The sequence below is a fragment of the Falco punctatus genome (assembly GCF_963210335.1).
Source record: "Falco punctatus genome assembly, contig: scaffold_28, whole genome shotgun sequence".
NCBI lineage: Eukaryota > Metazoa > Chordata > Aves > Falconiformes > Falconidae > Falco > Falco punctatus.
In genome coordinates, this window is record NW_027660251.1 from 188,284 (window position 1) to 259,632 (window position 71,349).

Genomic DNA, 71,349 nt, shown 5'->3' on the forward strand with positions numbered 1-71,349 from the left:
GGAGCCGCGCGGGGCCGGTGTGCCTCAGTGCCTGGCACGAGGCGGTGGCCGTTCCCGCGCGGTGCGGGGCTGAGGGGAGTGGGGTGGCCGCGGCCCGGAGGCCGTGCGCAGGCCTGGGGCACCGCGGGCTTCGGGGAATGGCGGAGAAAGCAGGGCCCTGGAGAGCCTGGGCAGGCAGGGCAGGCTGTGCCGGGCCTGTGGGGAGCCAGCCCCGGCCCTGAGGGGCAGCAGCCCGCTCGGAATGCGGTTAGGGGTGGCTGCCCTGCCTAGGTCAATGGCCTCCATTTCAAGAGGCCCAAATCCAAATGTACGTCCAAAAGCAGGAGGGCATACAATTACACCACAAAGGATACCACAAAGGGCTCCACCTTCCTCATTTGTTACATGAACGGCAGCAAAAAAAAAAAAAAAAATTAAAAAAATCCAAACCTCTGAATCTCATTACTTGCAGTGCCTTTTTTACAGTTCTTACCTAGCTCGTGTACATCTATAATCAATTGGCTCGTTTATAAACGACAGCACTCTTTGTGCTTTCACTCTTTGTGCAAGTCACTCTTTGGGAGCTCATTTTGCTGAATCCCATACAGACAGCCATGAAACAGTTCCTGCCCTTGCAATCTGACTTAGTACAAAATGCAATAAATAATGAGATTGTGTGGCTGTTTAAACAAACAGAATTTGTTTGACATCTTCAGGAAGTTGAAGCTTTTATATGTGTGCATTATATAAATAAATGTATGTGTATGCACTTACATTTAAATCCATTGTCACATCATAAATTCTTGGGTTTCTTTTTCATATGTTTCCTGTTCATTTCTAAGGAAAACAGTGATCCTGGAACTGCTGCCTGTAACAATCGTCACCTGCTGATCTGTCACGTGAAATCTTTAAGGAGCTGTGCAGCACACAATCTGACCCATTAGTTTTATGTACGCCACACAAAAAGCGACTCAGATTCCTGAAGATTAACCACCTCTCCTAGACATGAATCAGGCAGAACATGTAGGAGTGACTGCAAACTTTTTGTCCATGCTGTCACCTACCGCTGTGCCATAGTCTGATTCTCTCTATGGGAATAGGCATTTTCAGGCTTTGTGAGCTCATTTAATCACTGATGTCTCTAGAATCACATGTTAATATGCTATGGCTCTCTGGCTAGTAAACAGAACTGCAAACCAGTCAGAGTCAACCTGAGATCTGAAGTGAATTTCTGCCACTGTCAACCACAGCTGGATTCAAACCAGATGCTAACAGCTGAGAGGCTCTTTAGCCTGTTATGGATCTTCTAAGCCACCCAGTGTCTAGTTTTTGCCAGTCCTGATTGAAGATTATCAAAAAGGAAATCTATAGCTTAAGGAAATTCTTCCTGGTTCAGTGAAGTCTGGTGGGTAACTGTACTCTGCTTTGCTTTGTCTTGACCCCAATTACTGAACACTGATAAGGATCGGGAAGTAAGTGGTTGCATTATTTAACAAATGAAAGGTCAAAAGCGCTGCTATTCACTAAGGTCAGAGGTTACCATCACTGCTATTAAACAGTTTGAAAGCAGTTTCTCCCATCCGTTGCCATCCCAGGCTGGAGCAGCACTCGGGCAGCCAGGAGGGGAGAGAGGCACCAGGCATCATTCAGCCGGCTGCTGGCTAGGCGGCTTTGCGTGGACACCTGCTTCAGGGAGGGAAGGTGCCATGCTCCAGCAATGCCCAGCAGCTCCAGTCAGAGGACTGAGCTCTCCTGCCTTTGCACAGAACGTGTGTGTACCTGTGTGCCAAACAGCTTTAGCTCCTCCCAGCTCCACTCATTTAGAGCTGGCATCATTTTGGGTGAGAAATCAAACTCAGGTTCCCTTCCGCTCATCTTGAGCAAGGTACTGAATGAAGCTCACAGAACTGTTTACAGCATCAGAGTTAAAAATCCTGAAGTACCTGTAAGTTAATGCTGAGTGCACAGTGACTCCTGTATGCTTGCACAGCTTTATAAAACATTTGAAAAAACTTTCAGTGATTTAGGAGGAAGCTAGCTCACCTTCCTTTGCATTCTGTAGTATACTGATCTCAAGAGAAAGAAAAATAGTTATTAATCCATGTCAGCATTTCTGCTGGTACAGATTAAGAAGGCTACCCTCAAAATACTCTTGCAGGACAAACTGTTTCACTGTCCTGGGCACCCATTAGACTGACACTGCTCACGAGTTATACTGGTATCCATCATCCAGGTCACTTCAGTGTGGTGGGGACAGGCTGCAGTTGGTTCTGATGCACCAAGAAATAGATTGGGGTTATTCCTCCCAGGTGTGTTGAATATAAGGTCTGGTTTTCCTTCCAGTTATCTCAAAAGTTCGGACTGTCTGGCTTCAGAAACAGTGTGGTTTTGAATCATTTTCCTGCGTGTAAGTCATTACTGTGTAAGGATAGTAAAAGATAGGAAACAAGAAAGAAAAGTACAGTTTTTCTCAATAAGAAAGGCATGATAGGTGGCTGCTTGACAGAAGGGGAGGAGGTTGTGGGTGACGAACAGTTGGACAAACTTCAAGAGCTGCAAAATGAAGCCTTGAGCTGTGCTGAGCATGAAGTAAGGAACTGCAGCCAAGTAACAGTTTAACAGGAATGGAAGGGACCAGGGGTGTCCCTACCTGGTATAATATAGACGCTTTCCTCTGGTTTGGAGATCGTACTGAATACAGCAAAACTCTGGGAATACTTTACTGCAAGCTGTCCAAAGAATGTGGGTCTTTTGGCTTGTCTGGGACCAGTGCCAGTGTCTCCATTACTGAGACCGGAGCTAGCTGTGTGCAGTCACTGGGAGACTCGGAAAGGAAGGGGTGAAGGTACAACGTGTGCTGTGGGCTGGGTTCCTCCACATCTGGAATCGAATCCCTGCAGTAGCATTCTCAGTAAGAAGGCAGCAAGAAATCAGGCTAGTAGGTCAGGATGGGAACAGCTGTGCTGAGATAAAAGAGGAATCTGTGGGATGACTGTGACAAGTCTTCCCTGGAGATTCTCTTTGGCGTAATCCGGGGCAGACATTATGTGTTATACTGCCCTACTCAGGAAGAAGGCACAAGAGCCAAAGAGCTTTGTCATTTTGTGACATGAAGTTTTCTATGTCTTTAAGGTTCATTTTGTATTTTTCATCACTCCCCTAATAGCCTCTGTCTTCCTGACTGCTCTTGGCACAGGGGACAGGCAAAGAGTTTACTGGGGTAAGAAGTACTAATGTGCTGATTATATCATCTTGCCCAGGCATCACATGAGCAGCTGTGATTCTTCCAGCTGGCAGCTGAACACACACGTCTGTCTTTGTGTTTTTCAGGTACCCAGAGGGGTGAGATGCAGCCCTCTGACCTTGCAGCCACCATACTGCCAGTCAAACTGCCAGCAGTCTGAGTAGGAGGATGCTGTTGAGGAACCCTGGGAAAGACAAAACAGGACGGTGAGAAACTGCTACGTAAGTGTAGTCCTGGCTGTGATTAGGCTTCAGGAGGATTTAATGCATTGGTATAGGTATTAGCCGCATTTCAGGCTGCCCATCATCCTAGTGTCTTGGCACTAGCAGTTAATATATACACAAATATATACTCCAATATAATAAAGGGGTTCTTAGACAGCCTAAGCAAGGACAGGCACTGCATGAAATACTGCCAAATTGTTTTAGTGATTCCCTGGAAGCAGCTTGCTGACAATGATCCCTGGTCTTTGCAAGTTCAGTTTTTATGGCTGACACTCATCTTGTCTCTACAAGCTGAAGTTGCTACGGCAAAATGGTGGAAGAGCATGTCTTATAGTGGCAGGGACCTGAACGATTTAGGTTTTTCAGAGCCATGACCAAGATTACATATGACAGAGAGGAATGAATCGGCAGCCATCAGTAAGCACAGTCTTGGTATAACAAGGTTGAGTCAACTTGTCCTTGGAAGAAAGCCCAACAAGTTTGCAGCTTGCAGATGGCTCCAGGCAGAACCTCTGTAAACCATTTAAGCACAGGGGCAACAAAGACCTGGGTGATGCGTGAGAAAAGCATGCAGCAAGCTGATGATGGGATAAGTGTTTCTGGCCTACTGCCTGAGAGCCCAGAGCAGAAGTAAGGAAGCGAATCCAGGGGAGCTCTGGGATCAGAGTAATCAACAAGGCAGATCTCATTAATTAAAGATGACGTTTTCAGAAAACATGCTCCTTCTAGTTAGCTTTGCTTTTATCTAGGCAGAGGTTATTCCCGTTGGAGATATCTGCATCCCTCCCTTTGCCAGATAGTCAGAGACCACTGGCCTTTTTTCATGTCACTTTCTATAGCAATTGCCATTTCCAACACCTTTTTTTTTTTCCTCCTCAGGAAAATAGTTCCCAGTCTGAAATTTCTGCTCAGTCTCAGGCACCTGCTTAGAACTATTAATCTTTTAAAATGTGCAGGAGCCAGACACCAGCTGAGGTGGGGTGGGTGGCTTCAGATGTCTGTCTGCACCCTCCAAGCATCAAACACGCAGAGACCTCTGCTGTGTTTGCATCCCTGTCTCTGAGGCACTGACTTTTGTCAGCGGAGCTCAGGCATCTCCTCAGCAAGCCTTTTGCCTTTGTGTGGATTCACTCCTCCAATCTGCTGCTGAATTGCTTTGTTTGAGCAACCCAGCTGCATCATGCTGATACTTTCATGTGGTTTCTTTTCCCAGTAATGGAGTGGAACCAGGTAAATTATATCTGAAAAGGGGAGGAAAAGAGGGCTCCCTGCACAGCATCTGCTGCAGAGTCTGTCCCTCCACATGCACTGTATGGCCCTCACCCTGCCAGCCTTGGAGTTGCTTAGCGCTAATAAAGGAGGGGTTTCCTCCTTTTTACCGCAAGACTGAAAAATATGTTCTGTCTAGTTCTGGAGAAAATGTTACTCCTCTGAAATTTCCAGCCTTTCTTTGCTGCCTGTACTCAGTTCTGGGCAGAGATTGAGGACATCTGAGATGACCCAGGAGAGAGAACAGCAGAGACCTCTGCCTAAACTGTTTGAATAGCTAATACCCTTTCCAAATACTGGCACCTGGGAATCCTTTAATGACTCGGATGGTGCTTTGGGTAGACTGAATATCTCCTTTCAGAAACAAAGACTTACTATTATCATGTATTTGTCTGACTTAAATCTTACAAGCAGTTAGAAAGTAACCCTTTCTTGTATTATCTTCCTGGCCCTGTGCTAGGTATCACGAGGCCAAAGTGTCCTCTCATTTACTCTGATTTAACGACAAGTGTAAGTCTATATTAGGGCAGATACTTCAGATTTACATCAAATTTTCAAAGAGCAGAATTTGTCCCTATTCCTTTAGTAAAATCTTAAACACACACTGATCATTCAGAAGGGAATTATATGTGAAAAATTCCAAATACTAAATGGATGCGTGCCTCCAACATAGCTAATGAAAAGCTAAGTAATTATTTGTAACTGAGAGGAGAAGGGTTGTCACTGAAAGAAGTAATAGACCACCCTGTCAAATTTATTTTATCCTCTGTGTTGGGCAATTGTTTTAATCAGCTGAACCTTTATTGACAGAGCTCCGGTAGGAGAAATTTTTCTTTCTTGTCTGCTTAGAGACTCCTACTTGATCTAAAGAGAGAATGCAGTCTGTGGTTTCATGGGCATGCATGAAGACTTCTCTTAATAAGTTACGATCTTTTGACATTTATTTCCTACCTCTCTCCTTCTTGCCTTGATTTGTTTATAATTGTCTGCATCACTCCCAAAACCAGATTAACTCTATAAAATCATAATTTGTAGGCTTGAGCCACACAGCTCCTTGCAGACTCCAGCCTTTCTTGGTTTGATCTCTTTTCAAGTTTTCTGGTCTTTAAGTAAGTGAAAGTATTCAGAGCAAAAAATGCGAGCAAGTAAATGCTGCAACTTTAGAAATTTTCCTTTACATAAGCCTGGTTTACACCTGTAAACTGCAAGGGTGGAGGGTCACTCCGGGTTTGTTCAGCACCTAGGAGAATTAATCCTCCCCCCAGTCTCACTTGTGGCCTTCAGTCTGTATGAGAATACAAGTGGTGTCACACATCATAATGACTACCAGTTTGCTTTCCTGCTGTTAGATGTGCCTTTAGTTCTGCTGGCCTCTACCTCTGAATTTCCTGCAACACAGTAACCTTGAGCTTGGCCAGCAAGGGCTGGAGGTCATTGTAGGTCTGAACTAGGGAAGTTTCCTCAACAACAATAGGAGAAATCACATGCCCAAGCCCCCACCGTGAGTTTGTCAATGCAGCAGCACAGCACTGTGCCAATGGAAAATGGGGTGGGTCTCACACAGTCAGCTGTTCGGGCTTTATAGCCAGCCACAGGGCAATTTCACGCTCACAGCAACCTTTGAGGCACAGAGGCACACCGGAACTGTGAGTCGTGGGACCGTTTTCCAGCTCAGAGGCCCAGATGCGCACTGCAGTCACATCCTGGTTGCTTGACAGGATGCAGCCTGGATGTGTAATGGTCTGCCTTCTCTTCCCTGCCATGCTTCCAGCTTTCCATTCAAAAGAAAACTGGGACTGAGGGCAGGGGAGTGGGTGTTGTGGTGGACTACTGGTTTAGACAGCCATAGTGTGTCTTACGGTTCACCTCAGACTAATAACAACACATTGCAAAGCTTGGCCTGGCACAGTAGAATCGCTGTGGGATGGGCTGTTGCCAACTTCTGAGCACCTGGGACATGCAGACTTGGGCTACGGTGGTGCTTGTGAACCAAATTTCCTTTCCCAGAGAACCACCACGAGGCAACTTCAAGCACCATTTGTTTTACAGCTACTTTTACACTACCAGCAGGGATGAGTTAAGGTGTAATTATTTGGCGAGAGAGAGAGAGCTGTTTGGGCCAGTACTGACTGATCTGGATGCCTAGTTCTAGGACTTAAGTGGGTCTCTCTGTACAAAAGCCTAATCAGTTTCAAAATACGAAACGACTTAATGTTTCCTTCTCATTTGGCCATAGCTTTATTTTTGCCCCTGTTAACCCAGAATCACATCTTGGCAGCTTGAGTTCATTTATCTTTGAACTGATGGGCCACAGCTGTATGAACTTGGCTGAGGGTAGGTGAAAGCTGCAGCCTATTTCAAAACATTATCTACTTGATGTAAGCAGAAATAGGAGCTCAAGTGGGCTGTTAGATGTGTGTATTGCTGAATGGTTAGAAGAATTGTGCTGTGAAAATATCTGAAATCAGAAACAGTATCTGGGTTAAGATACAGGTTTTGTGACAGCCAGAGGCTACCAGTTGAAAGCTAGGTCTGGCAGAAGTCAGTAGCAAAGCTTTCATTGATTTTGCTGGAACAGGATTTCATCTGTGGAGTGCAAATGAGGAGCCAATGGGACGGCAGTAGCATAAATGGCAGTAAAAGAGTTGTGGTAAATTTGGGTATGATGCTGGATGTTTTGTGTGGAGAAACAAAATTATAAATCTACAATATGAACTTGATGAGAAAGTTAAAGTGGTCAAGAGGTGGCTACATGCTTTGTTGAAAAGCTGTGAGATAACATCATGGGAGTTGATGAGAGTATGACCTAGGTTCTGGCCATTGGGAGTACCTCTCTCCCACAGAGAGCTCACAGCTGCTTCACGTTACTGACTAATACGGACTCCTAAGGGGAGAGATGCCTCACAAATTACTTGTTGTGAGAGCACAACAGCATGGTTCAAACTCCCAGAGGACTTCAGGTTACAGTTCTATAACAGTGCTAAAGTCCATTGAACTGATTGCTTAAGCCAGAAGTAACCTTGGCTGATGACTAGCTCCCTTGTATGCTGTAGAAATCCTACCTTGTAAACATCCGTAGACTTCGTACCCACCAAGGCAGCCCCCCTGGTCCCTCAGTAGTAAGAACATCAAGGCACACATTCCTACCCTGTAAGAACTGGTTCGGCAGAAGTCTGCTGTGACTTGCCTAAATCTAACAACTTACAGGAGGTGCAATAACCACCTAAATGCTAAGGACATTGTTTTGGAACAGGAAAACCAGAGAACTAAAGACTTGGAACAAAAATCTGGTTTGTGCTATCCTATCTATTTTCAATGGAGATTGTCCTGAATATCCTCTTGAAGAAATCCCATCTGGAAGCTGCTGGGGAATGAAAAAGACAGCTTGTTTTTCCTTTTTTTTCTTTCAGCCTCACAACAGCTTTATTTTCCAGAAGCCCTGAAAACAGGATGTGATGAAATCAAACGAACCTCACTGACTGCTTCTCCCAGGAAAACAGCCTATGGGCAAGGACCCTACAAAGCCAGGAAGGAACTGCCAGGAAAAAACAAAACAGTCTCCTAGCAGTGACTTCCCCTCCAGCTAGGGAAGCCTCTGCCATGTCTTCCATAACAAAATAGTTTGTATCTCCCTCTTCATGTCACTGCACAGGTCAGGTACTTGAATGCATTGCCAGATACCCTTTGTATGTTGCTTTGCAACAGTGGAACCTATGAGTAGAAGATACTAGAAACCAACACGGCGCCATAAGCACTTCAGTACTGGTCTCCTTTCCCCTTCTCATCCTCAACTCAGACATACCCCGTTTGGGAGCCTGCAGAGGGTGCTGGTAAAGAACAGATAGGGCTTTATGTTGCCACAAAAGCCATGAGTTAGTGCCCTCTATTGGAAAATCACTTTTTTTTTTTTCCTAACATCTTCTCACTTTGCAGGATAGGGACCTGTCTTACGGGTTTATGTGCTCCGCCGGCTCCCAGCTGCTGTGCCATGGAGGCAGGAAAGCCTTTGAGGCACAGAGCTGCCCGCACCAACTACCCAGAAGACAGAAAGAGAAATTTGTCCTCTTTCCTGGGAACCAGTGGTTCTCAAAACAAATGAACACTTGCTTGGTTTGCTTTTGCTTAAACAGAGATCCAGGCTTGAATCAGAATTAGTCAAAGCAAAAGCTGTTTGCTCTTTGATCCTTAATCTTTAACAGGAACCTGAAAACAGTGGATGGTAGGGATAATGCTCTAGCAGAGATGGTGCATTAGTCTGCCTCCAGGGTCTGAGATAGGCTGATGTATTTGAGTGTTAACTCCTCGATCTCAGGGAAAAATATTGCTGCAGACTGTAGGAAAAGGATCTGGTTAGCCATATTTACAAATAAGCCTTCTAAGAGGAGACAATAGATTTGCCAATCTTTTTTTTTTTTTTTTTTTTAAAGGCCTGTCATCATTGGTGCAGTTCAGTCCTATAATGGGACTGTTAGAAGAATTAGGATTTTCTTTCTTAAGTAGGGGATCTGTGAAGGGAAGGAGGAGTTGCTGTCTTTTATTGCTTTCCGTTTGGAGTAGTTACTTGAGCTTGGTTTGCTTCCCAAATTTTCAGGCTCCATCACACTTAGGGCATGCCTACCACAGCATCAGTGTTTAACTGCAGCGTAGCAACTGTATTTAAACTCTTAACAAGGATGAAGTAACAGCAAGACAGACTTCAGGAAGGCCAGTCAAGTCTAGTCAGGGGCTTGAGCAAGCTTGTTAGACCACACTGCAGCTGGCATCCCAATGACTTGGAGCTCGATGAGTCTGCTGGTGTAGCATTCCCTTCTCCAATTGCATTTTAAATAAGAAACATCTTGTGGATCCTTCTGCAAAGTCCTGATGTATAACAGGGCACTCCACATGCTGGACAGGTCCAGAACTGCTCCTTTTCCAGGGCTCTCCAGTGGCCCCAGATCACCCTGAAGTTTTTGGCTCTGTGCTTTTTAAGCAAATGAAACCCAAACCCACGCAGGGAGCTCTGCACAAAAAGCTCATTTTCATGCTGGCATGTTCCAGGGCCTGGTGTGGTCCCATCACTGGCTAAAGGAGGTAGATGGAGGGACAGAAAGGGAAGAAAAGGAGAGCCTGATATGGGGAGGTTTGAATTTGAGTGCCAGGTGGGTGATTGACAGCTGGCAGAGGGAAAAGTAGGGGAAGAGATGTCTCTCAGCTATATCAGTGTCCCTCAGACCTCACCAGCAAGGGATACTGAGAGGGGAACAGAGCAGGAAAGCTGGTGCGGTAAGAGTTAGCAACTGCAAAACCTGCACAAAAACACCCACTTGGTGCCACACGGGAGAAGGATATGGCAGAAGTACGGGCTGGGCTTGGACGAGCAGACAGGAGGTGCCACCCCTGTACTGCCCTGGTTTGTCACACTTGCTTTACTGAGCACTGCTAACCTGGGCAGGCTGGCACCTCCTACCAAATGATGGGTCATGCCTCTGTCTTAGCACCATTTCCTCGCGTTGTGCTTACAGGAACACCCAGAGCCTCCCCTCCCCCTGAACACCGCGTTAAGCTTTTCCCTTCCCGAGCAAAGAACGGATACTAACCTATGCCCAAGTGCCACAGCTTTAGCTCTGCAGCTTAGCTCTGCCTTCAGCCCTGGCACAGCATGATCCTGCCGACTATGTATGTTCTCAGGTTGCTAAAGCCGCTCTTTGAAGAGGCTCAGGCAGCACCAGGGCTTGCAGTGTCACAGCTCTGCTAGCTTGCCCAGTGCATCCAGCTCACCCTGCCTTATCCCTCTCAGCCCCTTACTGTGACTCCTTGTGCCTCCCTCCCACCTGGTCAGGCAGCTGGGGAGGGCTGCTTGCCCCGAGGAGGGACCAGGCTGGACGACTTCCATCATGGCCATCCTGTGGACCATTGGAGGTGCTCAGCTGTGTGCACGCTGCACAGTGCCCAGTTCCCAGTCCCCTTGGGTCCCTCCAGCAAAGCCCTTCCAGCCCACAGCTTGCTCCTGGTTCACCTGGACACCTCATCAGCCACTGCCATGAGGCTCTGCCAGTGCTGTGCTATGGTACACAGACCCATGCAGTGAAGAAGCCAAACCCGGACTGCAGGGCAGGCAGGACTCCTGTCTCCTCTCTAGACCTCTCTGCACACGTAGGTGGCATTTCACATCGGTACTATAAATTCAGCACTCCCTTCCACTCCGTGTTCTAAGCACCAGCTCAGCGTTTGCACAGGGCAGGATGCCTCCACTACCCTCTCCACCAGAAAAATAATTGTCCAGAATCAGAGCATATGGTGATGTGTCCCACTGGCTGCCTCCAACCACTGTCATGCCTGATCAACGGCCCCAACACCTGCCTCCTTGGAAAGGCATGAGAAGGTGAAGTATCCCTGTCCTGAAATCAGTATTGCTCTAGAGCACCCCCACAAATACGTCGCAGGCTGGCAAAGAAGAAAGATCCTTCTTGGGGCCATATGTATTTTGAAAGTTGTGGATGGGGGAGAACAGCTTGGATTTCTTGGACTTTCTTGAAGGAATGACTTCTCTTTTGTAAATCATTTCTTACTTCGTGGTATCCCTATCTTCCTGCCCACCCAACAGTGGTCTGCTTTACTCACTAGTCATCTCCTGCCTGTCACGTAGACTGTGAGCTGATCTCCATGACCAAGGGTCTGTGCTCCTGGCCCGCACTGTCCTCACCCTGATCTTTCATTAGAGAGTCAGAATATGAATACTTCCAATTCACAACCCAGTATCTCACCCGTAGGAAAAATGTAAGAGGAAGAGCAGGCACATTTTCCTTGCCTCATTTCCACCAGTTACTGGTAGTTCTATCTCCCTTTATTACGCTACATAATTTCTCTTCACTCCTCAAACATTTGAAGGCCAGGATCCTGCTCCTAGTCAGTCATCCCTTAGGCAAACTAGATTTTGCTTTTGTAACGTTTTTTCTGTATAGTAGCTCCAGCCTCCTAATCATCTTTGTTGCTGTTCTTTGAGCTGTTTCCCAGTCATCACAATTTTTCTGGTAATGGGGTTACTCAAAGTGAGCGCAATATTCCAGGCACAGGAACCCTGTGTGTCCCGTTGCATCTGTGATGTTGCCCTCAGGTGGTTACTCCAGAGAGAAGATGCAGCTTTAAAGAAACCATCCAGTGTCTTCAGGACAGAGATTTGCAACCGCATGAGAGCTGTGGAATGGATAACTCTGCACTCTTTTAAGTGATGCCTTTGCGCCAGAAACCAGGATTACACTGGCTTTTTCTGGCTCTCCATCCTGAGCTCTAACTCTCCGTGTTTAAAGTGTGTTTCACCATGTGGATGCTGCTGTGCTTAAAGAGCAGCAGGAATAATCTCAGCTTCAGTGAGCCACACAAACCTGAATGGAAATCCTAAAACAAGAGGCACAAGAACTGATGGATTTTCACCATCACCAACTTTATTAATACTAATTTTATGATTACAGCTACTTGCCTTGGTGACATTTTTCAGCCATTCTTTTTATCTCAGAATTCTATGCACCATAAAATTACATTTCCTTTCTTTATTACATCAGGTGTTGTGTAACTCCCAGATTATAATCCATGTCAAGTCATGAAGGGTGTTCAGCAGGTGACAAGAGACTTTATTAAAGGTCAAATTAGATATTCATTATGTTAGTCTCTCCCCTGACTCAACTCTTCATAAAGCTAAACTGTCCTGCTCACTCATTCCCTTCTCCTGTTACAGCCTCCACTGTCCCAGTGATTATGGTGCCAGGTTTTTTCTGCCTTTTCTATTCCTCTCTGCCCTTTTGTTATGGAAGTGACCCTACTTAACACTGATTTCAAAGTGGGGATGCATAGCTGATTTATTTTGGAATTGTTACGGTGATATATACATTCCTGACCTATTTAATACACGACATCTTATTTTGGCTTTGCTTTGCTCTGCACTGAGTTTTCTCTCTCAGCACTGTGCTGTCCACAGAGGTGCCTGGAGTTTTTCCCTGAAATCAGCTCTAACTCAGAATATTTCATTTAAATATTAGGTCAGTGAAATATTTTTTCCAGCTTCCCTTAACTTCTATTGGCATACAGAGAGCTCCATCTGCAATCACTTTGTGCCACTTACCCAACTTTTGGTTCATTCCTGCTCCCACTGAAGGCAAATGCCAAAACATGAATTAGATTTCAGAGCAGCAGCCTTTACTAGGGCCTTTTGAAGTTTTTCCCAGTTGTTCTCTATCTTACATAGATTTGGCTGCCTCACTAAACACTTCATCCTCTGGATGCGGTGCAAAAGCAAGCGGTGGTCTCGTCAATGGCGCTGAAGATTTCACCATTAAAACCAAATGAGCTGGACTCGATCATTCTTGGCTACCATATGTCTCAGCACTGATCATGGGGGACGTTCCTTCTGCGAGCCTTGCAACTCCTCTCACTGCAACACTGCTAAAAAATAGGTGCTTTCTCCTATGTTTTCTTTCACAACTTCATTTTTGTTCCTTGCTTCCTGCAGAACCAGTGCTGGTGCAATCACTGGGTATGTCTATAGATGTGTCCTCTCAGTACCTTTTTGATCTGTTTGCTGATTTCACCAACTTCGGCAAGCAGACATTTCAAAATTAGTTCTGAAAGGTGTTTCTACACATTTCACGAAAAGTGATTTCTTTGGAAGTGCAGGAGTGATTTTATAAACATACCTAAAGGAAACAAAATCTTAGAACAATTCAATTGTTAGAAAGTTTTTGTGTTTGTACTTGCAAAATACAAATTCTTTGTATTTGCAAATAGTAGCTGTATTTTGCAAATACATGTAGGAAACAAGGCTTCATTAGTTACACTGCTTGCGGAACTGCTTATTAATCTTAGGCAAGGATTAATCCTGCAGCTGTTGCTGCCCAGTTTTCTTAACAGCCACTTGCAAAGGGCTTTATCCTTGTACCTTTGGGAAGGGCCAGTCAGTTACGTATCTGGGATTTTGCTTAGAGAAGTCTTTCCAAGAATGCTGAAAAGCTGGAGGAGAAAAAAAAATTACACTTACAGATTTGTTGATAGAATCTTGTTTACCATATTCAGACCAATATCTTAAAATACAATACCTAATTATTTTCCCAATTGTATTTGTGGGTCCTGATATAATGCTCAAGGTCCATAGTGCTGCTTTCTTTAGGTGAGATATCTGCAGTGCTGTTACTACATTATACTCAAATGTCCCTCGTTTTCCAGACTAGATGTTTTTAATGAAAAATGAAAATCATATCCTTATGTCAGAAGTTCAGCTGATTCAGTCTTCATTCTCTTAATGCCTCTGGACCTGATGAGTCTCCTCATATTACTGTTGTTGTTGTTGTTATACAATGTAGGCATAACAACTAATAATGGACAGTAGGAAAAACCATAGAGAAATAAATAATTTGGGAAGAAGGCCACAAATACTTCCAAACAGCTAACACAGTTCCCCAAAAGGGAGGTAATAACGCACAGGATCATTGCAGAAAACTCTCCAAAATTTCCAGTGAACTGAATACATCATGAGACCAACGTCTCAAAAACAGATCTCTTCTTGCATGTTTCTTCAGGCCTGCAAAGGGGAGCTCACACACTCCAGCAGCCCTTCAGCTGCCTGCCATACCGACTGTGGGAGCTCCGTGAGCGCCTAATGCTCAGCTGATGGCACTGCAAAACCCATGCTTAGATTTGGGCTTCGCCCTTTCCCTCCGAAGCCCTTCGTTGTAAGAGCTAGTTTCAGGAAGGTGGCTGTGCAGAGCTCCAGCAGAGCGGTGGGACAGAGACAACCCGCCCCACTCTGCAACACAGCTACCCCTCGCAGCCACTGCGCACTCATGCCCACCGAAAGCAAGAACAGGAGTTTTCCAGGGTAAGGATGGAGAAAAGCAGCTTGGGATCTGGCCTGTCGTAATAGCTGCTGTTACAGGATCCTCAGCAGCAATCATTGTTATTGAGAAGGATGGAGATCGTTCTCTAGCATTTCTTTCTGCCTCAGCCAAATACTTGCTGTTAACTGCTTTTTTAGAGATTTTTTGTTAAACTAAATACATCATTGAGTATAGACCCTCTACACATACTAATTTATATGCAGCCCTTTGTTGAAGGTAAGGCCTTTGTTTCTGCCACCAATGCTTCTTCACTACATTAATGACAAATCACCCAGCATATTCTTTTCCATAAGACATTTATATCTATATTGTCCTACAAATCTTAAGACTAGTCCCTCTCTCAAGTACCTTTGGTCAGCTGCATCCTTTTTTTAAAAAAATGATTCTTGCTTTCTTTGCAAGATGATAATTTTACATGGCTTGGAGCAATGGTTGCAGGAGATATGCAATGCAATCCTAAGATTGTAAAACAACAAAAATGGGATAACTGAGCAGAGTTGAAAGTTCTATCTGTACTGATTGTATGCAGTTCCCTTCTGTATAAGAAATTCCTCATGTCTGCTGGGCACCTGGGTTAGCTAAGCCAAGCCTGCAAGCCTCCACCACACTCACCAAAACTCCACAGTGTGTCCAAGCCCAAAAGGGCTATCCTTCACATTACGTTCCAGGATTAACACTCCTAGCACGCAGCACAGCAGTACCCATATCCTAGAGCACAGAAAGGTCTTGTACACCCGACTTTCAGTCCATGGCCTGGCACACATGCAGGAGCTATCACATTTTGTGCATCCAGGCTCTGAGCACAAGCTTCCAGAGCCTGCTGCCTGCCTCCCATCACCAATATCCCCAAGATTATCCCTGGGGTATCAGTGACCTAAATACACTGGTTTGGATTTGAAAGTTGCTTTTGTTTTTAATGTTGCTGAGTCTCTAAAACCAGCACGCGTAACAAACTGCCTATTTCCAAGCAGCGGTTGTGTAATTTTGCTCCCCACCCCCAGAGACGTTGCCTGCCATTCATTTAATGGGCTCAGTTTCACTGGGAAGTGCCTGGAGGAACCTCTTAGCTCCCTAATTAGCAACAGAAGGGGCCAGTCCTTGCCGGAGGTAGCAGTGAAACATTTGTGAGGTCTTCCGACAATAAGGGAGACAGAGAAGGGGCCATTTCCAGCTGGGAAAACAGTAACTTCTCTTCAGCATACAGTGCAGAGCAGAGGACTAAAGAGATGTTAGGGGGAAGGTATATTCAGAAATGAGAATGGGCTTTCTGCGCAAGAAAGGAGCATTTGTGGAGGGGGAGGAAGAGGTTGGAGAGATTGTCCTGGGCTCTCCCAAGCTGTTCATTGCTCCTGCAATCCGACTTTTATGTAATATACCATGGAGCAGCACAGAGGCCTCATGGACTGGCTACCGGTGAGGGCAGGAGCAAGGTGTTGCTGCCGTCTGCTCTCAGATGTTTGAGCTGGCTCTTGTTAGTAAGATTGAGGAATTAACAGCTTGGAGGTGCTTAGGAGCTCAGTGTTTCCTCCAGGGACGGGATCACTGAGGCTGAGCACAGAGCCTGCCATTCAGTGCCAGAGTAGACTTTGGTACCAAACAAATCTCCCACCAACCAGCTGAATGTCCTGAGACCTCACTGGAAAGGTGAAAACTTTGCTTGTCCATTGCAAGTAGGGTGATGTGCTGGGGGCTTTCCCTTAACCCCAAGGACACAGCCACACGTGGTAAGAGCTCCAATTTTTCCCATCTAATCCCATCTCTGGGCATGGCTTTTTTCATACAATACCAGTTGGAAAGAGTTGCATGTGCATGGACAGTCCCAGCTTGGACCTGTTGGACCATGGGGACCATTTTCCTTCAGAAGTCATGCAGGGAAATACAGCATTCAGTGTCTTTGGCCTGTAGGAGCAAAGATCCGGCATAACACATGAAATCCTTGTTAGCCTTAGGACCTTCCTTAAAAGCAAAGGAAGAACATAACGTTCAAAGACAGAGTGATGCCATGGGGCAAGCAGGGTTTTGGGAACCTGGAAGAGCACAGGAGAGATCTGAAGCTTCCAGTTGTCCTGCCCTGCAACATCACTGGCCAGCAGCTCACTGGTAGTGGCCACCGACCAGAAAAAAAGAAGAGAGCTGGTCCCTGGTATAAGTCAGGAGACCATATTCACAAAGATCCCCTGTTAATGAGCACCATTTGCTTTCTAGTAATGCTTAAGACAGTGAACCTGATCTTGTGCATGCAAAAGGAAAATTACGCAGCAATGCCTTCATGCTGTAAGATGATGGCTTGATGATCTTAAAAGGTCTTTTCCAACCTCAACAATTCCATGAATCTATGATTCTGTGAAGGGCAGTGCATTACAGTTGGGGCCATAAATCCCAGCAAGGGCCTTGCAACGGCTCCAAAGGTCAGAATAATCATTTCCAAGTTGCCACAGCATCTCAAGCTATAAAAGAGCTGCGTTCAAAGGTTTTGTGCTCCATTCTTACCCCTGTTCAATAGCCCATTTCATAATGAGAAGTCACCAGCTTTCCTCCCTGTGTTTCAGGTTTCAGTATTAATGGCATTGATGAGGCTTGGATTGTGATTACGTGAAACTGGCAACGAGAAACACATAAAGTCCAAAATAGAAAAAAGCCCAAATACACACAAAAAAAGTGTTATTACTGGTGCTGCGAGCTCCTCTTTCCCACAAGAGGGCACCCAGTGTTTGCAGAACTACTGCTTGGCCTTTGGGTGCTTTCTCCAGCAGCAGGTCACACTGTACCAGCAGTAGCGAACGGGTCTGGGAGAGCTGGCAGGTTGTGTTGTGTTTGGCTCCTCCTGCTTGTATCCAGCTGTTAAACCAGCTGAAAAAATACATTACGGTAACATTTCCATGTCTGTATTTTCTATCATTGCTGCAGGGGTGATCCTGCAGATCAGTGACAAGAGCAAGAGAAAAGCATAGGAAACAAGCTTTCTGTTAGTATGTGATTTGTGCAATGGGAACATATGAAATCCCTTTATAAAATGATGCCTGTCGCACAGGGACTGTGGGAAGTTTAGACATTTGGAAGTTTAGACAGAGGTGCAATAGTGAGATTCAGTGTATCAAATTTTATTCTCTCTCCTTTTGGGTTGGTTTGGTTTTTTTTTTTTTCCCATGCCAGAGTAGCAGCTGAACCAGCAAAAGCACAGCACTGGGACAGAGGCAGAATTTTTTCTAATAGTGCTCCGAAGGGGGCTTTTTAAAAATGGGTTTGCTAAGACGTCTGTCATTAAGAATAAGGGATCCTGCCCCAATGCAGGGAGATGCTCTGAGACATTTTTGCAGGTCCTTTCCTGTGGGATTCCCCTTTCCATTTATGAGACATGCATCAAAATCTCGTGGGAGGCAGCCTTGCTGTCTCCAGCAAGCAGTTTCTGCCTGAATTTGTGCATTTTGGCCTCGAGAGGTTGTAAGAGAGGAGGGGAAAAACCCCTTGCTTTCCACTGCTGCTGCATCCCAGGACGGAATTTCCTCTGGGAACCCTTTGATCTCTGCTCACCAGCACTCACACAAAACTCCTGCACATCCCCTGCATTTCAGTAGATGGGATCCTGGCATCCCAGCTGTTCCAGATTTATTGGGGGTGAAGGTGGTGGTGAGGTGTTGCCTTTTAGCCCCAGGGTATTAGTGGCCTTGGTGTGTCACCTTGTATCTTAAGTAAAAGCCATTCTGACTTTCCCAAGCTTTTTATACAGAAAGCAGCAACTTCTGTCTTTTCTTTGTAGCTGTAACTAGCTCTGCTGGCTCTTCTCCCACATTCCTGGTATAGATAAATTCACTCACAGCTGTTTAAGCCAGTCCTTCCTCCACCAGCCTTTATGCTTTTTCCCAGTGCTAAGTAAGAAACAGAATTTCCTCGAGGTCTCTTTTGTCTACCGACGACACCACAGCCTGCGGTACCTCAACCTGGCTCTTTACAGGGTCCTCAGCTACCTTCCACATGGGTTGTAGTTCTTTCCCCTTGTTGCTAATAATTCCCTTGTCTGCTGACTATAGTCCCTCTGCAATCAGGGATGTCATCTTCCAAGAGGCCTCAAAAGAGCTGGTTTTGTTTGGGAAATAGAACCTTAAAGCTAAGTAATCCCAGACGGATGTAACCAGAAATAGCTGTGGTGTAGCAATAAACTGAACTTTGACCAAATGAAGGATTTACAAGCTTTTCTTCCTGATGACTCTTTTTTGATGGCACAGTGGCTGCATATGAAGTCACGGTATGAGACCTAACCATCACAGAGCTCACTGGTGATGGTACTTCGCTTAGAGCGTTGCATGGAGATAGGAATCATTTTCTCTCACAGTAAGATGTAGTTATTCCTGGACTGAAGCACAGCAAGGACACAATTTAGGAAAGAGAAGCCTTTACCTAGTAAGATTTTACTAACCATGAAGGAAATGAAGTCTAAAAATGAGCTAAAACAAAGCATTGATTTCTGTGGAAAATGAAAAGCAACTTTTCCTTTTTTGTTTGGGCTGCTGCAGATCACAGGTGCACATGGAATAGAGCCACACGATGCACAGGTCAGAAGGGGCACATGGAGGTCAGCTCATCGCCAGGTTCAGGTAGATCAGGTTGCTCAGTGCCTTGTTCCTGTCAAATTTTGATTGCCTCTAAGGATGGAGATCCCACATCCTCTCTGGGCCCCTGTCCCAGTGTCTGAATACCTCCATGGTGAACTAATTTTTCCTCACATCTAACCAGAATTTCCCTTCTTGCAATTTGCGTCCATTGCCTTTTGTTCTTGGTCCATTTTTCCTACACTCTCCACTAGGTAGATGCAGACAGCAGTAAGACCCCACCGTTTGCCTTCTCTCCTCCAGGCTGAACAAGCCCAGGTCTCTCTGTCTCTCCTGGTACACCACATGGCTCCAGCCCCCCAGCAGCCTGGTGGCCCTGACCACCGAGGGTGGGCAGCCTCACTCCAGCCCTTCCTCTGCCAGCAAGGCCAGCACTGGACATGGCACTCCAGATGTGGCCCCACAAGTGCTGAAGAGAGCGAAGGATCACCTCGCCCAGCCTGCTGGCTAACACGCTTGCTATCTAGCCCTGTACGCACCGGCCTTTGCTGCACCTTGTTGACTCAGGCTCAGCTGAGGACCTCAGGCCAGGCTCTGCAGAGCTGCTTTCTATGCATCTGGCGTCCAGCCTGTGCTGATGCACGGAGCTGTTCCCTCCCCGTGCAGGACCTGGCATTTGTCTCTTGCTGAACTTGATTTGCAAGCGCACGTTTAGGCAATAGGTGGCACTGATGGTTGATGTAGCTTGCATTGTCACCAGGAGAGTGTCGCTGCGGAAGAGAAAGCCAGCAGAGGAGACACCTGGGTTGTTTCGCTGGGAGCTGTGGCTAGGCGAGGAGGAGCGGACATGTGGCAGGAGATGCTTCCAAACGCCTGGTGAGATCTCTTTGGCACAGGGAGGAGGGACTCTAAACAGGGGTCCCCAGGGTTGGGGCAGGAGAAAGGCCCGGTGGGGTCCACCAGGCCATCGGTGGGTGGGAGCATGCAGCTGAGCTTTCCTGAGCATGGGTAGGGAGGAGGTTTTATAAGACTGAGCCTTGTTCTGTGCCACTCAGAGAGCTGTTTCTGGGACATGCTTGCTTTGTTAGCAGTGCCGAGTTTGTGCTGTTGCCGTGATAACTGGTTTCGTGCCTCTGACTCACTAAACTCCAGGATGTAAGTGCAGGGGGTTGTTATTACTTGTTGCATAAGCTACTCAGCCTCCAGGGAGGTGGAGGCTGACACTGTTTGCTCTTAGGAGCTCTTGGTCTTCTTTGTCTGGGAGTGGTTTCAGGAGATACTTCCTTAAAAATCACATAGACTGTCTCAGAGATCAATTACCCAATTGCCTTCACTACTGCTGGGGTGTCCAGTACAGGCACTGTGTTCTGCATCACAGGTAGCAGTGGGAAAGGGTACCAGGCAACAGGAAACACCCAGTGGATTTGGTTTTTCATGGAGTTTCCTGTCCTTTTTAATTTTTTTTTGTCTCAAGGCATCGTAATTATGACACCAAACAGCTCCCTCATCTAGCTGCAGAGTAACAAGACTTTCTCTGTTGCTTCTAACTTTTTGGTAGATTTTAGATTCTGCTTTTCTTGCAAGAGAATCTACCAGGCTAAAAGAGAACCAACGAGGATGTTTCCTTTTTCTTGCGGGCAGATGAGACCTAAAAGCTTGGTATCCAGTCAGGAGTAGCTGGAAGTAGCAAAGGTACAGCAGCTCACTGAACCTGAACAGGGAAGGGTCCCACAAGCTGCTCCTCATGCCAGCCCTGGGCAGGATGAGTACCACGTGGCTGGCAGCAGAGTAACCCTTGAGCTTGGAAGTCCCCTGCCAAGGCTGGGCACCTATCGCTACACAGCTGCCAAAATAAACTATTTACTTGGCTGAAGTAACACAGCCCTCTGTAGGATGAAACACCGCAAGGACACCTACCCAGTTGTTCAGTGCCTTTTATCTAAATTGTGCTGAAGGCGGGAATATTATGGTGACAAACTATCTAGCTAAAACACAGCCCAGAAACACTGTCTCTGTTGCCAGCCAGCTGAACAGCTTGTGATCCCATGGCTGCGCGGTAAATGGTGCTGGCAGGGGATGTTCCTTACACCATCCCCAAGGGATGGTACCATTCAGACAACACTATCAGACCAAGAATCTTTCCCACCCCACCCCCACCCCCATTTTCTAGGGATGGCACCTTGTCCCGGATCAGGTAAGTGAAATAGCTGCTCTGTGCTGAGGAGTTCACTTTTTATTAGCACCTGGGCTGGGGCACAGCATAGTCCCTTCCATACCCTGTATGACAAAAAATCTTCATTCACAGTCTTCTTTGAGCCCCCTGCAATAGCCCCAGACAGCTCTGCTAATCCCCAAGGGAAGCTGGAGAGCTTGAGGCACAGGTCAGGGGGATGGGAAGGGACACTACATTTAGGACTGATTGCTGAAGGGTTTGAACGGTTTTAAAACATTGCTGTCTGTCTGTTAAATCCAGCTCTGGCGCCTTAGCTCCCACACCTCAAGAAAGTCTGAAACTTTGCTGTCTAGGTAAGAAAAAGAGGCACCAGACAGACAAGTTGAGACCTTTACCTATGGACAGCTATGGTGGAGGGCTAGCGTTGCCCTAAAAGATGACTGAATCTGTAGGGGAGCTATGTATGTAGCACAGTCAAGGGGCATGTCTAGCACATCCAGCTGTCTCCAGCAGCTGAAAACTCTTGTCTCTGCTCCTCAGCCCACTCTGTGCAGTTTTTATTCCTGAAGCTGTCCAGGTGCTACTATCCCATTCACTTCAGTACCTGCCTTAAAACAGATAGATCCAGATCCTACTGATCCTTGTCTCCCAGGGCACACCTGGTACATAAGGAGAGGGACAGAGAAGCCTTGTGATTAACAAGTCCTGATCAGCAAAGGCTTAAGGTCCCTAAGAAACACTGGTAGATGTAACCCTGCCACAAATCCTGCCTGCGATCTTCAAAAATAACAGAAACACCCAGCCCCTGCTGACTGCATGGGGTTTGTTACTCACGTCCAACCAATGTGACTACAAGCCTCAGCATAGTCCCTTTACCCTTGACACTTCTGTTGGGCGCAAACAATTTTATGCCTCCCCAGGTCATTTGAATGTTCTCAGAGGAATGCAGTCCTGGTCCCTGTGGCCGCTCTGGGCATTGGAGGGATGCTGGTTTACTGGCTGAGGTCTAGACACAAGATCAAGACTATTGAAATGGGCAATGGATGGTGGGGCTCAGATGAAAGACCTCTAAAAGGGAAAGAAGATGAAAGTATCTGTCCCTTCAAGACTGAAACATCTGACAAAGAAATTGAGGTGCCCGTGCCTGGGAGGTAAGGAGGGGCAGAAAGCTGCGAGGTGGAGCCAGTTCATCACCCACCTTACTGCTTTGAGGTGATGCCTTGGGGGCAATAGCCAGCGCAGGTCCGTTAGATGATGCTCTGGCTCACTGCCCTTTATGAATGGGATTTGAGCTCAGATTCACTGCAATGTCTTTACGCTTTCTGAGACCACAGACTCTCAATGCAACCTGGGGCTGCTCCTGCAGAAAGGCCATGCTTTGAGCAGCAGAATTTGACAGCAGGTCTGCAGTGGTGGAATGGGGTGGGAGGGCACCGGGATAGCAAAGGCACCAGTAGGGCAGGACTGAGGGGCTTCCGCAGAGGACAGGGTTGGAAGGGTGAAGAAGGATGGGGTCCTTCCTTCTGTCCCTACAAGCCTGTCACTAATTATCTGGCCAACTAGCAGTCGGTAGCACAGGCTGAGCTGCTTATTCTTCTCTCAGCTGGCAGTGCTGGCAAGTTCCTAGTGCCCAAAACCCTAAAGCGAGTTAGCAGTAAGGCAAGCGTAGAACCCACTACTCCTGGGTGCCCTAGGGGAACTGCTAACCTGTAGAAAAATATATTCTCCATATAAATGATTCAGGAAGTTATACAGAGTATGGCACTGCTTCAGGAGGGCTTGTGGTGTCCCAGAGAGAGACACAGAAGCCGGTGGAGCCAGGAGAGCCTGTTCATGCCTGCCTTAGCATAGGGCACATGCAGGCATCTGGCCAGCCTTGCAAGAGCTCCTGTCCGCAGGACCTGCATCGCCGCCTGGAGCAGGCCCGCTACACACCGCAGCTGGAAGGGGCTGCCTTCCGCTACGGCTTCACCTCCAGCTACCTGCAGAAGGTGGTGGCCTACTGGAGGAACCCGTTTGACCGACGCAAGCAAGTGGAAATCCTGAACAAATATCCCCATTTCCAAACCACCATTGAAGGTGAGGGGGTCTCTGTGGCTTGAGCAGGTCTCACTCTGAAATGCACAGAGAGAATGGGGGGCTTTAAGAGGTTACTCTATTAAGACAACAGTGTGCATAACAGCTTAATGAAGGATCAGTAGTGGAGGCTATGTTATTAGTAACCCTCTATAGATTAAGATCATTGCACAGTGGTGATAAGATTAGATCTGCTTGAAGATGGGCTTCATCTGGCTCTGAACCTGCACTAAATAACAACGAGGTTTTCTTCTGCTATTGCCTTGAAGCCACCTTTGAAAACTGTAAAATTTACCCAGGCCCTGAGGTTGGAATATCCACCACCACCACCCAGTTTAGCCAGGTGAGGTTAGCCAGACTTTAGATAAGTGATCTGCAGGTTAAACTTATATCCTGCGCTTACTTTTTCCATGTTTCTCTTTTTATCACCCACACATTTTGTAATTTAGTCATGTTTTTGCACGTGTCTTAGCTGCATTATGCTATGCATTGAAGTGCAGCTGTACTTATATACTGTAAGACCAATTTCTCAGGAGGTGGATGCTCAGTCTCCTGTGACCCCAGTAACTGGGACTGGGATCAATACCTCTGTCTGTAAGTAAAAGATGAGACACAGGTAAAATACCAGGCATGTCCTTTCAGCTAGGCATCTTCTTGCCATGGGTTGATTGTGTACCTTCTGCTGTGAATGCTAATCACAGTTTTGCCACCCTCCTTCTTCAGAGTTTGGAACAGAAACTGTGATGGAACTAAGGCTTTAATTTATCTGTCTGGATGTGTGGCAGGGATTGATATCCATTTTATCCACGTGAAGCCCTCCTATGTCCCTCACAGTTGAGCTGCTCAACCTCTGCTGATGGTCCACGGCTGGCCTGGCTCCTTCTACGAGTTCTACAAGACCATCGCTCTACTCACAGAGCCAGCTGAGCATGGCCTGAATGAGGGTGACATGGTGTTTGAGGTCATCTGCCCATCCATCCCAGGATATGGCTTCTCTGAGGCACCACACCAGAAAGGTGAGCGATGAAAAGGCGCTGTTGGAATTGCCAGGTTCTTGGAGCCTCAGTCATCCCTGGCCCTCACCAGGGAATGCAGTTTGTGAATGCAGATGCTTGGCTCTGCACTAACACCCATGTGGCTGAGGCTCTGGGGCTGGCTGTGGAGATCTGGAAGGTAATGGTAGCTGGAAACCAGGTCTGCTTTCCACTTTATCCACTTTCCACTGAATTTCCATCTTGTGTTCACTGTATTGCCAAGGAGCAAGGCAGAGCAGCATAGCACACTGTGCCTTTACACAGCAGCATACTCATGTGCCTCTGTCAGACCATGATCTTTGGCCAGGGGATGATACACCAAGACAAACAGGTTTCCTCTGTTTCTCTTTACCTACAGGCTTTGACAGCAAAGCAACTGCTCGGAAATTTCATAAGCTGATGAATAGATTGGGCTCCAAAGAATACTACCTACAGGGAGAAGACTGGGGATCTCTTATTACCACAAACATGGCCCAGATGCTGCCACAGTGAGTAGCAAAGGGAATCAGTGCAGAGAAGGTTTCTCCAGTTCTTACCCTACCTTCTGGCTCCACGGTCCGGGTCCTGCCTTCTGTTTGCCCTGCCTCTCATCGCCTTCTGCTTTGTTTTCTCCAGGGGTATCCCCACCCCTGTGCATTCAGTCATATTCACATGCTTTGCATTGACAGTGGTATTTGCATTCTCACGCTTTCTAAATTTCATAGAATCATAGAAGCATTTAGGTTGGAAAAGACCTTTAAGATCATTGAGTCCAACCATAAACCTAACACTGCCAAGTCCACTGCTAAACCAGGTCCCTAAGTGCCACATCTACACACCTTTTAAATACCTCTACCACTTCCCTGGGCAGCCTGTTCCAATGCTTGGCAAACCTTTTAGTGAAGAAATTTTTCCTGATATCCCATCTGAACCTCCCCTGGCACGACTTGAGGCCATTTCCTCTCATCCTCTCACTTGTTACCTGGGAAAAAGTGACCAACACCCGCCTTGTTACAACCTCCTTTCCTGTAGTTTTAGAGAGCAAGAAGGTCTCCCCCAAGCCCCCTTTCCTCCAGACTAAACAAGCCCAGTTGCCTCAGCTGTTTCTCATAGGACTTGTTCTCTAGACCCTTCACCAGCTCCGTTGCTCTTCTTTGGACACATCTTTCTTGTAGTGAGAGGCCCAAAACCGAACACAATATTCGAGGTGCAGCCACACCAGTGCTGGGTACAGCATCACTGCCCTTGTCCTGCTGGCCACGCAATTTCTGACACAAGCCAGGATGCTGTTGGCCTCCCTTATCTAGGGAAGAGTTGTACAGAGAAAAATGGAGTGCTGTTTGGCTTCTCTTTCACTAGGCATGGAAGTAAGCTCTGCTGCATTTTGATTTGAGACCTCAAGGATCATCATTCTAAATCAGGAAGGAGATAAATTTAAAATTGGCAGGGAGAAAAGGAAGGAGCTCAGCCTTTCAGCAGCTGATCAGTACCACGAAGTATAGGACTTTCCTGGATGGAGATGGCACCAGCTGTACCATTTTTAACTCTCCCAAATTTTTTTGGAAATCACGATAAATGTGAAGGGCTTATGTATTTGGCTTAGTGAAATGCTTCTATTACAGCTCCCGTCAGACTTATTTTCTAGAAAATTTGGAAACAGAAAATGGCTTGATTTAACCTTCTATTCATTAACTTGATTTCAGATCTGTGAATCTTATCTTCGCTGGCAGAGAAGGTTTGAGAAGGATGATTTCCGTGATGCTTGGGGCTTATATACCATGGCTCATAGGCTTTACTAGGGAAGATGTTCGACGTATGTATCCTTTCATCCAGAAGAATATACATGAACTATTGCGAGAGTCTGGATACTTACACATCCAAGCCACCAAACCAGACACTGCAGGTAATGAACCTTCTCTATATCACTATGAACTTTGTATACTGACTGCTTAAGGCGTATAAACACATAGTTGAACAAAAGCCAACCATGTCTGAGAAGCAGTGAATTCTGGTGACTGAATGCAAGACATGGGGACAAGAGCTGTGTAAAAGGAAGTGAAAAGGAACCGCTTAAAGAAAGACGGAGACTACAAATATCACTTTTCAAGGTCTGTTAAATGGCATACCACTTCTCTATGGCAAAGAAACCCTTTGCAAAATGCCTCTTAAAGTAAAGCACAGGACCCTGAAATTGAAGCTTCTAGAAATAAATGTGGGTGAAAACAAGAAAAATAAGCAAGTGCAATGTGAATCTTGCAGAAAGGTAGACACAGCCATAATACCTGAAGCCAGAAGCATGATGTAGTGGGACCAGTAGATAAGGAGTCTGAAGAAAGGTATGGCCATCTCAGAAAAGTTACATGATTTATTTGTATAATATTATCAAAGATTATGGGGTATTCCTTTATTGAAATAAACCCTCATCAGGAAAGACAGCAGAGCTGTCTCAGACTGGCATCAGGTACGGAGACCATAGAAGGAATAGCACCCCATCCTGGCATTTAACTGGAAAAGAGGAAACTCAAAGTGAAACGTCAGCTAATGCCTAGTCTGTTGCTTGAACTGATTGCAATATCAGAGAAATAAAAGGAGACAAACCAGATACCAGGTTGGGGTTTTTTGGGTTTTCTTTTCAAAAGCCAAACAATGAAGACAGCCCCCAGAAAAACAAAGACCAGTATGTCTAGTGTCTGATCAGAAAACTAGCAGAAATGTTTTTAAAAGGAGAATTCATTTACAGGTGATAATATCACAGGGAAATCGTGCTTCAAATATCAGAGCTCTGGCAGGATCAAGAAGCTGTGGACCTAGTAATGGAACATATTTAATTTCCAAAAAAAGTTTTGTTGAGGTTCCTTCCCCCAGTGTTCTTAAAGACATTAAACTGCCTTAAGAAAAAGATTAAGTTCATGGGTTAATAACTAGTTAACATGAGAATTCATGAATATAAATAAGTAAGCAAGTTCCAGGGGAGAGAGAGTATCACAAAAATCTGTGCTGGCACCCGTACCTTTCAATATGATCTTAATTTCTCTACAGATAAAAGTGAATGGTTAAGTGAAAATCTGACACCTATCCAGGGTTTGGTTTAATCTAAAGATAAATGGTTTTGTAACTCTCTGCAGTTAAGTGACTGGTTGATTAAACTGGCCAATAAAAACTGATGTCAACAAAGTCCAAAGCAATTTAAGCAGAGGAAGAAAATCACGATGGGCTCTAGTTTGGTTGCTGCTATGTGAGAGAATCCAAGAGTCAAGGACAGTGCTTTGAAACGTCAGCCAGCTCAGACTTTAAGAGAATCTTACAAACTCTTAAAGAAAGCAAAAAGAGAGTAAGACAAAACACTAAATCCATGATATTTAGAATCTGTTCCACCCCTGTTTCATTAATATATTTTATAATCAAAAGAATACAAGAAGGGGAGAAAAAGAACCCTAAAGTGACCAAGCAGCTTCCCTACAAGCACTGTACATAGTCTAGGACTCTTTAACCTGGAAAAAAAGAAGAGCAGGGATTTTGTAGCACACTAAAATTGTGAAAGGTAGAAAATAAATAGGGGGAAAAAATACATATTCCCTGCTTAGTCTCAAAAAATATCTATATTATCAGTTTAGTTCTCATTAGGCAGGTTTAAAGCAAAGCTACAGTATTTTCACTCACCAGAAGCTGTGGTACCTAAGATGTGTACAGGTTGAATCATTAGTAAGCTGCAAACAAGACTGGTATTTCTGAGCATCCAGTCCATGAAAGTTGAATACAGTGATTCGGAGACAGCTTTCAGCTCAGAAAATGCTCACCTCCAGACGGGTCATATGTTAGCTGGCACATTTTAGCCTGCCCTACCTTTGCTGGTCAAAGCATTTACATGACTTTGATGTGTAGCAAATCACTTTAGGCCTGACAGCACAGGGAAACTGTTGTGCCAATGCACAAACTTACTTTGCATTAAATATGTCCACTATTAAATTGAAATCACATTGTGCATCATCTTCTACGCAGTCATTCAGTGCTAAAGTCACACTAAAATACACTTGAGAGTAGGCAATTCTAAGGATACTGTAAAACTACAGCCTGGAGTGTGGTACAGGAATTTTCCCAAGGCAAGCTCTACCACTGCTGAAGTAATCCCCACCCGTTTTACAGGTTAAAACACAGATATAATATGCTGTGTTTATAATGTTTGTTAGCATTCCCCAAAGGCAGGAGCAGATAGCAGATACACAACACTCCACTGTTGTTTAAATTACATAGAAAGTGAACAGCACTCAGGGTCCCAGTTAGCCATCCTAAGCAGGACAGCGCTCCCAAACAGTTTATCTGAAATTTCTTTTCAGAGTGTAATCCCTTTACATCTGAATTTGCTCTTTCTGCCACACATTACCAAGAAGCCCAGAGGATTTTCTTAACTCCTATTTTCTTTTGTATAGGAATTGCTCAACTTTATAGTGCTGTCAGTTATAGCCAAAATTCCATTGGGGTGAACTTTTCAAGAATAAAGTACTACCAGGGCTAGTAAAACGCACTCTTTACTGAATTCTCATAGAAAACTCTGAAGAATTGATGTAAGTCCAGTTTAACTCCCACTGAAGTATTTGCAATGCCAGGCAACTGCAATGGTTCTCTTCTTCTCTTGAATTAGGTTGTGGACTGAATGACTCCCCTGGGGGGCTTGCTGCATATATATTGGAAAAATTCTCTACCTGGAGAGATAAATCATTTCTGCATAAAGATGATGGAGGCTTGGAAAGGTAAGAAAACAGGTGCTCTTCCATGAGAGGACTCATTAAAAGAATGAGCAATGGTAACTAATGAGGAGATAGGTAAAAGACTGGCCAAAGCTGAATTTTGAGCATGAAAGGTTACACATGACAAGTAGTAGTGTAAACTCACAGCAGACTGCCTGCAAACTACTGCTTCAGCACCGGGCAGTTTTGCTCTGGGCACATGGGTGCCAATTAATTTGCTGCTTGAAAACAAGTGGAGAACAAGAACAACTGTTCTTCAGGGCATGAGCCCAATATAGCGTATTGAGAAACAGCTTCCAATGAAACGTCTTCATCTTTTTCTATCAATAGCAAATACACTCTTGATGAGCTTTTGGCCAATGTGATGATTTATTGGGTGACATCCTCCATTGTGTCCTCAATGCGATTCTACAAGGAGAACATCTCCAAGGACCCTGGTCTAACAGGTGATGCCAGGTAATGAAGTGGTAGGTGTAAGAAAGATTTGCAAATGAGATTGAACCACGTTTGCCTGTATAAACATTTAGATTACTTTAAAACAGCAAACTTAAGTTGTTAAAAAAAATAATCTAAGTTCTTATTTTCTTTTGATAAAAATAGTTGAGTCATTTTTCTTTTGAACCTGTAATTCACACAAAGTAGCTTGTAGCCAAGACAATGCAGCGGACATATCAAACTATATTCAGTCTTGTGTTCAAACTACAGGTCTATATACTTAGTCACCAAACAAATGTGATCTCTGGCTCAGTTCAGTTAAAACAAAACAGAAAATCAGGAGCATTTCCAAGAGAGACGTTTAAACTGAATTAGGAAGCATACGGCTTAGTGGTGGATAAAACTAACGACTACAAGTGTTAAGCACAAACTTGGGGAAGCAATCTGGAGAGCAGTACCTTCTAACAAACCAAGCACCTTCTAACAGCCACTGACTTTAAGATGACTATAAGAGAGGCTGACCAGAAAATGCTGCAGAACGGAATTCCATGTGATTGATCACACAAACAAATAGAAGAGTCTTTTCCTTTGTAGACCGAGCCAGCTTACCTTTCCTCAACTCATTCGTTACGCTGGTACTATAAATTCTAAAGTAAACTTGAGCAGGCTCATTTCTGACTGTCACAAAGAGGTGATGCGTCTTGCCATTTATCGCAAAACTGTAAAACAAGGTAAGTTTAAAAATAGGAAACGTTTCAAGATTGAACCGTGTGCGAAGTTGGCTCTACTTTACGTTTTTGGGTATAATATTCTCATACTCAAGGAGACTCAAATACAAGCAAAGCTTTTCAGCAGAGTACAAACCACAAAATGTGTCGCTGCGGTGAAGCTCTGCCAGCTGACTGTGGCAATTACTAGAGTCAGGAGGTTTTTATAGAATTTCCCCAGGACTTTTTTCAAAAAGGCACTTAGTTAATGTCCTCTAGGTTTGCAGTGTATGTTCCCACAGGGACTGCAGCTTTTTCCTCAGGAGCTAGTACATACACCACGGGTCTGGGCAAAGGAGGTCTTCAAGAACATCATCACTTACTCTTACATGCCACGTGGAGGGCATTTTGCTGCCTTTGAGGGACCAAAGCTTCTGGCACAAGACATCATGCACTTTGTCAGAAAGGTGGAACAGCTGTGAACATGCACTTTAGATACATATACAGAACAGAAGCAAGTTGTTCTGCCACCAGCAGAACCTTTACTTTGAGGGATCAAATAAATCCAATGTAATCACATAGAGAAAACAACATTTCATTTTGATAATCATTACAGTACTAAAATTGTTAATGAAGCTCTAAAGCTTTTCTAAAGAATAAAAGAAAAAACCCCAAAGTAAGCAACTTGTCTTCTTTCACTCCTGGCACCGTATCATTGCTGCACTCATAGTTCAAGTGTAACAGAATACATGAACGGTTTACTGCAGTAACACTGCACTCATCTGGGGAAGAGAGTAGAAAGAAACCAGCCCCTTGATCCTTAGAACGAAGGCTTCTGTTTAAAAGCTTCTTTAAACACTTGAGTGCTAGCGTCTGAAATATGCATTACAAGCAGCTTTGGTGGAAGTGTAAAGGGTTTTGATCTCCTGAGCACAAACACTCCTACGTTCAAGTTATATTTCATTCAAGAGACCAGGAATTACATATTCAAGTGGGCAGCTGCACACAAGGCAGCTTTCTTCATTCTAACAGGTTTTCCCCCTACGGCTAGCTTTAGCAGCTACTACACTATGTAAACAGATGTTTAATGGATAACAAGGCAGAGACAGCGTTCCTAGTGTGCTCCAAGCTCAAAAATACCAACTTAATTTCCTCTTCGTTCTTTATCATTCCATTCCAAATGGTAAAGTTAAAATATGCACCAAGCGTAGCAGGTTACTTCAACCTTTACCCTCATTTCAAACGATTCTTATCACACCATCGTGCAATTTTTGCTAGCAAGAAGCTGCAAGCAACCTTGCTACCAGTAGGCTCGAGTTTCTCTTCAAATGGGATAGGGCTGTTTGGAGCTGTTAAGCTCACTACATTACAGACACTTCTAAGTAGCTGACTGAAGGTTAAGTCCAGCAGACACCTAGTTTTGACACACTGTTCAAAGCTCTCAAGTGTTTCTCACCCTCCCTCCTTCTCCCATTCTGCACTAGACACCAGGCCAGAAGAAAGGGCTCAAGTTCTGCTCCCAAGTAATACCTTCTGACTTTGAACAGGAGTTTGACAAGTAAAGATAGTGCTGAACTTGATCACACTCGCCTCACCGCCTCTTCACATTTCATAAACATTGAAGAGTCTAAGACTTAGAAGTAAAAGCAAGCAAGAAACTAACTTTTATTGTTGTTGTCTTAAGTGAGAACAAGCTAGCATATTGGGACAGGAGTCCTATGCAGGAGCGGGCTGGAAACTAATGGGAGAAACAGCTAGGTATTGTGAAGGAGAATAGGAAAGATAAACATGGTTATCTAGTGTTTAATAGGTGTCTGCACGCTTGTAGAGATATATAGCTATGTAACTGCATGAATGATTCCTGCCCTGAGCCTGGTGGCGCATACAGCTGCGGTTTGTGTCCGGGCTCAGAGATGTAAATAGGGGCTTCTCTGTTTTGGTGGAAGTGTTTCTCTTTGCATAAAAAAAGAGGGAATGAAGGGAATGACCCCAGAGGTATGTTCAGAGAAGGCATGCTATGTTTCGAACTTTTTGACTGAACCAGTTCTTGTTTGGTGTGCCCTTCCACCTATGTATAATGTTAATCCAAAAGAAGATGATACTGTTTACACTTTGAATGTCGATCATTGTCTTTCTGTAGATGCTAATGTAGTAGGAGGCTGTGATGGGAACGTGTCGCAGCAGTTCTTCTCTTATCCGGAATAACAGCAGGGAAAGCATTAAAGAGTTAAATCACCTTGTTTGGTAGGCAGTTAAGCATGTGAGTCAAAATTGCCACTGCTTTTTGTTGTTGGTTCAAGGACATGGCTGTGAGGATTTTGATGGTATGTGCTGCGTGGATTTTAGGCGCCCCATTGCAGCAACATGTTACCAAAATCTGAGAAGATGTCAGCCTTTTGGGGCATCCATTCACTCAACTGGCAGTATTGTTTGTTTGCTGTTACCTTGGTTGCTGTCATGTTTGCAAGGGCCCTGCAGAACATGGCAAACCTGGTACTAGCTGTTCAAAAACAAAAAGGGGAAATTGTAAAATTGTACGGAACAGAGACAGTGGGTTATTCTGACGTTGATAATATGTCTTAGTTGCTTTTTTATTTGTTCTATTACTTATACCTTGTTTTTACTCGTTCGGTTTCAAAGGTTCTTTTTGTGCAACAGGAAGGGGGAGATGCAGGAGCGGGCTGGAAACTAGGACCATGCGTGGCGGTCAGTTTGCTGAGGGGAATGTGCTCGAGCTTGTCTGGACAACAATTAACATGATGAGATGTTTACAGAGCACAGGGGAGTGGGGGACGGATGGCGCCAAGGAAAAGTAACAGCTTGCTGTTAATTGATGGCAGCTAACCACCAATCGGGGATTGCCTAGTATGCAAGGCTTAGCTTCAAGAACCAATCTGTTTCAAACGCGCAGCTTCTGAAAGTGTATAGAAACTCGTGCTTCTGTACAATAAGTTGACATTTGCTTGCATCAAGCTGCGTCCCGTCTCTTCATTCGCCGCAGTCCTAACTTCCTCTGAAGAGGGTTAGAGCAGAAACCACTTGATTTTAGTTCTAACTGTATATCTAACTGACCGTCAAGGCTGTTGGGCTAAAGGTTAGTAAAAAAATAGGAAGACGTGCTTCCCCACTTCCACAGGGCCAATCAATCTCTTTTTGTCACCAGTACAAGACCTCCCAATTACTCAGAAGTCCCACTCTTTGTTTGGGTTATTAAGTAACTGAAATTGAGTTATAGAGAAGTCTAATTTTATCAAATAGATAGGCAAACACTCGAGTACTCACTCAAGCCTGATCAGACTACAAAGGTCTCCTTTTACGGGTAAGAATGGCTATAGCCTTTTTAGTAAAGGCCAAGTGTATTAATAGTCATGTACATTACCCAGAGAGAGTCCCAAGCAATCAGCTAATTTAGTAATGGCCACATTAAAACTCGGGAGGGAAAAGGTTTATCCAGTATTTGCCAGTTCAGCAAGTACACAGCAGGAAAGTTTTACTCCCAACGCGCCAATTAGTCTCCTGTACCATAACTCAGGTCCCCAAAGAATCACTGTATCTTTGTGCAGCTGTGCCTTAAAGGGTAATTGCTTTCAACAGCCATTCAGGAGATGAAAACAGATGGACACGGTTCAACTACAGGAAGGTAGTAGACGCCCTGAATAAAGGATCCAGACAGACAAGAATACACAGTTGTATTTGATAAAGTTATCGCTTAAAGCGGCACCAAAGGTTATTCGATATTCCATTGAAGTTCTACAGAGTGTGGGTCATTCGTGAAAGCCTTTGAGCGCCGCTGGTGCTTGAAACCAGACATAGTCCTCCCAAGTAGAGGTCACATGCTGAGGAGCCGAGGCACTTCTGTTGATGTCTCCATCGCAGGACAAGTTAACAGCTAGTTTCCTCCCTCGAGTCGGCACCTTATAGTTGAGCTTGGGCCGGAACCAATCAACACCACAATCATGGTGTCCTTGGAGCATAACAACAGTGCCCATGACAGGGAGAGCCTTCAGCTCACTGAAGACATCCGCAACAAAGAGCGAGTGAAAGAGCTTGTGAACGCAGGATGCAGTTTTCAGGCTCTCCTCAGCACCGCCCTCACAGATACCCTCCAAGCTGAGCTCATAGAGCTCCTTGGGGCTCATGACATTGCCTCCAAGTAGAATAAGAACCCGAGGAACCAGTGTCAAACTAAACATTATTTCCAAGCGCTGGAACATTTCCTCCAGTTCTGTCAGCACCTGCTGGCACTTCTTGCTTGCCAGGTCCATGGAGGGTGGCTTCTTAATCACATCTCCATCCTGGAAAACAAAGCAAAGAAAGATCACCACATTTCATTATTAGGAAACATTAGTACCCACACACCCTTCAGAAAGCATGGCCCATCCCATCCCTGAAAGTTAAGGAAGGTTCAAGGGTTTATGTGCCTTTTAAGAGATACAGGTACCCACGTACGGAATCAGGAGACCCAAGATGAACACAAATGGCTGCCCTATAGCTACTCAGTTTAAATCTGAACCCCACTACTGAGGAATGTCCACGAGAATTACAAACTCCATATTTTAAAGATCAGCTATCACTCCAAAAAACACCTACCAGCCTTTTTTCTTCAAGTTGTTTGAGTAACAAACAAAGCAGTGGCATGCTTTGAGCACAAAGTGGAACAACAAGAGATAAACAGCAACTTTTTGAGACCTTTAGCCACCTAACCTAAAGGTTTTTTTAGTTGTTTGTGGGTTGTTTTTGTTTGTTTTTTTTTAATGAAGTTGTGGTAACACTTAAGGATACAGCTACAACTGCACTGCACTTTACAAGTGTTTGGCACATGTGAGAAACTATGGACTAGGGTATTGTTTATTAAGATTTATGTTAAGCCCAATGTAAAGGTCAGACAGCAAAAGATATGAAATCGCTTATGCAAACAGCCACCAGACACCGCTTGTGTAAGGTAGGATAACCGCAATCGCTTACACAAACTAAACCAGATACCGCTTGTGCAAGACAAGATAACCACCAGATGTCCAGGAACAGACAGAAACAGGACAAACAACCCCATATAAGGACATATGAGTGAGGGGTCAACTATGGGACGAAGGAGGAAGACTTCTTACTTTGGCCTCAACGACCACCAGGAGGCAGAAAACGACCCCCTAACAACAACCGAAGCATGCGCAGAGTACCTCCACTACTTCATGAACACGGAAGTAAAGATGTATAAAAAGGGACTGTTTGAACTGCTCAGCACGGCAGTTGGTGGAGCGCAGACTCCCCTGCCGTCCAGCGCTGTTTTTGCTCATATTCTACTTGCTATAATTAATAAAATTTTAATTGGATTATGATCCGTTCTGGTCTCAATTTATAACAACTTTTATATTTTACATATATAAAAGAATTAGTACAAGACTACATTTCTTAGACTTAGGTGCAGCATGTAGAAAAAAGTTTCAGCTTGTGTCTTTACATACCTCTTTTGATGTTCTACTCGCTGGCTCAGTTTGAGTTCTAGAAGAAGAAAAAAAGATGATCAGAACTTAAAATAAAGCACTCGTAACCAACATAAAGCCGTGAAAACAGTTTATAAAACCTGAACACCAAAACACTGTGTTCTGATAGTCTTATGAATATGGAAATTTATTTCTATACATAAAGTGTGCTCTCCTGGTACATTCAGTGCAACTGAAATAAAACCCCAAATCCCATTCCTTCTTTGTCCCCAATTACTCTAAGATACAGAATACAGCAGTGCAAGAAGAAGTCCTCACATATTTTCTTTCTGCTCTCTAAGTCTCAAAACTGTGAAGACTGTGCTACAGTTTTCGGTTCTTAAATAGTCAGCCATCCAAATATGAAGGCACCTTCAGGCAATCTGCATAGCCCCACTATCACAAACAGGTACCAGATAGAGCACTTTGGTTTCTACACTCCCCTGACAAAACAAGAACAGTTGTCTGTAGAAAAGTGTTTCTTTGTGGAAGCCCAAGCACTGTGTTCAGGTACCTACTATCCTCTAGCCTAAAGTGACTACCAATAGCAGTAGAAACATCACCTGAAAGCAGTTCCAAGGATTTTCTGTGGTCGAGGAGGCCTGTGTTAAAAAAATAAGAAAAAAAGCCTGGATTACCAGAATTTGCTTTAGGATCATCTTGAACATGCTACAATATTTTAGGAAACACTTATGACACACAAGCCCTTGCCGAGATTCCACATACTCATTGGTCTGTACCTGCATGCTACTCATGAATCAAACATGCAACCGTCCATCAGTTAACAAACAATTCATACATCATCCAAAGCGTCCCACGAGCAGAGGCAACCCAAAGGCTGCTGTGCCGGTCCTGCACAAATAGAAAGGCTCATTCTTCCTGCCACTGCTACACCACCACCAGGCTCGCAAGTACAGCCACGTACCTCCTGAACATGAGGAAGTGCTTTAGATTACCACACCAGGGTTTCTCCATCCATTTGCCTTGAGGAAGATACTACAAGGTGACTAACGCATTTCTGAAGGCCTCTCCACCGTGACACCATGCGTTCAGCATTCCCAAACACTAACGACTCTACCAGTTGTTTCCATAATGTTTCCAGCTGAAGGAATAGAAAGCTAACCTGCCCAATCCATTTGCAACTTTAGGAGAGCAGCGGCATTCATCCCTTACCCCCACGTGCAGGCATTTCTTGGATCTTTGATGCTAGTGGCACCTAGCCTCTCATTTTAGGGCAGCATTCCAACACCAGGAGAGGGTGCCATCCAACCAGAAATGGAGGCTATATTGACAAGACAGCACTAAGCATCCCCACCTAAATTAACCCCCCAAACCAGGCCATGTTTAGAAGCACAGTGCTGTGGCATCCAGAAAGTCTTGGTAGCGCCTGAAAGCACTGCAACACCTCCTGCAGTAATATGCCCAAAGCTTACAGGGGAGCCACATAAATTCAGGGGGTTTTGCTTGCAGATGCTTCATGGGTACAGGATGCTGCTGTACTGTTTGTTTGAGACACGCTGTAACGCGCCAGTACACTCTATTTATTGAGAACTAACATTAGAAAGACATGGCAAAACCACAAGTCAATAATATCTACTAACGGTGGAGGAGAGGTCTGTCTTGAAGAAGCCTTGAAAACATGAGCATTCAAACCATGCTGATGCAGCTGATACAGAACTGAACTGTACGAATACATCGATGACAGCGATAATGCTGTAGTCAGGCTTACATTTGAGTATCTGCAATTGTAATCAGATTCTCTGTCCTCCATAAATCTGAGGAATACAGCAGTAATACCTGGAGCACAGAGAGCAGCTTAGGGTGAAATCAAACTTAGAAAGGTAACTACTAACATTTGGGAAAGTGCTCAACTGCTTTCTGAGCTTCAGGTTTGGAAAAGATCAACTGTTCCTTCACCGTCCTGGCACAAAAGGCAATACGCTTTAGGATGTTGTTCTTTTTCTCTTGCCCGACATAGACATTGTCTTTAGGAATCTAATAGGAAGCACTTAAGAATGAAACTTCTTGTTTGCACGGTTTGCCAGCTGGCCACTCTCAGTCTTTCCTCTGGAGACAGTATGCAGCCCACACACACCCCCCGCTTTGGGGTGTAAGAATACCCTGCCCCCCTCCCCCAAACAAAGGAAGCAGGCAAACACGGAGACTCGGACTGCTGGCAGATGGGAACAAATCACCAGTTCACACTGCAATGTGTCTCTCCGTTTACTCTAAAAGCAATACAAGCAAAAGCATACAATAAGGGATCTCTCTGCATAGAGGAAACAGGATGGAGAACTTGACTCTCAGAAAAACCAAGCCCAAGAACAAACCCAATTCAAACATCTGAACAGTCACCACTGTTGGAGCTTGAATGCCACGTCCCAGCGGGCTGAAAAATCTAAGTCTGCTTTGGGACAGATACATTCAAATCTGCCCTGCCACAACAAAAGTTAACAGCAGCTTTAACAAGAAAGATACACCCTGAATGCCTCCGTAAACCAACAGCCACAAAGAAGGTGAACACACTGAAACCCCTCCCAAAGAACACAACGCGTTATGGCTACTTACCCAAGGTCTGTTTTGCCGGTAGCTTTAACTCCTCTAACAGGGACTCCCCTAACAGTTACCGATGAGTTCCCCGGAATCAGGGCATTATCATCTGTGTATTCTGGAAACAACATCAATACAGAGAAAGCATCAGTCAGTTTGTAAGAGTGATATTAACATGTCGTCACGTAGCACTTCAGGGAATCCCTTTACAGATAGAAAAGCAACATTTTACACACAGCGTCATGCTTTCATCATCTCACGGTACCTTTCCAGAAATCTTCAGGTCTGATAGTCAAACACAAGCAGCAAAATCTTTCCCATTTTTTTGGAATCGTTTCAACGCCAACAGCAAAATGGTCTCTAAAGTCACTACAGCAGTGTCTGCTAAAGCATGAGGTTCTTTCCTGATCTAACTTTCATTGCTTTTGCTCCTGTTAGCTTACAAAACCCTAGAACATGTCTCTATAATAGCGAGCACGGAAGAGGACACCCCCACCCTGCCTCCCACCTTTTCAAACACATCCCAACCATCCATTTTGCCTTCCCACCATCTTCAAAGAGAGTCCACCATCTCTTTTTTTTCCCCCCAGTGATGTTTAAAATCCTGTTTACTTTCAGCTTCTATTAGCATTGCTTCTATTATGAGATTTCTGTGATCACGCGGCCCGGAAAAATCTGAACAATTGGCCATCTTCACTCAAGGTTCACTGAAGGGTCTTTCCAAGATCATGTCACCATTTAGTCAGGACTCCTGCACCAAGTTATAAAACCCACGACCGTATCTCCACAGGGAAGATCTCCAAGAACCCCCTTTAGGCAGAACATCCTGGCCGAGTTCTTTCCTTCATCTTCTGAAGGTGACTTTAGGCACGCAGATGCTGTTCAACAAAAACGGAAATTCACGGTTATGTATAAAACCCCAAAATCTGGCAGACACGTGTATGACACTGAAATGTATTCCTTAGCTTTGCTCTGACAACCACTGGGGGATTTTTGCATTTCCACAGGGAAGACACCCTTACAGAAGTTCCAGTAAGTATCTGTGTCACAACCTGTACATCTGCCTCTACCTGCATGTCTATCTCTACCGCCGTGTGACACGCGACCCCGTAACACCCCCAAGACCCCTAACACCGTGCTGTTAAGTCTCCTCACAGATACTCTCCTGAACATACTTTACCTATCTGTAGGTAAACAGTGTGTTTAGGTCCAACCACTGGAAAGGCTGGGGCCAAAGTTACAGTTACCACATGTGGCAGGCATGTCATCCTGTTTAAGTTTTAATACAACAAACAGGAAGAGGGAAAACACCTATGAGTACACATTGTAAAGAAAAGACTGTTGAGAGAATGTCACAGAACCACAGGAAAAAAAGAAAAAAACAAAACAAAACACCCGGTAAAATTTGAATGTTTAAGGAATGGAAATGGTTTCCAAGTCTTTTTATTTCTGTCATATCCCAAAGTCTTTAATCACATGCAAGCTTTGCCAGATGGTAGATTACCAAACTGAGACAGCACGCTAAGTAATACGAAACCATTACCGTCTCTGAGAATCAAGCACCATTTCTGAGATTCAAAAGAACTTAGGGCTTCTCGAAGAACATTTTTAGGTATATTCACCATAAGTGATCTGCCATAAAACTTCAGTATTGCCCTGACACCGTCTAACACGCAGTACCAGGAAAAAAATGCACCGTTTGAAAGAAAAGAAGAAATGATGCCCAATAGCATCTGAATGAAAATGTCTTTGGTGTAGCAAAGAAGCTGTATTGGCAAGAAATGCCAAGTATACTTTAGACAGAACGCTCGTCTACAAGATGGCTTTCCAGGGTCTGCATAGATTCCCACTCACAGATACACTCTTGATCCCAAACGTTGCTACTGAGCAGTTTCTGCAACAGCCAAGCACCACTTTTCCAATGCGGTGGAGTAAAAGTAGCTGAAGACAAATTTCAGTCACCAAACCCACTTTTTTCCCCTTCAAATTAGCCATCCACTCCTTTTCTATCACGTTCAGCCTTCTCTGCCGGCTTTCAAAGAAATCTGGCAGGTTTGTGATTACAAGGCATTGTCCCACATTTCCTTATCGTTTTACCTAGAAGGGTCCCAGAAACCAAACCTCTTCCACGCGCGGTGTCGCCCATCGACCCCGTACGCTGCTGTGCCTGGCTGCGCACACAGCCCTGACGCCAGCTGCCAGCGCACAACCACGGAAGAGCAGCTCTGAGGCCCCAGCACAAGTCACCGCTGCCGGCCGCGGCCCAACCGCCTCACTGGCCACCTGCGCCGCCGCCAGCCGGCCGGTCCCCGCATCCCGCGCCCGCTGCCCCCACGCACCTTCCATGGTCTGGGCGTTGGTGACCTGCAGGTCGCAGTGAGTTGCCTTCAGCCTCTCGCGGCCCATGATCTGGCGCCTGAGGTCCTGTCACCGCCAGGCTTTCAACACCTGCTCTCCCCTCCTGTACCCCCCAGGCCTGTCCCCACCTACTGTCCCCTCCTGTCACCCTCCAGGCTGCCATTGCCTGCTGTCCCCTCCTGTCACCCCCGGGCTGTCACTACCTGGTGACATAAGCTACATAAGTTAAAAAAGAAAATAAGAAAAAAAAAAAACCAAAACGAAAACCTGCTTTGGTGAACACCAAAACACCCGTGACTTTCTCAGACTCTTCACTACCCCACATGTGAGTCAAGGGACAGGGTCTCCTAAAGGCTCTTTGCGGGCACTTCCTGAAGACACCCCCATCCCCCACCCCCCACCCCACCCTGCTTTTCTACAAGTGCACAAAGAGGTTAAGAAGAGTTTCATGTCTAAGTTAAAGGAGGCAGTTTCTGAAATTAGCTTAGGTGAAAAAAACAAGGTGGTGTATTCATGGATTTTCTCCTCTGCAAAGCCATGAAGAAAACATGAAACGCACTCCCCAAAGGCAAAGGAGCAAACTGAGGGAGAGCAGCTCATTGGCACCTTTCAGAGCTTCAACAGTCTGGAGAAACGGGGAAAAAAACCATACAAAGATAAAGAGCAGCCAAGATGCACTTTTATAAAATGCACATTGGGGCCTGTTCCAGATCTCAGAATGACTTTCAATATTGCTTTGCATGACTATTAGACCAAGGCCTAAAGTGCCGTGATAGCTTCTGCTTGCCGGGGCATGGTAAGATCACTCAAACGAGCGACAAGGTAACAAGTAAACACCAAAGGCAATAGCGGAGCTTACCGTTTCCCTCCACTGGCGACCAGCTGTGCAGTAAACCAGCTTAACCAGCCTCCCTAAGAATGGCTCTAAAGTCGCTGAAAAGGAAAAAAAAGAAGGTAAGTCCTTAGCCTGGGATGTAAAGGCACCATCTTGGCTCCCAGGCAGGTGGCACTGATGGCCCAGCAGGGTCATGTCCCCACGTTCCAGGAAAGATAAAAAAAGTGCAGGACATGTTTGTGGGGTGGGTTTGATGCATCCTTTCCGTTTGCTGAAAGCCTGAGGAAGGATGTATTCCACGGTAGGACCGGTGGCACTTTAGACCTGAGGTTAAAATAGTGCTGCACTTCAGTGACGCTCCCCAAGCTGCTTTCACCACCAAAGAGAAAAAGATTTGCTCTCTCCAGTATGGTGGGAATGATACCATAAAGTCGGTCAGGGAGAAAAACCCTCTAAGACTTGCTTGCAAGTTTCAGAAGGCCGGCATTCTTTATGGCAGTGCTGGGAGCACGGGGGAATGTTTCCTCTGAGCGTGCTCACCCAGTTCCTCGAGGGTACGCACTATGGACAGCAGAGCACTTGCACACTCATAGCGCATTACACATGCATTTTCAGTCAGGCACGGGATGGGTTACAAGTTGCTTGCTTTAATGCAAACGAGCACACACCCTCAGACAGCACTGCTGAGGTTTTTTACTAGCTCCCCGTGCTCCCCAGGCGGGGCCTTGCCCTCTCTCGGGGGGCTATCTGAGTCAGAGGTCACGATCTCCCCCCACAACAATTACCTTTGTCCGAATTCCAACCAACATTCTGCGGATCGCAGCACTCTATCGGCTTGTCTCCTCCTGCGACCACAACGTCCTCACCCAGAGGCTCTTTCTGCATCACCGAAGAGAACGCAGATCTTTCCCCCATGCATTCTTTGTTCCCCATCCTTCCCAAGGCTGACTCCCTGGATGAGAGGTCCCTTAATTCGTCACTTCTAACAGCTTTAGAGAGTCAGCTTGGCCTAACCTTTGTGCGCAGGTGTGTTTAACGTAGAGCTACACACCAAATCAGAGCGTGGCAACTGGGGAGCTCAGACATCTTGTCCCTTTGCCGAGCCAGCAGCTTCCCCTTAGCAGAATCCCTGGACATAAATGTATATACAGTGGAATCTATACAGTGGCATCAAACGTCCCGCCAGACACCACATCCGTCCCTAAAATCCTTCCCCCCAAACAACCCTGAAAGACTTCCCTTGACACCCTCCTCCACCCCAGGCTGTTCCTGAAATCATCCCCCACCTCCACCTCCCCGCCCTGGCCCTAAAACCTGTTCCCCCAGACCCTGGTGCAGCCCTCCCCCACCCTCGGTCCGTCCCTAAAATCCTTCCCCCAGATCCCCGGTCCTTCCCTAAAGGCCTTCATCAAACCTCCCGTCCGTCCCTAAAACCCTTCCCCCAGGCTCCCCACTCTGTTCTCTAAATAACACACACACCCTCCACACCCCCCCACCCACACCCCCCACACCCCCATACCCAGGTTTACCAATACACACACACCCGCCTCCTCAAACCTCCCCCACCCCCCATACACCCACTCCCACAAACACACATCCTTGCCCCACCCCCCACCCCCACACACCCCGCTCCACCCCTAAACACCTTCATCGATTCCCACCCGTCCCTCCCTAAACCCCTTCCCCCCGCCCCCTCCCCTGCCCCCGTCCCTCTGTCCCTGGCATGGCCCAACTGCCCAGCACCACCAGACCACTCTGGCCCAAACACCATAAGGCAATGGTTCCCACCTGACAATAGCAAGTCGAGGAACATTTTTTTTTTTCCTAAACAGAGAGAGTTTTACTTCGTACGCTGCCGACTACGCCGAGTTATGTTTTGCTGGCTGACTGGATACACAGCAAAGCTGAACTCCACATCAAATATAATCAAATCTATCAAGTATATCAAATAATGGAATATATCAAATGCAGTTTCTTATATTGCAATAAGAGAAAATAGCATGCAATATGATAAAAGGAACCAGTAGCAGTTACTGTGAGCGATATGATAAAAGAGCAATAGGAGCGAAGCATCCATTTGTTATCCCAAAGTGTTAACGTGACTAAGGAAAGGAGACATCACCAATTCCCACCCCAACAACACCCAGGCCCACCCTTCGGCTGGGAGCCCCCTTGCAGCCAGTGCCAGGAGTCTCTCGGGAACTGGGAAATTCCCCTGGGGAAGGTACCAGGAAGGAATTCTCTCGCTGCTTCCCACCGTGCATGGTAGCCATGTGAGGCACAGCACAAGAGTTCTGCTCCCTGCTTTCTCTGGTGAGGAAATTGACACAGCACATTTACACCCATACAGAACCAAAAAACATGGCTTGGGAAAGTGCAGGGCTGCTCCCCTGGAGAGGGTTCGAGGAAGGAATTCTCTTGCTGCTTCTCACCCTGCCCTGGCAGCCGTGTCAGGCACAGCAGAAAAGTTCTGCTCCCTGCTTTCTGTGGTCAGAAAACTGACCTCTTTTCCTTGGCAATAATGCACAGCCCAAAAAACTCACCTTGGCAAAGTGCAGCAGTGCTCCCCTGGAGAAGGTTCCAGGAAGGAATTCTCTGGCTGCTTCTCACCCTGCCCTGGCAGCCATGTCAGGCACAGCACAAAAGTTCTGCTCCCTGCTTTCCGTGGTGAGCAAAATTAATCCTTCAGCGTTGCAGTCGTTAAGAGCCCAAAAAAGTCACTTTGGGAAAGTACAGCACTCCTCCCATAAAGAAGGTACCAGGAAAAAATTCTCTTGTTGTTCTCACCCTGCCCTGGAAGCCATGTGAGGAAGAGCACCAAACTTCTTCTCCCTGCTTTCTGTGCTGAGAACATTGACACAAACCTTGTGCACTCATGCAGAGCTAAAAGAAAAAGTATCTCTTAAGAAAGGGCAGCACAGCTCCCCTGGAGAAGGTTCCAGAAACGAATTCTCTTGCTGCTTCTCACCCTGCCCTGGCACCCATGTGAGGCACAGCACAAAAGTGCTGCTTCCTGCTTCCTGTGGTGAGAAAATTGACCAAAACCTTGTGCACTCATGCTGAACCAGAGCTCACTTTGTGAAAGTGCAGCACTATTCCCCTGGAGAAGGTGCCAGGCAGGAATTCTCTTGCTGTTTCTCACTCTGTCCTTGCAGCCATGTGAGGCACAGCACAAATGTACTGCTCCCTAATAGCTGTGTTCTGAAAATTAACCCCTCACATTTGCAATCGCATAGAGCCAAAAAACCCCTCACCTTGACAAGTGCAGCACTGCTCCCCTGGAGAAGGTTCCAGGAAGAAACTCTCTTGCTGTTTCTCACCATGCCCTGGCCGCCATGTGAGGCACAGCACAAAAGTGCTGCTCCCTGCTTTCTAAAGTTGGCAAAATTGACCGTTTATAGTTCTACTCATGTAGAGACAGGACTTTCTTATTCAAAAGCAAAACCCAAAAAGCCACGTAGCCGTGGGAAACCCTTTATCCTTCCGTGTGGCTGGTGACTTCCCATGGCTCTTCCGCAAGGCAGGAGAAACAACCATGAATTTGGAAGCCCACGTAAATTCAAGTACACTTAATCCTCTGACAGTCACTGCTTATGGGCCAGCAGTCCTCTCACCCCTCCACAGATCTGCCTCTTAGTCCTCTAGCAGTCATCCTCCATGGACGGACCACAAGTCCTCCATACCTACCTACCAACTCACCAGAAATGAGTCAGACCACGCCAGAAGTGACACTGCCTGACCTGCAGGAGATATATTAGGCCTGTAACGATGGTTTCAAGACAGAAAAAAACACCACCATCCACCAGCCCAGCAGAAAAACAACCAGAAGAAACATCATACACAAACCAAAGGCCCCCATCCAAACCCCACAAAGGCAAAATAGCTGAAAAAAGGCACTCTCCACAAAAAAAACAACCACACAGATCGCAAGACAAGATAAAAATGCCATAACCCTAGGAACACAGGGCCAAAAAACACAGGTTCTGTCCATAACAGTAACACACTTTGACACTAACTCGCCTGACCTCTGGCATACCATAACCTTGTTGCCCCCAAACCACAGCACATTGTAGCCCTAAGGCAACACAAAATGGAACGCAAAGTCCCTGAAGATCTCTGCCAGGGCAAAAGCAAAGCACAGAGCCACACGGGAGGGTGGGGTTGGAAGGGACCCATGGAGGTCCTCTGGGCCAAGCCCTCTGCTCCAGCATGCTCACCTAGAGCAGGTCGCAGAGAACTGTGTGCCCTTGGCCTTTGAAGATCTCCAAGGACAGAGGCTGCACAACCTCCTTGGACAACCTTTGCCAGCGTTTGACCGCTCTGAGGGGGAAAATTTGCCATTTCTATCTCTCATTTCACTGTACCACATTCCAGAACAGCCATGACATTACAAGCTCAGGCTTGAAAGCCAGTGCTGTGGCTGGCCTGAAATTCTGTCCCCCTTTTTTTCATCCACTAGTAGCTAAAGGAGGACAAAGAAGGATTTCTTTCAAAGGAGAACTTCTCTTTTCCTCTGTCCTACTTCTCTACCAGTGATCTGGATTCTGAGTGCTGCGCCACTGTCCTAATGGCTGGGAGAGGGATACTTCTCGTAGGGCAGGGAGGAGGTGACAGTGGAGATCATCAGGCTGGGGAAGCTGAAGGAAAACGCAAGCAACTGGAGTTGCCTGGAGCAAGAGTGGCCAGCTTCAGAGCTAGGTCACCTCGTGTCCTCAGCTCCCATGCAGGAGCTGAACCACACACATGGACTGCAAAGCAGTGTGGCCCATAGAAAAAAACCTGCTTTTGGCTCGGGATCGCCCAGGGGCATTTAACTGCAATTCCACCCTTGTCAGCAGGAAGGAAACATGCCCTGCAAGCACACACTGAGGCATGACACCTTCACCGGGGCTAAAGGGTACCTCAGGAGACCTGCATGGGACCCCCCAGCACCTGGATTGCTGGCTGGAGGATGGGTCGGTCAAAGGACCCTGACGGGAGCCCTGCAGGCTCCATACATTGGACCAACGGGCACCTTCCCTTGTCACACAGAGCATCCTCTCGGATGCTCTGCACAGTTTCTGGTAGATCTCTGGAGAAGAGCTTCTCTGCAGCCCTCTCCCATGGGCTTGCTCACCCCCGGAGCCCTTCCCAAGCACAGCCCCATCAGGTGGATGCAGCCGGCGATGCAGGGAAGAACAAGCAGCAGGCACCACAGTCAGCACTGCGGGAAAGCTGGGACCCCAGACACCCACTCAGGCTCCCCAATCCCAGCCTGGCCCACAAGAGTGCCTTTATATCCCTTTCCCACAAGTGCTGAATTCCCCTTCCAGCATTAGCCACTGGACCCACGCTGCTTCTTGCTGCGGTGTACAACAGCCAACAGAGAACTTGCTACACGTCTCTGATTTCCTGCATTTTTCCTGAAAAGGGCGGGTGTGTAACTCTCTGAATGGCTTCTATTTGAAGCAAGGCATTGCTTAGGGTCAACAGTGAAATGAGACACGGGCCATCAAAAGCCGACTACGGGTCCCTTCTTTGCCATGGTCATGGCCTACCCCACAGACTCGCCCCTGGCCGTGTTGGCCACCGGCTGGGTGAAGGTCATGGCTAACAGGGCAGGGGCTCCTGGGTGGTGCTCATCCAGCCCTGATTGCCAAGGGTGAAGCCTTAACACCCAGGTGGGATAAAGCCTTCCCAAGCAAGGGTGGTGCTCCAGGGGCACCACAATTCCTGCTGAAGCTCACCACACATTTCATTTCCCTGTGGCGCCTGGCAGGACACGAGCGGCTCTTGACTGCTGCTAGTCCCCCCGTCTTTTGGTAAAAATGGAAGTTTTTCCTCCCGGTGGGCCTGCTCCAATTCCAGCGCCTTGGGGCCTGAGGCCTAGCACGGCCTGGTTGCCAGAGGCCTTCCAACCGCTAGGCCGGCCTCCGCCAAGAGGAGTCTGCCTCTAGCCACAATGGCCATCTCTAGGAAAAACAGCTTCTTTTATTGAGCAGGACCCTGTCAAAAAGCCAGGTGAAAGCGTTGGCCGCAGGCGCAGGGAGGTGGTCCCTGCCCCCTGCCCTGTCCTGCTCGGGGCTCCCCCGGGCAAGGCAGGGCCGGCCATACTGGAGAGGGCCCCAGCCCCGCCCCCCCAGGCTCCGCCCACTTTCCGTTGGGCTCAGACCGTTGGTCACGGGGAGCCCACGGCCACCACAGGCAGCACGGCAGAGCTGTGCTGGCACGCAGCGGCGCTGGCAGGAGGCAGCCTCTGGCCCAGGAGCGCTGCCACAGCACCAGCACCCCGCTTCCCAGCCTCCCCGTCGCCGGCTGGGCCCCCTCCTCGGTGCACAGCCAGGGCCCTCCTCTCCCGGGCAGGATGGGCCAGGCCTGCTGCTGCTGCAGCTCCAGGTGGGCTCCCCCCGGGCTCGGGGACACGTGGGCACAGCTGGGCCACGCAGCACTGACGTTGCTCATGCCCGCCACGCTCTGCTCTGCAGGGAGGCTCTCAGCGATGCCGAGCCGGCGCTGAGCGCAGACGTGCGGCTGACCCGGGGCCGCAAGAGGAGCGAGAGGCGCCTGCTCCTCCTCCACAAGGAACTGGTGGTCGCCAAGTTGCGGTAAGACCCTCAGAGCCCAGATCCTTGCCCCCAGCCCCGGCCCAGGGACACCCTGGCACCAGCCCCAGGCCCCGGCCCCTCGGTGCTGGAGGCACCAATGTCGGTCCCAAGGCCAGGTGGGGGACAGGGCTCTGCGCGTGGGGACCCAGCCCAAGGAGCCCCCCTCCAGCTCAGTGCCCGCCTCTGCTCTCTGCAGACATGGCACCAGCCTGCGCCCACAGCTCTGCCTGGCCCTGGACCAGCTGTGGGTGCTCAGCAGCGGGAAGGAGGCTGCGGGGCAGGATGGACAGGAGGAGGAGGAGCAAGGCACCGATGAGGACAGCACCTCTGTCATCCTCGCCTGGCCTACCGGCTCCTGCATCGCCACTTTTGGGTGAGTCGTGGTCGGGCAGGAGAGCTTCCCAGCCGTGCCCACGCCATCCCGTGAATACTGGCCTCTGCCTTGCGTGCAGAGCCTGGGCAGGGAGCAGGCAGCTCGGTGGCAGGGAGGGAGGGATGGGGGATGTTTCCCCATCCTGCATCCCCTGGTCACCTTTTGGTCCCCAGAAGGGAAGGGCAAATACAGCTGCTCGGGCAGGACAGAGCGACCCAGGGCTTGGACAGCGCCTCTGTCCTGCCCCACGGGGCAGGGCTGTGCAGGCACCCACCTTTGCCCAGGGCTGGGGGCAGCAGGGCCTGACGCTGTCTCCCCTCTCTTTCTGCAGCTCCCAGGCACTGAAGGAGCTGTGGGTGGCCACGCTGCTGGGGTAAGCCGGGGACGTGCTCCAGGAGAAGCTGGGCCCACGGGGGAACACAGCCCCCAGCTGGGGAAGGTGCCCCTGGGACTGCAGGCAGCTCTCGGGCACAGCTGCCTGACAAGAGACAAGAGACGGCTTGGGGCTCACCCAGCTCTCTCCCTCTCCCTTCCCGGTGCACAGGACACCAGAAAGACGCACGGGAGCCCGCGTCACCCGTCTCACATCCATCAAGCTCCTGGAGAAGGAGCTGAGTCGCCGCCACGCCGTGAGTGTCTCTCTGCTCTGGGCCCTGTCCCCAAGCACTGCTCCTGCAGCCGAGCAGCAGACCCATGGCTGCTCACCTTCTTCCCCTCCTTCTCTCCCGCCCAGTGGAGGACAGTGCGCGCCAGGAGCCTGGAGAGGCTGATGGAGGCACAGGCAGAGGTGAGAATGGCTGCCTTTCACCCATCTCTGGCTGTGCTGGGATGTGCAGCGAGTGGGGTGACCATGTGCAGGAGGGCGGGGGTTCCCACAGTACCGCTCCGCAGCAGAGGGGGTTGGGGAGACACCAGGAACGCTGGTACGTACTGGCTGGCTGGCGGAGCTGGGACGAAACCTGCCGCACGGGGCAGAGAGCCTGGGAGGGCAGAGGGTCCCAGCTCTGCCATGCTCAGGCTGCTGGCTCCGGGGGGCAGCTCGCCGCTGGCCCTTTCTGCTGCGGGGCTGCTGTCCAAGCGCAGCCTGATTCTTGGTTCTTGCAGGCTCATCCCAAGCAAGGGCCTGCGACGGCCCCATCTGCAAACGCAGGAGGACTTTGCCACGAGCCAGGTGAGTTTGGGAAAGAAAGGCAACCTCCTGCAATGGATTGAACTGTGCTCACTTGTCCCCTGAGTGTCGCCATGCAGGTTGGGCACCGCACGGGAGGACAACACCTGGACTGGCAAGGACACCAGCTGGAGAGCGGCCGCTGCATGAGCTTCTGCAGGACACAGAGCCTCTGCGGCTGCCCACAGCTTGCAGGAGGGCAGGGCAAGGGCTGGGACAGGCTGTCCTGGTGGCACACCAGCTCTCGGCAGCCTCCAAGCCACAGCTCCTGAGCCAAAGCCACGGTTCCAGCTGCTGGCTCCCTGCCTGTCCTGCCGCACTACACAGCATCGTGCTGCGGGCAGGACAGAGCAGGGCAGAGCAGGCTCTGGGACCGCTGGCCTGGGGTTCTCCGTTGATGGCGTCTTACTCTGTTTTCCTTTGCAGCAGGAGGGAGCAGCAGCAGCAGCAGGAGGAGGATGGGGCTGCCCTGGCCCTTTGCTCTACGGCGCACCCCGGCCGCTGCCCAGGCACCAGGGCAGGCGGGCTCCGGCTGCAGCAAGGCGCTCTTTGGGCAGCCCCTGGCAGCCCTCTGTGGGGAGGACAACACGCTGCCCCGGCCCATCCAGGTAAGCCAGCCTGCACACGGGGTCCCCAGCCCCCCACTCAGTCCACAGGCAGCGTCCCCTGGCTCCAGGTACTGGGGAATTGGGCTCTCTGCCCGTGGCTCACGCTTCTCTGCTCCCAGCCCCTTTGCAGGGGGACAGAGCCCAGTCTGGGGAAGAGCTCTGGCCACGGCCACCGCTGCTGCAGGGCAGCTCCTCAGCCAAGCCACTGTCCTGCATCTCTTGCAGGAGCTGCTGGCTGTCCTGCACCAGGAAGGACCGACGACGGAGGGGATATTCCGCAGAGCTGCCGGCGGCACGGAACTTCGGCAGCTACGCGAGGCCCTGGACCGCGGCACGGAAGTCGATGTGGGAAGCCAGCCTGCACTGCTGCTGGCCGTCATCTTGAAGGTGAGCGCTTCTGAGCTGCAGCTGGAGGAGCTCCTGGCTGGCCTGCAGCGTTCAAAGGCTCACCTGCAGCCCTTGGCATTGCAGGAATTCCTGCGAAGCATCCCCACCAAGCTCCTCATCATCGACCTCTACGAGGACTGGATGGCAGCCATGGAGAGGGCCAGCAAGCAGGCCAAGGTGGAGGAGCTGAAAGCGTAAGTGTGGGCAGCAGCCTGCCTGTTGAGCAGGGACCGGGAGAGTTCTGGGACCTGCCTGCAAAGCATGGGTTCCTCAGAAAGCTGTCTTTTCGGGCAGCTGCCAAGCTGTGCAACACGGCTGCTGGCTCCCACCCGCCTGGGGCCAGCTGCAGGCACGGCTTGTGGGCACCCTCTGCTTCATCAGCCTTGTCTTCCTCTTCCCTCAGGGTGGCTGACAAGTTGCCTGTGGCCAATCTCCTCCTCCTGAAGCGGCTGATGGCCCTGCTGCAGCACATCGGCAACAACGCAGCCACCAGCAGAATGAGCTGCAGCAACCTGGCCATCTGCGTCGGGCCCAACCTGCTGAGCCCACCCAACGAGGACCTGCTCCCGCTGCAGGCCATGCTGGCAGTGACCGAGAAGGTACGCCCTACCCAGCAGCCGGCTGCTGCCTTCCCGGCCCATCGGAGCTTGGCTGTTGAGAGGTCCCTGGCTGCCTCCTCCCTTGAGCCAGGGCTGGTGGGCTGGGTGCCTGGAAGAGCAACCCCCAGCCGCAGCCACCTGCGCAGACAAAGCGTCAGCAGCGGGAAAGGCTGCTTGACACGTCTGCAGGCACCTGGCTTGAGACCAAGGCTTTCATGTCTGCAGGTGAACGTGCTGGTGGAGTTCCTGATTGAAAACTGCGGGGACATCTTTGGGGGGGAGGTGGCCGGCCTCTCCCCTCCATCAGCCGAGGAGGTGCCAGCACCCATGCACAGGCGCACAGGTAGGAGGAGGGGCTGAGGCTTGTCACAGACACTGGGGCTTGGGATGCCAGAAACCTCAACGTTGAGGAGACAAGCGGTGTAGGGCTTGGCTGGGCTTTGCTTGAGATGTTCTTGACTTCCAAGAAGTCACGCTGCTGCACGTGCTTTTGCTTTCCAGAGCTGCAGCACGAAGAGCAAAGTGGCCCTGCAGGCACAGCAGACACCCAGCGTCCAGCAAAAGCCTTTCTGGATGCAGACGCCTCTCTGCTGGACATCAAAAGAGGAGCTGGGGGAGACACAGGGTCAGGGCCCAAAGCGGCAGAGGTACGGCAGCTCCACAGACACTGGGACAACATGTCTCAAGTGGGACAGTAATTTCCCAGGAGGCCAAGTAGCTGCTGGGCCTCCTCCTGGCAGCTGCTCTCTTGTGCCTTTGGGGCTCCTCCTCTCCCCCCAGAGTGGTACGTGTTAAGGAAAACTGGAAAGGCTGTTTCTGGAATGCATTTCATTAAGTATGATCTGCTTCATCAAACAAAACATACCTACAAAATACCCACAAAAGGACAGAAGGGAGTAGCTGTCACCTTGAGAGGGCTTTTGCTCAAATCCTACTCCGTCGCAGCTTCATCAAGTCTAGGCTGCATTGGCTGGACTGTGCAAAATGGGCATGATGCAAACCAGCATCTCCTCTGTAGAGCTAAGATGGCAATTTGGCAGTCAGGCCCTCACTACCCCAGGCCGTTACTTGCCACCCGTTACCTCCCAAATTTCTGGTTTAGGCACCTCCAGATTTGCCTCCAGCCACCCCCGAGGGCACGGAAGAGTCCCTGGCATGCCTGCAAAAACTGACCAGCCTGCCCCAGGAAACCAGGTAGGAAGAGCTCCCCTTGCCTGACCTGAGAGCTCACTGCAGGGGCCTGGGGCTTTCCCCATCTCATCACGCTGTGGGATGGAAAGTTTTTCAGGATCCCACCAGGAGAAGGAAAACTCGAGGAAAAGAAAGAGAAAAGAAATCTGGGCAGAGGAGAGGGACAGCACAGCAAAAATAAAACGGAGAAGAGAGGAACTCATTTTGCTGACCCAAACCTGAGAAAATGCAGGAAGGTGCAGCACGTCAGGAAGGCCAGGTGCGTACCAGGCGCTGCTGCCCATCTTTCCCGAGTCTGAACACGGCCCTAAGTCAGCCCAGCTGGCTGGCAAGGGCCGGCGAGGGCTGGTGCTGAGCAGGGTTTGGGATGAGCCCCACGGCAGCTCCCCAGGGGCTCCCCGTCGAGCCCTGCTGTGTGGCACAGGGGCACTGTCAGCATCCCTGCGCACGCACAGCTCCCTAGGGACATCACCCCTGGGGAGAAGGCCCCTAGTGGAGGCCAGCAAGAGCTCTCCCTTCTGGGTCATGAGGAATTCCTCAGAAACAGTGTCCTCCAAAGAAGGGGGAACCAAATCCTGCCTCTTCCTGCCTCTGGGGGCTTATCAGAGCTTTCTGACTCTGTCGTTGCAGGTGCTGACTGATTTTCACTGGCTGAACCGCTGTGACTCCTGGGCCCTCGCAGCTGGTGTTGACAATAAAAGAATCTTTTCCCTCTCCTGACTGTGTCTGCCATCGTGTCTTCCGGAGTGGGGAGCTCTTGTGCTGGGAAGGACCCTGGGAAGGGGAGGAGTTTGGGATCGTCCCTTGCCCCAGCACCCTTTCCAGCGGGCATCGGGGCTGAGTTGAGGGCCTTTAGGAGGAAAAGCAAAGCACAGAGCCACACGGGAGGGTGGGGTTGGAAGGGACCCATGGAGGTCCTCTGGGCCAAGCCCTCTGCTCCAGCACGCTCACCTACAGCAGGTTGCAGAGGACTGTGTGCCCTTGGCCTTTGAAGATCTGCAAGGACAGAGAGCCCACAACCTCCTTGGACAACCTTTGCCAGCATGGGACCACCCTGAGAGGGAACATTTGCCATTTCAATCTCTTCTTTCACTGTACACATTCCAGAACAGCCATGACATGACCAGCTCAGGCTTGAAACCAAGTGCTGTGGCCGGCCTTCAGGGCCAGCAGGGACTGGGGGCCAGAGGGGAAGTGTTTTAGGGACGGACCGTGGGGGCCGGAGGGAGGGTTTGAGGGACGGACGCCAAGGAAGGCCTCATCCCTGCAGAGATGGCTCAGGCCCGGGGCCTGTCTTAAGGTTCAGTCTTAGTGTTAGGTCTTAAGGTTATATCTTAGGGTTAAGTCTTAGGCTTCATTCTTAGGGTTAGGTTTTAAGGTTAAGTCTTCAGGTTAAGTCTTAAAATTTATCTTAGGGATAAGTCTTTGGGTTAAGTCTTAATATTTAAGTGTTAAGGCTAAGCCTTAGGGTTAAGTCTTTAGGTCAAGTCTTAAGGTTAAGTCTTAAAGTTAACTCTGAAGTTTAAGACTTATGGATTGAGTCTTAGGGTTTAGTATAAAGTTTAATTCTTAAGTTTAAGTCTCAGGGTTAACTCTTAGAGTTAAGTCTTGGGCATAAGTCTTGGGTTAAGTCGTAAGGTTGTGTCTTAAGGTTCAGTCTTAATGTTAAGTCTTAAGGTTAAATCTTAGGGTTCCGTCTTAGGGTTAATTTTTATGGTGAAGTCTTAAGGTAAAATATTAGGGTTAAGTCTCAGGGTTGAGTCTTAAGGTTGAGTTTTCGGGTTAAGTCTTAGGATTATTTCTTACGTTTAAGTCTTAGGGTTATGACATAGGGTTAACTCTTATGGTTATGTCAGGGTTAATTCTCAGGGTTAAGTCTTAAGGTTTAACCTTAAGTTTAAGTCATAGGCTTAAGTCTTAAGGTTAAGTCTTTAGTGTAAATGTTAAGGTTAAGTTTTAAGGTTAAGTCTTAAGGTTAAGTCTTGGGGTTAAGTCTTAATGGTACATCTTAAAGTTAATCTTACCATTAAGTCTTAGGGTTAAATCTCAGGGTTATGTCTCAAGGTTAAGTCTCAGGGTTAATTCCTAAGGTTGTGTCTTTAAGGTTCAGTCTTATGGTTAAGTCTTAAAGGTTAAGTCAATGCTTAATGTTAAGTCTTAAGGATTAGTCTTAGGGTTAAGTCTATAGTTTAATGCTTAAGTTTAAGTCTTAGGGTTAACCCTTAGAGTTAAGTCTTGGGGATAAGTCTTAGGGATAACTCTTTGGGTTAAGTCTTAAAATTTAAGTCTTAGGGTTATGACTTAGGGTTAAGTTTTAAGGTTATGTCTTAGGGTTAATTCTCAGGGTTAAGTCTTTAACTTAAGTCTTAAAGTTGAGCCTTAAGTTTAAGTCATAAGGTTAAGTCTTAGGGTTAAATCATGAGTGTAAATCTTAAGGTTAAGTTTTAAGGTTAAATCTTAGGGTTCAGTCTTAGGGTTAAGTTTTAAGGGTAAGTCTTCAGGTTAAGTCTTAAAATTTATCTTAAGGATAATTCATTGGGTTAAGTCTTAATATTTAAGTGTTAAGGTTAACTCTTAGGGTTAAGTCTTAAGGACAAGTCTTAAGCTTAAATCTTAGGGTTAAGTCTTAATGTTAAGTCTTAACGTTAACTCTTAAGTTTAAGTCTTATGGATTGAGTCTTAGGGTTAAGTATAAAGCTTAATTCCTGAGTATAAGTCTTAGGGTTAATGCTTAGAGTTAAGTCTTGGGCATAAGTCTTAGGGTTAAGTCTTAAGGTTAAGTCTTAGGTTTAAGTCTCAGTGTTAAGACTAAGGGTTACATCTTTGGGTTAAGCCTTAAAATTTAACTCTTACGGTTAATTCTAAGGTTAAGCCTTAAAGTTAAGTCTTAAGGTTGAGCCTTAAGTATAAGTCATAGGGTTAAGTCTTAGGGTTAAGTCTTACAGGTTAAGTCTTAGGGTTAAGTTTTTAGTGTAAATCTTAAGTATACGTTTTAAGGTTAAGTCTTAAGGTTAAGTCTTGAGGTTAAGTCTTAATGGTACATTTTAAAGTTAAGTCTGAGCATTAAGACTTAGGGTTAAATCCCAGGGTTAAATCTCACGGTAAAGTCTCAAGGTTAAGTCTCAGGGTTAAGTCGTCTGGTTGTGTCTTAGGGTTCGGTCTTAGGGTTAAGTGTTAAAGTTAAACTTTAGGTTAAGTCTTAGGATTAAGTCTCAGGGTCAAGTCTCAGGATTATGTCTTAGGGTAAAGTCTAGAGTTAAGTCTTAATGTTAAGTCTTAAATTTAAGTCTTCAGGTTAAGTCTTAAGTTTACATCTTATAGACTGAGTCTTAGGGTTAAATCTTAACTTTAAGTCTTAGAGTTAAGTCTGAAGTGTTAAGTCTTGCGGATAAGTCTTAGGGTTAAGTCTCAGGGTTAAGTCTCAAGGTTAAGTCTCAAGGATAAGTCTCAGGGTTATGTCTTAGGTTTAAATCTTAAGGTTTTGTTTTAAAGTTGAGTCTTATGGTTAAATCTCAGGGTTAAGTCTTAATGTTAACTCTTAAGGTTAAGTCTTAGGGTTAAGCCTTAGAAGTATGTATTTAGGTTTAAGCCTTAGAAGTATGTCTTGGGAATAAGTCATATGGCTAAGTCTCAGGATTAAGTCTCAAGGTTAAGTCTCAAGGATAAGTCTCAGGGTTATGTCTTAAGTTTAAATCTTAAGGTTTTGTTTTAAAGTTGAGTCTTATGGTTAAATCTCAGGGTTAAGTCTTCATGTTAACTCTTAAGGTTGAGCCTTAAGGTTAAGTCTTAGGGTTAAGCCTCAGAAGTATGTCTTGGGGATAAGTCATAGGGCTAAGTCTCAGGATTAAGTCTCAAGGTTAAGTCTCAAGGATAAGTCTCAGGGCTACGTTTTAGGGTTGCGTCTTAAGGTTAAATCTTAGGTTTAAGTCTCCGTTTTAAGTTTTAGGGATAAGTCTTATGGATAAGTCTCACGGTTAAGTCTAAGGGTTGAGACTTAAGGTTAAAACTTAACCTTAAGTCTAATGGTTCAATCTTAATGTTAAATCTGAAGTTTAAGTCTTATGGTGAAGTATTAAGGTTAAGTCTGAGATTTAAGTCTCAGGGTTCAGTCTCAGGGTTAATCTTAGGATTTAAGTCTTAAGTTTAAGTCTTAAGTTTAAGTCTTAGGGTGTAAGTCTTAATATTAACTTTTAAATGTAAGTCTTAAGGTTAAGGCCCAACATTAAATCTTAAGCTTAAGTCTTAGGGTTAACTCTCAGGGTTAAATCTTAAGGTTGAGTCATAAGTCTTAGAGATAGGTCTTAGGCTTAAGGCATAGGCATACGTCATAGGGTGAAGTCTTAAGGTTATCTCTTAAAATTCAGACTTAGGGTTAGGTCATACCTACCATAGGGTTAGGTAATGACTAGTAATTCAAAAACAGCCATGCAATTGTCCATGTTCCAGAAACACGTCTGTTCTGGCTGTTGCAAAGGCCCCAGCAATGTCCATAACTTACAGCCAATTAAATTCTTCTGTAAAATTTGTGTTAGTTTCCAATGAAGAATTAACGGGACGTATGAAAAATGGTAAACAGCTTCTGAAGTGCTGCTTCTTTGTGTCTTGCAGATGAGTAATACTGCAGCATTACACTGAGGCCAATAAGGTGCTCCCCTTCCATCTTCCCAAGCTGGGAACTATTCTCTACAGGATAGTATCAAAGTATACGCACATTTTAAAGTTAGGAGAAACACTCTGAGTTATTAACAACTAATGTTTTTTCTCATATTACAGCAGTTATCCAGCTAGAGAGCACAGTGTAAGGTTTAAAACCACTATTTCACAAGAAAGTACATCTAAACATACCTTAATAAGCTGTGCCAGAGAAAGAGGTGCGGAAGAGTCGCCAATCTATTCAGAAAAATTAAACACATATTTAAGTTCTACATACACCCCTACTGCTGTATGAAAGCCCGCACTATATCCTCTGAGTGCCACTTAAAAGAGCCACCTCCAAGCCAGTGGAATTTGGATTTGTTCAGAACAAAGTACAAACCTTAAAGGGCTGAAGTATGCCTGCGTTGTTAATGAGAAGAAACTAAAGTAACCAACCCCTCTTGAGATCAATCTATCGCTCAGGATACTTCAGAGGGGGACCCTTGTCAAATGCTCACAACTGCTTAAAAGACGGAGGGTCAAGGAAGCTGTCCATTTTCAGCTCAAAAGGATCTAAAAAAAATATTTCCGTTTATTTGAGAAGGAAGTGTCACTACAGGAAACATTGTCAGTGCAGTTTATAAATTAATCAGTTAATAGCTCAACATTTTCTAAATGCACACAGGTATGGTTCATGAACGCAGTATAGTTTTTGCGCTGTCTTTCATTTACTTTCATTAGACCCCAAGTTCATGAATTTCTAGATTAAGTTATCCTAAGAGCTTACAAAGTGATCAGATCCCGTGACCTAGAGCTCGTGTAATGCATCACACCATTCGAGTGAAGAAAAAGCAGTTATACTTACAGATGAAAAGCAAACACCACCGCAAAGTAATGTTTGTACTATGAGGGCTATTTTGAAATGCATCGTTGCACGTAGCATTCCACCCAAGGGCCAAATGGAGATCTAGGCCATTACCAGTCAAGTATCTCCTCGAGTTACTTATTCATGTCTTAGCAGCAGAACGACAGTGTTTTCTGAACTGAAGAAAAATGCTGCCCCTTTTCCAAATGTAAATTCAAAGTGGTGGTGTACTGAAGAGTGGCACCAAGTTCAGTGGTGCAAACCTTGAACCTGCAAGCTCTAAAAATGAGCCTACATTATCTGTACAACACACAGTCATACAAGAAATATTCTAGCCTAGTCAGTACGAAATGCAATGCCTTACTAGGCACAAATACCATTATTCACATTAGAACCGCGCAAATGTTGGCATTGCTCAGTTTTCACTATGCTGAATCAAATACACTGGATTTACGGCATACACTGTGTTTCACTGGAAAATATGTTTCTATATATATCTTACAAATATTCTATATAAAACATTTATATTTTATATATATAAAAGAATTAGTACAAGGCTACATTTCTTAGACTTAGGTGCAGCATGTAGAAAAAAGTTTCAGCTTGTGTCTTTACATACCTCTTTTGATGTTCTACTCGCTGGCTCAGTTTGAGTTCTAGAAGAAGAAAAAAAGATGATCAGAACTTAAAATAAAGCACTCGTAACCAACATAAAGCCGTGAAAACAGTTTATAAAACCTGAACACCAAAACACTGTGTTCTGATAGTCTTATGAATACGGAAATTTATTTCTATACATAAAGTGTGCTCTCCTGGTACATTCAGTGCAACTGAAATAAAACCCCAAATCCCATTCCTTCTTTGTCCCCAATTACTCTAAGATACAGAATACAGCAGTGCAAGAAGAAGTCCTCACATATTTTCTTTCTGCTCTCTAAGTCTCAAAACTGTGAAGACTGTGCTACAGTTTTCGGTTCTTAAATAGTCAGCCATCCAAATATGAAGGCACCTTCAGGCAATCTGCATAGCCCCACTATCACAAACAGGTACCAGATAGAGCACTTTGGTTTCTACACTCCCCTGACAAAACAAGAACAGTTGTCTGTAGAAAAGTGTTTCTTTGTGGAAGCCCAAGCACTGTGTTCAGGTACCTACTATCCTCTAGCCTAAAGTGACTACCAATAGCAGTAGAAACATCACCTGAAAGCAGTTCCAAGGATTTTCTGTGGTCGAGGAGGCCTGTGTTAAAAAAATAAGAAAAAAAGCCTGGATTACCAGAATTTGCTTTAGGATCATCTTGAACATGCTACAATATTTTAGGAAACACTTATGACACACAAGCCCTTGCCGAGATTCCACATACTCATTGGTCTGTACCTGCATGCTACTCATGAATCAAACATGCAACCGTCCATCAGTTAACAAACAATTCATACATCATCCAAAGCGTCCCACGAGCAGAGGCAACCCAAAGGCTGCTGTGCCGGTCCTGCACAAATAGAAAGGCTCATTCTTCCTGCCACTGCTACACCACCACCAGGCTCGCAAGTACAGCCACGTACCTCCTGAACATGAGGAAGTGCTTTAGATTACCACACCAGGGTTTCTCCATCCATTTGCCTTGAGGAAGATACTACAAGGTGACTAACGCATTTCTGAAGGCCTCTCCACCGTGACACCATGCGTTCAGCATTCCCAAACACTAACGACTCTACCAGTTGTTTCCACAAGGTTTCCAGCTGAAGGAATAGAAAGCTAACCTGCCCAATCCATTTGCAACTTTAGGAGAGCAGCGGCATTCATCCCTTACCCCCACGTGCAGGTATTTCTTGGATCTTTGATGCTAGTGGCACCTAGCCTCTCATTTTAGGGCAGCATTCCAACACCAGGAGAGGGTGCCATCCAACCAGAAATGGAGGCTATATTGACAAGACAGCACTAAGCATCCCCACCTAAATTAACCCCCCAAACCAGGCCATGTTTAGAAGCACAGTGCTGTGGCATCCAGAAAGTCTTGGTAGCGCCTGAAAGCACTGCAACACCTCCTGCAGTAATATGCCCAAAGCTTACAGGGGAGCCACATAAATTCAGGGGGTTTTGCTTGCAGATGCTTCATGGGTACTAGGATGCTGCTGTACTGTTTGTTTGAGACACGCTGTAACGCGCCAGTACACTCTATTTATTGAGAACTAACATTAGAAAGACATGGCAAAACCACAAGTCAATAATATCTACTAACGGTGGAGGAGAGGTCTGTCTTGAAGAAGCCTTGAAAACATGAGCATTCAAACCATGCTGATGCAGCTGATACAGAACTGAACTGTACGAATACATCGATGACAGCGATAATGCTGTAGTCAGGCTTACATTTGAGTATCTGCAATTGTAATCAGATTCTCTGTCCTCCATAAATCTGAGGAATACAGCAGTAATACCTGGAGCACAGAGAGCAGCTTAGGGTGAAATCAAACTTAGAAAGGTAACTACTAACATTTGGGAAAGTGCTCAACTGCTTTCTGAGCTTCAGGTTTGGAAAAGATCAACTGTTCCTTCACCGTCCTGGCACAAAAGGCAATACGCTTTAGGATGTTGTTCTTTTTCTCTTGCCCGACATAGACATTGTCTTTAGGAATCTAATAGGAAGCACTTAAGAATGAAACTTCTTGTTTGCACGGTTTGCCAGCTGGCCACTCTCAGTCTTTCCTCTGGAGACAGTATGAAGCCCACACACACCCCCCCCTTTGGGGTGTAAGAATACCCTGCCCCCCTCCCCCAAACAAAGGAAGCAGGCAAACACGGAGACTCGGACTGCTGGCAGATGGGAACAAATCACCAGTTCACACTGCAATGTGTCTCTCCGTTTACTCTAAAAGCAATACAAGCAAAAGCATACAATAAGGGATCTCTCTGCATAGAGGAAACAGGATGGAGAACTTGACTCTCAGAAAAACCAAGCCCAAGAACAAACCCAATTCAAACATCTGAACAGTCACCACTGTTGGAGCTTGAATGCCACGTCCCAGCGGGCTGAAAAATCTAAGTCTGCTTTGGGACAGATACATTCAAATCTGCCCTGCCACAACAAAAGTTAACAGCAGCTTTAACAAGAAAGATACACCCTGAATGCCTCCGTAAACCAACAGCCACAAAGAAGGTGAACACACTGAAACCCCTCCCAAAGAACACAACGCGTTATGGCTACTTACCCAAGGTCTGTTTTGCCGGTAGCTTTAACTCCTCTAACAGGGACTCCCCTAACAGTTACCGATGAGTTCCCCGGAATCAGGGCATTATCATCTGTGTATTCTGGAAACAACATCAATACAGAGAAAGCATCAGTCAGTTTGTAAGAGTGATATTAACATGTCGTCACGTAGCACTTCAGGGAATCCCTTTACAGATAGAAAAGCAACATTTTACACACAGCGTCATGCTTTCATCATCTCACGGTACCTTTCCAGAAATCTTCAGGTCTGATAGTCAAACACAAGCAGCAAAATCTTTCCCATTTTTTTGGAATCGTTTCAACGCCAACAGCAAAATGGTCTCTAAAGTCACTACAGCAGTGTCTGCTAAAGCATGAGGTTCTTTCCTGATCTAACTTTCATTGCTTTTGCTCCTGTTAGCTTACAAAACCCTAGAACATGTCTCCATAATAGCGAGCACGGAAGAGGACACCCCCACCCTGCCTCCCACCTTTTCAAACACATCCCAACCATCCATTTTGCCTTCCCACCATCTTCAAAGAGAGTCCACCATCTCTTTTTTTTCCCCCCAGTGATGTTTAAAATCCTGTTTACTTTCAGCTTCTATTAGCATTGCTTCTATTACGAGATTTCTGTGATCACGCGGCCCGGAAAAATCTGAACAATTGGCCATCTTCACTCAAGGTTCACTGAAGGGTCTTTCCAAGATCATGTCACCATTTAGTCAGGACTCCTGCACCAAGTTATAAAACCCACGACCGTATCTCCACAGGGAAGATCTCCAAGAACCCCCTTTAGGCAGAACATCCTGGCCGAGTTCTTTCCTTCATCTTCTGAAGGTGACTTTAGGCACGCAGATGCTGTTCAACAAAAACGGAAATTCACGGTTATGTATAAAACCCCAAAATCTGGCAGACACGTGTATGACACTGAAATGTATTCCTTAGCTTTGCTCTGACAACCACTGGGGGATTTTTGCATTTCCACAGGGAAGACACCCTTACAGAAGTTCCAGTAAGTATCTGTGTCACAACCTGTACATCTGCCTCTACCTGCATGCCTATCTCTACCGCCGTGTGACACGCGACCCCGTAACACCCCCAAGACCCCTAACACCGTGCTGTTAAGTCTCCTCACAGATACTCTCCTGAACATACTTTACCTATCTGTAGGTAAACAGCGTGTTTAGGTCCAACCACTGGAAAGGCTGGGGCCAAAGTTACAGTTACCACATGTGGCAGGCATGTCATCCTGTTTAAGTTTTAATACAACAAACAGGAAGAGGGAAAACACCTATGAGTACACATTGTAAAGAAAAGACTGTTGAGAGAATGTCACAGAAACACAGGAAAAAAAGAAAAAAACAAAACAAAACACCCGGTAAAATTTGAATGTTTAAGGAATGGAAATGGTTTCCAAGTCTTTTTATTTCTGTCATATCCCAAAGTCTTTAATCACATGCAAGCTTTGCCAGATGGTAGATTACCAAACTGAGACAGCACGCTAAGTAATACGAAACCATTACCGTCTCTGAGAATCAAGCACCATTTCTGAGATTCAAAAGAACTTAGGGCTTCTCGAAGAACATTTTTAGGTATATTCACCATAAGTGATCTGCCATAAAACTTCAGTATTGCCCTGACACCGTCTAACACGCAGTACCAGGAAAAAAATGCACCGTTTGAAAGAAAAGAAGAAATGATGCCCAATAGCATCTGAATGAAAATGTCTTTGGTGTAGCAAAGAAGCTGTATTGGCAAGAAATGCCAAGTATACTTTAGACAGAACGCTCGTCTACAAGATGGCTTTCCAGGGTCTGCATAGATTCTCACTCACAGATACACTCTTGATCCCAAACGTTGCTACTGAGCAGTTTCTGCAACAGCCAAGCACCACTTTTCCAATGCGGTGGAGTAAAAGTAGCTGAAGACAAATTTCAGTCACCAAACCCACTTTTTTCCCCTTCAAATTAGCCATCCACTCCTTTTCTATCACGTTCAGCCTTCTCTGCCGGCTTTCAAAGAAATCTGGCAGGTTTGTGATTACAAGGCATTGTCCCACATTTCCTTATCGTTTTACCTAGAAGGGTCCCAGAAACCAAACCTCTTCCACGCGCGGTGTCGCCCATCGACCCCGTACGCTGCTGTGCCTGGCTGCGCACACAGCCCTGACGCCAGCTGCCAGCGCACAACCACGGAAGAGCAGCTCTGAGGCCCCAGCACAAGTCACCGCTGCCGGCCGCGGCCCAACCGCCTCACTGGCCACCTGCGCCGCCGCCAGCCGGCCGGTCCCCGCATCCCGCGCCCGCTGCCCCCACGCACCTTCCATGGTCTGGGCGTTGGTGACCTGCAGGTCGCAGTGAGTTGCCTTCAGCCTCTCGCGGCCCATGATCTGGCGCCTGAGGTCCTGTCACCGCCAGGCTTTCAACACCTGCTCTCCCCTCCTGTACCCCCCAGGCCTGTCCCCACCTACTGTCCCCTCCTGTCACCCTCCAGGCTGCCATTGCCTGCTGTCCCCTCCTGTCACCCCCGGGCTGTCACTACCTGGTGACATAAGCTACATAAGATAAAAAAGAAAATAAGAAAAAAAAAAAACCAAAACGAAAACCTGCTTTGGTGAACACCAAAACACCCGTGACTTTCTCAGACTCTTCACTACCCCACATGTGAGTCAAGGGACAGGGTCTCCTAAAGGCTCTTTTGCGGGCACTTCCTGAAGACACCCCCATCCCCCACCCCCCACCCCACCCTGCTTTTCTACAAGTGCACAAAGAGGTTAAGAAGAGTTTCATGTCTAAGTTAAAGGAGGCAGTTTCTGAAATTAGCTTAGGTGAAAAAAACAAGGTGGTGTATTCATGGATTTTCTCCTCTGCAAAGCCATGAAGAAAACATGAAACGCACTCCCCAAAGGCAAAGGAGCAAACAGGGAGAGCAGCTCATTGGCACCTTTCAGAGCTTCAACAGTCTGGAGAAATGGGGAAAAAAACCATACAAAGATAAAGAGCAGCCAAGATGCACTTTTATAAAATGCACATTGGGGCCTCTTCCAGATCTCAGAATGACTTTCAATATTGCTTTGCATGACTATTAGACCAAGGCCTAAAGTGCCGTGATAGCTTCTGCTTGCCGGGGCATGGTAAGATCACTCAAACGAGCGACAAGGTAACAAGTAAACACCAAAGGCAATAGCGGAGCTTACCGTTTCCCTCCACTGGCGACCAGCTGTGCAGTAAACCAGCTTAACCAGCCTCCCTAAGAATGGCTCTAAAGTCGCTGAAAAGGAAAAAAAAGAAGGTAAGTCCTTAGCCTGGATGTAAAGGCACCATCTTGGCTCCCAGGCAGGTGGCACTGATGGCCCAGCAGGGTCATGTCCCCACGTTCCAGGAAAGATAAAAAAAGTGCAGGACATGTTTGTGGGGTGGGTTTGATGCATCCTTTCCGTTTGCTGAAAGCCTGAGGAAGGATGTATTCCACGGTAGGACCGGTGGCACTTTAAACCTGAGGTTAAAAAAGTGCTGCACTTCAGTGACGCTCCCCAAGCTGCTTTCACCACCAAAGAGAAAAAGATTTGCTCTCTCCAGTATGGTGGGAATGATACCATAAAGTCGGTCAGGGAGAAAAACCCTCTAAGACTTGCTTGCAAGTTTCAGAAGGCCGGCATTCTTTATGGCAGTGCTGGGAGCACGGGGGAATGTTTCCTCTGAGCGTGCTCACCCAGTTCCTCGAGGGTACGCACTATGGACAGCAGAGCACTTGCACACTCATAGCGCATTACACATGCATTTTCAGTCAGGCACGGGATGGGTTACAAGTTGCTTGCTTTAATGCAAACGAGCACACACCCTCAGACAGCACTGCTGAGGTTTTTTACTAGCTCCCCGTGCTCCCCAGGCGGGGCCTTGCCCTCTCTCGGGGGGCTATCTGAGTCAGAGGTCACGATCTCCCCCCACAACAATTACCTTTGTCCGAATTCCAACCAACATTCTGCGGATCGCAGCACTCTATCGGCTTGTCTCCTCCTGCGACCACAACGTCCTCACCCAGAGGCTCTTTCTGCATCACCGAAGAGAACGCAGATCTTTCCCCCATGCATTCTTTGTTCCCCATCCTTCCCAAGGCTGACTCCCTGGATGAGAGGTCCCTTAATTCGTCACTTCTAACAGCTTTAGAGAGTCAGCTTGGCCTAACCTTTGTGCGCAGGTGTGTTTAACGTAGAGCTACACACCAAATCAGAGCGTGGCAACTGGGGAGCTCAGACATCTTGTCCCTTTGCCGAGCCAGCAGCTTCCCCTTAGCAGAATCCCTGGACATAAATGTATATACAGTGGAATCTATACAGTGGCATCAAACGTCCCGCCAGACACCACATCCGTCCCTAAAATCCTTCCCCCCAAACAACCCTGAAAGACTTCCCTTGACACCCTCCTCCACCCCAGGCTGTTCCTGAAATCATCCCCCACCTCCACCTCCCCGCCCTGGCCCTAAAACCTGTTCCCCCAGACCCTGGTGCAGCCCTCCCCCACCCTCGGTCCGTCCCTAAAATCCTTCCCCCAGATCCCCGGTCCTTCCCTAAAGGCCTTCATCAAACCTCCCGTCCGTCCCTAAAACCCTTCCCCCAGGCTCCCCACCCTGTTCTCTAAATAACACACACACCCTCCACACCCCCCCACCCACACCCCCCACACCCCCATACCCAGGTTTACCAATACACACACACCCGCCTCCTCAAACCTCCCCCACCCCCCATACACCCACTCCCACAAACACACATCCTTGCCCCACCCCCCACCCCCACACACCCCGCTCCACCCCTAAACACCTTCATCGATTCCCATCCGTCCCTCCCTAAACCCCTTCCCCCCCGCCCCCTCCCCTGCCCCCGCCCCTCTGTCCCTGGCATGGCCCAACTGCCCAGCACCACCAGACCACTCTGGCCCAAACACCATAAGGCAATGGTTCCCACCTGACAATAGCAAGTCGAGGAACATTTTTTTTTTTCCTAAACAGAGAGAGTTTTACTTCGTACGCTGCCGACTACGCCGAATTATGTTTTGCTGGCTGACTGGATACACAGCAAAGCTGAACTCCACATCAAATATAATCAAATCTATCAAGTATATCAAATAATGGAATATATCAAATGCAGTTTCTTATATTGCAATAAGAGAAAATAGCATGCAATATGATAAAAGGAACCAGTAGCAGTTACTGTGAGCGATATGATAAAAGAGCAATAGGAGCGAAGCATCCATTTGTTATCCCAAAGTGTTAACGTGACTAAGGAAAGGAGACATCACCAATTCCCACCCCAACAACACCCAGGCCCACCCTTCGGCTGGGAGCCCCCTTGCAGCCAGTGCCAGGAGTCTCTCGGGAACTGGGAAATTCCCCTGGGGAAGGTACCAGGAAGGAATTCTCTCGCTGCTTCCCACCGTGCATGGTAGCCATGTGAGGCACAGCACAAGAGTTCTGCTCCCTGCTTTCTCTGGTGAGGAAATTGACACAGCACATTTACACCCATACAGAACCAAAAAACATGGCTTGGGAAAGTGCAGGGCTGCTCCCCTGGAGAGGGTTCGAGGAAGGAATTCTCTTGCTGCTTCTCACCCTGCCCTGGCAGCCGTGTCAGGCACAGCAGAAAAGTTCTGCTCCCTGCTTTCTGTGGTCAGAAAACTGACCTCTTTTCCTTGGCAATAATGCACAGCCCAAAAAACTCACCTTGGCAAAGTGCAGCAGTGCTCCCCTGGAGAAGGTTCCAGGAAGGAATTCTCTGGCTGCTTCTCACCCTGCCCTGGCAGCCATGTCAGGCACAGCACAAAAGTTCTGCTCCCTGCTTTCCATGGTGAGCAAAATTAATCCTTCAGCGTTGCAGTCGTTAAGAGCCCAAAAAAGTCACTTTGGGAAAGTACAGCACTCCTCCCATAAAGAAGGTACCAGGAAAAAATTCTCTTGTTGTTCTCACCCTGCCCTGGAAGCCATGTGAGGAAGAGCACCAAACTTCTTCTCCCTGCTTTCTGTGCTGAGAACATTGACACAAACCTTGTGCACTCATGCAGAGCTAAAAGAAAAAGTATCTCTTAAGAAAGGGCAGCACAGCTCCCCTGGAGAAGGTTCCAGAAACGAATTCTCTTGCTGCTTCTCACCCTGCCCTGGCACCCATGTGAGGCACAGCACAAAAGTGCTGCTTCCTGCTTCCTGTGGTGAGAAAATTGACCAAAACCTTGTGCACTCATGCTGAACCAGAGCTCACTTTGTGAAAGTGCAGCACTATTCCCCTGGAGAAGGTGCCAGGCAGGAATTCTCTTGCTGTTTCTCACTCTGTCCTTGCAGCCATGTGAGGCACAGCACAAATGTTCTGCTCCCTAATAGCTGTGTTCTGAAAATTAACCCCTCACATTTGCAATCGCATAGAGCCAAAAAACCCCTCACCTTGACAAGTGCAGCACTGCTCCCCTGGAGAAGGTTCCAGGAAGAAACTCTCTTGCTGTTTCTCACCATGCCCTGGCCGCCATGTGAGGCACAGCACAAAAGTGCTGCTCCCTGCTTTCTAAAGTTGGCAAAATTGACCGTTTATAGTTCTACTCATGTAGAGACAGGACTTTCTTATTCAAAAGCAAAACCCAAAAAGCCACGTAGCCGTGGGAAACCCTTTATCCTTCCGTGTGGCTGGTGACTTCCCATGGCTCTTCCGCAAGGCAGGAGAAACAACCATGAATTTGGAAGCCCACGTAAATTCAAGTACACTTAATCCTCTGACAGTCACTGCTTATGGGCCAGCAGTCCTCTCACCCCTCCACAGATCTGCCTCTTAGTCCTCTAGCAGTCATCCTCCATGGAGGGACCACAAGTCCTCCATACCTACCTACCAGCTCACCAGAAATGAGTCAGACCACGCCAGAAGTGACACTGCCTGACCTGCAGGAGATATATTAGGCCTGTAACGATGGTTTCAAGACAGAAAAAACCACCACCATCCACCAGCCCAGCAGAAAAACAACCAGAAGAAACATCATACACAAACCAAAGGCCCCCATCCAAACCCCACAAAGGCAAAATAGCTGAAAAAAGGCACTCTCCACAAAAAAAACAACCACACAGATCGCAAGACAAGATAAAAATGCCATAACCCTAGGAACACAGGGCCAACAAACACAGGTTCTGTCCATAACAGTAACACACTTTGACACTAACTCGCTTGACCTCTGGCATACCATAACCTTGTTGCCCCCAAACCACAGCACATTGTAGCCCTAAGGCAACACAAAATGGAACGCAAAGTCCCTGAAGATCTCTGCCAGGGCAAAAGCAAAGCACAGAGCCACACGGGAGGGTGGGGTTGGAAGGGACCCATGGAGGTCCTCTGGGCCAAGCCCTCTGCTCCAGCATGCTCACCTAGAGCAGGTCGCAGAGAACTGTGTGCCCTTGGCCTTTGAAGATCTCCAAGGACAGAGGCTGCACAACCTCCTTGGACAACCTTTGCCAGCGTTTGACCGCTCTGAGGGGGAAAATTTGCCATTTCTATCTCTCATTTCACTGTACCACATTCCAGAACAGCCATGACATTACAAGCTCAGGCTTGAAAGCCAGTGCTGTGGCTGGCCTGAAATTCTGTCCCCCTTTTTTTCATCCACTAGTAGCTAAAGGAGGACAAAGAAGGATTTCTTTCAAAGGAGAACTTCTCTTTTCCTCTGTCCTACTTCTCTACCAGTGATCTGGATTCTGAGTGCTGCGCCACTGTCCTAATGGCTGGGAGAGGGATACTTCTCGTAGGGCAGGGAGGAGGTGACAGTGGAGATCATCAGGCTGGGGAAGCTGAAGGAAAACGCAAGCAACTGGAGTTGCCTGGAGCAAGAGTGGCCAGCTTCAGAGCTAGGTCACCTCGTGTCCTCAGCTCCCATGCAGGAGCTGAACCACACACATGGACTGCAAAGCAGTGTGGCCCATAGAAAAAAACCTGCTTTTGGCTCGGGATCGCCCAGGGGCATTTAACTGCAATTCCACCCTTGTCAGCAGGAAGGAAACATGCCCTGCAAGCACACACTGAGGCATGACACCTTCACCGGGGCTAAAGGGTACCTCAGGAGACCTGCATGGGACCCCCCAGCACCTGGATTGCTGGCTGGAGGATGGGTCGGTCAAAGGACCCTGACGGGAGCCCTGCAGGCTCCATACATTGGACCAACGGGCACCTTCCCTTGTCACACAGAGCATCCTCTCGGATGCTCTGCACAGTTTCTGGTAGATCTCTGGAGAAGAGCTTCTCTGCAGCCCTCTCCCATGGGCTTGCTCACCCCCGGAGCCCTTCCCAAGCACAGCCCCATCAGGTGGATGCAGCCGGCGATGCAGGGAAGAACAAGCAGCAGGCACCACAGTCAGCACTGCGGGAAAGCTGGGACCCCAGACACCCACTCAGGCTCCCCAATCCCAGCCTGGCCCACAAGAGTGCCTTTATATCCCTTTCCCACAAGTGCTGAATTCCCCTTCCAGCATTAGCCACTGGACCCACGCTGCTTCTTGCTGCGGTGTACAACAGCCAACAGAGAACTTGCTACACGTCTCTGATTTCCGGCATTTTTCCTGAAAAGGGCGGGTGTGTAACTCTCTGAATGGCTTCTATTTGAAGCAAGGCATTGCTTAGGGTCAACAGTGAAATGAGACACGGGCCATCAAAAGCCGACTACGGGTCCCTTCTTTGCCATGGTCATGGCCTACCCCACAGACTCGCCCCTGGCCGTGTTGGCCACCGGCTGGGTGAAGGTCATGGCTAACAGGGCAGGGGCTCCTGGGTGGTGCTCATCCAGCCCTGATTGCCAAGGGTGAAGCCTTAACACCCAGGTGGGATAAAGCCTTCCCAAGCAAGGGTGGTGCTCCAGGGGCACCACAATTCCTGCTGAAGCTCACCACACATTTCATTTCCCTGTGGCGCCTGGCAGGACACGAGCGGCTCTTGACTGCTGCTAGTCCCCCCGTCTTTTGGTAAAAATGGAAGTTTTTCCTCCCGGTGGGCCTGCTCCAATTCCAGCGCCTTGGGGCCTGAGGCCTAGCACGGCCTGGTTGCCAGAGGCCTTCCAACCGCTAGGCCGGCCTCCACCAAGAGGAGTCTGCCTCTAGCCACAATGGCCATCTCTAGGAAAAACAGCTTCTTTTATTGAGCAGGACCCTGTCAAAAAGCCAGGTGAAAGCGTTGGCCGCAGGCGCAGGGAGGTGGTCCCTGCCCCCTGCCCTGTCCTGCTCGGGGCTCCCCCGGGCAAGGCAGGGCCGGCCATACTGGAGAGGGCCCCAGCCCCGCCCCCCCAGGCTCCGCCCACTTTCCGTTGGGCTCAGACCGTTGGTCACGGGGAGCCCACGGCCACCACAGGCAGCACGGCAGAGCTGTGCTGGCACGCAGCGGCGCTGGCAGGAGGCAGCCTCTGGCCCAGGAGCGCTGCCACAGCACCAGCACCCCGCTTCCCAGCCTCCCCGTCGCCGGCTGGGCCCCCTCCTCGGTGCACAGCCAGGGCCCTCCTCTCCCGGGCAGGATGGGCCAGGCCTGCTGCTGCTGCAGCTCCAGGTGGGCTCCCCCCGGGCTCGGGGACACACGGGCACAGCTGGGCCACGCAGCACTGACGTTGCTCATGCCCGCCACGCTCTGCTCTGCAGGGAGGCTCTCAGCGATGCCGAGCCGGCGCTGAGCGCAGACGTGCGGCTGACCCGGGGCCGCAAGAGGAGCGAGAGGCGCCTGCTCCTCCTCCACAAGGAACTGGTGGTCGCCAAGTTGCGGTAAGACCCTCAGAGCCCAGATCCTTGCCCCCAGCCCCGGCCCAGGGACACCCTGGCACCAGCCCCAGGCCCCGGCCCCTCGGTGCTGGAGGCACCAATGTCGGTCCCAAGGCCAGGTGGGGGACAGGGCTCTGCGCGTGGGGACCCAGCCCAAGGAGCCCCCCTCCAGCTCAGTGCCCGCCTCTGCTCTCTGCAGACATGGCACCAGCCTGCGCCCACAGCTCTGCCTGGCCCTGGACCAGCTGTGGGTGCTCAGCAGCGGGAAGGAGGCTGCGGGGCAGGATGGACAGGAGGAGGAGGAGCAAGGCACCGATGAGGACAGCACCTCTGTCATCCTCGCCTGGCCTACCGGCTCCTGCATCGCCACTTTTGGGTGAGTCGTGGTCGGGCAGGAGAGCTTCCCAGCCGTGCCCACGCCATCCCGTGAATACTGGCCTCTGCCTTGCGTGCAGAGCCTGGGCAGGGAGCAGGCAGCTC

At 47.7% G+C, this 71,349-nt stretch overlaps 3 protein-coding genes across 3 annotated transcripts; 2 read left to right on the top strand and 1 right to left on the bottom strand.

Annotated features, from left to right (window-relative positions):
- Positions 1-20,561: 20,561 nt before the first annotated feature.
- On the top strand, positions 20,562-24,216 carry LOC308057377 (epoxide hydrolase 1-like; the record flags this gene model as incomplete). Its single annotated transcript, XM_080411492.1, has 4 exons — positions 20,562-21,323; positions 22,223-22,436; positions 23,201-23,381; positions 24,164-24,216. Exons 1-4 carry the CDS (start codon positions 21,190-21,192, stop codon positions 24,214-24,216), a joined length of 582 nt encoding a protein of 193 aa, XP_080267618.1. The 5' UTR covers positions 20,562-21,189.
- Positions 24,217-25,597: 1,381 nt separating this feature from the next.
- LOC308057371 (epoxide hydrolase 1-like) lies at positions 25,598-32,794 on the top strand. Its single transcript, XM_080411488.1, is given in 5 exon segments — positions 25,598-26,294; positions 29,031-29,139; positions 29,467-29,592; positions 30,558-30,591; positions 30,593-32,794. Coding segments are annotated over 5 exon segments (594 nt in total). The 5' UTR covers positions 25,598-26,137; the 3' UTR covers positions 30,761-32,794.
- A 1,248-nt stretch (positions 32,795-34,042) lies between these two features.
- LOC308057370 (MAD2L1-binding protein-like) lies at positions 34,043-34,593 on the bottom strand (the record flags this gene model as incomplete). The annotated part of the gene is made up of 1 exon (XM_080411487.1): positions 34,043-34,593. The coding sequence occupies exon 1, from the start codon at positions 34,541-34,543 to the stop codon at positions 34,043-34,045; it is 501 nt and encodes a 166-aa protein (XP_080267613.1). The 5' UTR covers positions 34,544-34,593.
- Positions 34,594-71,349: the final 36,756 nt, after the last annotated feature.